This window comes from Trachemys scripta, chromosome 1 (assembly GCF_013100865.1).
Source record: "Trachemys scripta elegans isolate TJP31775 chromosome 1, CAS_Tse_1.0, whole genome shotgun sequence".
NCBI classification, from domain to species: Eukaryota; Metazoa; Chordata; order Testudines; family Emydidae; genus Trachemys; species Trachemys scripta.
In genome coordinates this window covers 57,657,362-57,729,450 of record NC_048298.1, presented here as the reverse complement: position 1 = coordinate 57,729,450, position 72,089 = coordinate 57,657,362, and the positions used below count along the sequence as shown (strand labels likewise).

The 72,089-nt window shown below is 40.9% G+C and overlaps 2 long non-coding RNA genes across 2 annotated transcripts; both read right to left on the bottom strand.

Moving 5' to 3' along the window:
- Positions 1-70: 70 nt before the first annotated feature.
- On the bottom strand, positions 71-4,694 carry LOC117877290. Its single transcript, XR_004645671.1, has 3 exons — positions 4,294-4,694; positions 1,425-1,784; positions 71-743 (listed from the first exon to the last, which is right to left on the bottom strand). It is a non-coding gene; the product is annotated as an uncharacterized LOC117877290 (long non-coding RNA).
- Positions 4,695-50,964: 46,270 nt separating this feature from the next.
- LOC117868582 lies at positions 50,965-63,753 on the bottom strand. Its single transcript, XR_004643664.1, has 3 exons — positions 63,718-63,753; positions 53,264-53,395; positions 50,965-52,298 (listed from the first exon to the last, which is right to left on the bottom strand). It is a non-coding gene; the product is annotated as an uncharacterized LOC117868582 (long non-coding RNA).
- Positions 63,754-72,089: the final 8,336 nt, after the last annotated feature.

Genomic DNA, 72,089 nt, shown 5'->3' with positions numbered 1-72,089 from the left:
TTCCAGGTGTCTTTGGCTTTCAGGAGGTGATGTGCTGAAGGAGAAGGGCCATTTTATCCTATTTCTGCTGTGTGGTTTCTCTTCTTAGAGGTGCTGGCCTGGGCCAATCAGATGGTGACCCATATTTCTTCCAAAAGACGTGAAATGTCCAACCAAAATGAGAGACATCCTCTCTCACCAACCAATCAGGGAATGAGATATCAGCTTTGAGTTCTTTCAAGTGGGAATGGAATTTTCCAGTCTCTATGTGCAATACATTTTATCACACCAGCTTGTGTACAACAAATTAGGCCACAGATGTTGGTACAACAATCTTGGGACACACCTCGAATACTGTCTGATTTGCCCCTGGTGGCAACTTACATCTCTAAGCCACTTTCCCTGGGCCCCTTTGCAGTGCATTCCTTAGCCAACTTTGCAGTTATGCTTACTTAAGTTGCATTTTCTCCATCAACACTCTCCTAGTTGATGAAATACTCAATTCAAAGTTCCCTCCATATTTGTTGATGCTCTTTAACAAAGTTCCCTCCATATTTGTTGATGCTCTTTGTTTTAACAGTCCATTAAACTATGCAAACTGTAGTTCTCCAGCAGGCCAGAGCAGCTGTATAAATCTTTCTTTTCTGTTCTGTTTTAACAACAGTGGTGGGACCTTGGTATGTATGGCTGAGCTGGGGTCTTTGCATTATTGATCAAACAGTTACACTTCTGATTAATCCACTCTGTGTTCAAGTCTAAAAACACTGTTGGTTCATAAACACAATATTTGGTTTCAAACTTTTATTTATTGCCTCTTTCAGCGCATGTATATTTCACTAACTTGATAGCAAAAGCATATGTGATTGCAAACATTAACCTTACTTCTTCACGTTATCACTAAACTGAAAGAAATCAACATGAATGCAACCCTTTTCTTTCCTAACAGGATTCCCCATGAGGTTAAATCCTGTCATTAACATTTACAATATTTTGACCAAAACTGTATCACTTCCCTTTTATACACATTTTAATTAGATTCCATCAAGTTCCCTAATTTACTATTGTATCCAAAACATCATGTAATATCAATGTTTGATATTAATTTAATATGATTTTAGTTCATCTACTTATTCATAGACAGAGGAAAAAGGAGAAGTCTCTTTAGCTGCCCTAGTGGTACACTCTTGTGAAAGGCTGCAGCAACTCTGAGTTTTCTCAGACTATTGAAGAAATCTAGCTGTTAGTCCTTGGATTTTTATTCTCTTAGCTCTCTTTTCTAAAAGAAGATCTTGCTGCGTGGGCAAATCTAACATAGTAATAGCTCCGAATTTTGGGGCCTTAGTTACTACAGCTTACACATGGATAGCTGGGCTATGACAACAGTAATGCTTGCACTCACCTGAGCTCAGACCCTGCCCTGTGTTAACTCCATCACCTCTACTAACCTTTCTCTGGAAAGGGAGTTTTTCCATGGCCTTCTCGCTTCTTCCTTGTGGCCAGCAGTGCTTGAGTTGCATGGTGCAGGCAGGTGAAGGAGCAGCTCACACGGCAACAATTGCAAGGGGGCAGAGCAGCTATGCTGTCCTTGTGGCAGTGTGTTTGCCAGAAACCAGGGACAGATCATAGAGATTCTCTTTTCATTTGGGCCTGATTCACCTCTGTTATGCCAAAGAGTCCAGAATAAGTGTTCAGAAACGTAGTGTACAGCGCTGGTTCAGGTAGCTGGATATTTATCCCATTTTGCTCAGGAGTCTGGGCTCTTTGAAGACATTGCCTTTCTCTCATTTAATCCTCTTGTTGAGCTGCTGGTGGTATGATGAAAAGGTGGAACATATATATACATATTTCTCTAGTTATTATATTTGTATTGGGAAAATAGTATGTCATTATTCCTGTCAAATAAACAGTATTATTTGTTCAAAGGAACAGATGTTTTTCTGCAGATAGCACTATAGAGATTTGTCCCTTACTGATAGAGGCTCAACTTAGAGGGGCATCTGCACCAAAGTTAGAAGCATTTAAATATGCATTTTTCATGTCTGATTTTTTCCCCCCCAGGCATCGATTTTTTTGCTATAACATGTTTGCAGGGACCTCTCTATCTGTTTCATAGATGGTATCTAAGCCATGCTTTTATCAATAGACCCTCTTCTAAAATCCTTTAAAGCTGTGACAAATTAAAGCAATGTAAGATTTCAGTTGATTAAGGTTATAGTTCTCCCACACAGGAAAATTCATACTTTTTAGGGTTTGTGTTCAGTCAGGGTTCATTGGATTTAAGAAGAGCATGTTCAGATACCCAGGTAGACTAATATATGCCTTTTTGTTATATTATTTGTATTACAGTAGCACTTAAAGGCATCATTCTAGAATGGGATTCATGGTGCAAACTGATATATAATTACATACAAAGAAACTGTCTCTGCCCTGAAAAGATAATGGATCCAACATGCAAGGAGAATGATCAAAGGGATGGCTGGAAAATATCATTGCAACCCTCACTACCACAATATGGCTCCTGGCTGTCCCTGTCTGGGGTTGGGGAAGTAAAGTGGCACTGGAGGGTCTATTAATTGGGGAGGATGTTGGCGCAAAAGCAGAGTCTGATAACATCCATTTTGTCCAGGGGGTTTCCAAATGTGCCTTGATCTGTTCTTGATACTGTTATCCTGGATTGTACTGGGGTAATCTCTCTGCTCCCAGAGATGGCTTCATTCCAGAACATTCTTTCCCCACTGCCTATTTGTTTACAGGAATGGGGATGTTGTAGGGACTGGCATCTCAGAAAGGGACTTCCCTCCCATGCTGCAACACAGCACATACTACACAGTCACAAAAAAAGCAAAACCCAAAGATTTATATGAGCTGCAATTCAGGATTTGTAAAAGGGGTGGGGTGTAGCCTATAGGACTAACCTGCTTGCTTGCATATATGCATTATATATAGTTTACATATTTAATTTATTGTAATGCTTTAATATAAATTTATAAACCTAAGTTTGGCTGTAATGCAAGAGACCTACAGGCCAAAACCCTGTATGTAAGCTAAGGCAAAGTTAGCATTGAGACCTTTTACCCAGAAAAATAAAGTTGATCTATATCTTGTTACCTAAATAGACAAGTATCCACGCATATGTCTAAGACCTTTTATCTAGACTAATAGACAATGGAAGAAATGGCCTAAAGGGTTTTTCAATTTGTACCCACAGACTTAACAGGTATACCACAAGGAAGCTTATGTGCCTATGTACATGTCATCAATACACACAAACATACTAGCCTATGGAGTAAGAGTAGCCTAACATTTTGTGAGTGAGGAATGACATTTGGGCATAGGAGGAAGTATTTCTGGCACTTGTGCCCTATAAAAGAGGTAACCCACCTTGCTACAATATTCTATTTCTACTCTCTCTTTATCGATTCTATCTATCTACGATGACTATTAGTAGGCTATACTTGTTCTTCTTAAACTTTAAGTTTCAAGGGAACTAGGCTAAGCTTGGTTTCCCTAAGTTTTTATTCTTAGTTTATTAGGTTTTGATTTTAAGTTTAAGTTACTCAAGTAAACCCTACGTTCGCTCTAATAGCTCTTAGCATTAGTTTCTTCTAAGCACTGAATCCCTCACTCAAGAATTGAGAAACCTGAACTGCAAGGCTGGTCCTGTCTCTCTTACCACCAAGTTATCAAGGATGGGTGTGAGTATATTAACCAAAGCTTTGTTGCATATAATTCTATATTATCATATGTATCTTTTGAATAGTAGTAACACAATTGTAACTCTGATTATTTTACCATTTACTAACTATTAATTTTAATAAAAAGTCTTTAAGACTATATCTGTCCCAGTATGAGCTTCCTGTCATACCCCTGAGGGTCCTTTGTAAATTCTATGGAGCCGGATTCAGTACAAGAACTTTTATCTTCTGATCAAAACAGATTGGTGAACCTAAAACCCATACTATTAATAATTAATTATTATTAATATTATGAATTAATACAATTAAATTAAATACAAATTAAATTGGTGAATTAAAGTAATATTATTAGTACATCCTAAATCAGGCTACAGGGGAGGTAGTATACATTTAAATGACAAGTGTGCTAAATGCCCCTCTTACCCCTGTTATTTCTGATGTTCGACCTATAATGGTATACTATGGGTTATATTTTCAGCTCACCTCTAAATCCCCACAGTAACAAACATTCTTATGTGGGGGTGTGAAATCTCTGCCAGGGAAATACAATAAAATGTACCGATCATGAATAATTAAAAAAAAAATAAAAAAATCCACCAAATCTAAAAGCTTCTCTTACCTTTTATTTTCCCTTTTCCATTTCCTTATTCCCTTGTCTGCTGCTCTTCCTTTTTTTATTCTTCTTCATTTCTCTATAGTGATTTTTGCCTTCTCTCTCCTCACGGTCTCTGCTTTTCTCTCTATGAAAATATTTTCAACTTTTCTTCTACTTTGATGATGCATTTCTATTCTCCTAATTCTGTCTCATGCCACATTCTGCATCCTCCCCAATTTTCTATTCTCTTTCCTCTTCTCTTCTTAGTCCAAAGTCTCTCTTCTTCACTCCCTGCTATATTTTCCTCTCCATTCATGTTCTCTCAGTTTTCCCTTTTCATCCCTCATTCTCAAGTCTCACTATTCTCAGAAGTGACCATTTAATTCTAAAAAGAACAGGAGTACTTGTGGCACCTTAGAGACTAACAAATTTATTAAAGCATAAGCTTTCGTGGACTACAGCCCACTTCTTCGGATGCTTATGCTCTAATAAATTTGTTAGTCTCTAAGGTGCCACAAGTACTCCTGTTCTTTTTACGGATACAGACTAACACGGCTGCTACTCTGAAACCTGTCATTTAATTCTAGTTTTTCCCTTTCTTTTTTAATACATACAGGAATATTTTTCATATCCTATAGATACCTGACATAATAGGTATGGGCCCCAACATCAGTGTGTGTTCTGAAGTTTACTACAGTTGACTTCAAAAAAGAGTCCTGATCTATTAGTAGTTATACCACATAAGCTGGAAGGAAGCTCTGGTAAGCTCACCTCAGTTGGAAGTCAGTATTTAATGAATATATGTTCTGAAAGCAGTCAGCTGCCGCAGTGAGTACAGGAAGAATGGTCTCCTGGTTAAGGTATCAGACTGGGACTCAGGAGGATTCAATTCCTGCTTCTTCTGCATGCTTCTTGTATGAAATTTGAATTGTTTGCCCAAGTTCAATGTGCCTTAGTTCTCTATGTGTAAAATGGGGGTAATAATAGGATACATTCATGAAATATTTTGAGGTGGCCACATGCCTAGTTTGTACCTAGTTAGATGACAGGTGGTGTAGTATAACAATTGGAATATTTTACACTGCACTCATATGCTCACATTTCAGAACACACATTAGGTATAATCTTAAATCTGTAAATCTGACAAGATATCACTTTAAGATATTTTTAAAACAAAAATTTGCAGTAGTTTTCTACAGCTACATGATAATAGTTGTGTTTCTCTAAGACTGCATGTTTACAAGGGATTTATAATTGTATTTTACTTTTTAAATTAAAGAACTTTCATATTATCAGGCACTTTGAAGTTTTTCCTGAGAGTTTTGGTGCCAAATGCCACCAATATGATTACTAAAGACAAAAAGTATTATGAGGTCACCTAAAACTAAAATAAGATAATAGGAAGCACATCAGACACAAATAAATCTGTTTGGGCTGTGAAATCAGGGGGCAAACATTAGACTCATACCTGACGTAACAATGATTTACCCATTGCCTGCAAATTGAATGTTCAAAGTGATTGGCCCTTTATTAGCAGATATATGATCTTTGGTTATTTGAATGAAGGACACAGAAGAAATAAACAAAGTTAATACCATTTTGTTACGTCATTGCATTTATTGGCTCTTTTGCATTAAATGTCTGTGAGCTTTCTGCCTTCACCAGGCTTTTAGCTGAACACAAGAAATCCCTGTGGTTGCAAAAAGAACTTGAGTAGTACTCATGAGGGCAAAGAGATAGATTTTTGCAATCTCTAGCCTTTGGTGGGAAATCTTTTCTCATCTTGACTTCATTGAGAATTTGTACTTCCTTTAGTATTAGATTTGGCATCACAAATCATTACTGTGCAGTTTTGTGCAACATTAGCACACTGACCTCCTAATGGATAGGAGTTTTGCCTTTGATGTTTGAAGTTCATTAGTTTTCTACCAGGTTATTTATTTGTTTGTGCTGCTCCTTGGCATAAATGATTAACCTGGAGTTCAATGTCCTTCATTTTAAAACATGCAGACTAAAGCCTTTTAGCTACCAAGTTTCCTAATGGGATGACAGTTTTTGTCTTCATTCAATCAAAAGTCCAGGACATTCCCTTCAGTTTAACTGGATGACTATAACTTATTGGTAAACATGAGTTTAAGGATAAAGTGTTCAAAAACAACAGGTAAAAAAGGAAAGAAAGGTAAATTGGCTCCCTGTAGGGCAACTTGGCAAACCCAGCAGCAGTGCACTTTTACTCGGATCTCAACTAAAACAACAATAGTCAGCACTTAATAAATTTATATCACATTTTATGTCTTTCTACACATCACTTGATGTTTTGTTGTCTGCTGGTGCTTTTAGAGATTTCCCTTGTTGATAATGTTTTTGTGTTGCTACCAGGCCTAATTTGGCTTTCAGCAAAGCCTTTGAATTTTTTATAATAAAGTAATTTACAGATGCTAGTAGATAAATTAGCACTGTAAATGCAGTTAAATTGCATAATCACACAGATTGATTTTGTGTTAGCCTTCAAGATGTATAGATACCTTGTGGCATCTCTGTCAAGGAAAGGCAATGAAAACTAAAGCCCTTCAGTTTCTCTAAAAAAGAAGGGGGGGAAATGTCAAGGGACCAGGGAGAAATAGAGCTGTCTTACTGAAATCTCTGACAGTTTATAAATGTTAAATATACAGATATCACTCAATACTGGCATTTAACCCCTCCCCCCCACACACACACAAATTTGGATTGCACAGAAGAATATTGTTCTGCATAAGGCAGAATTTGGAGATGCAGCAAAGAGCGAGGGCTTCTTTATTTATTGTCTCTGATTAGTAAGGCAAAAATAATTTAGAGGTTAGTCACCTCAGCAGATCTGTTATTTTTAGAGGCAGTATGGAAGGAGCTATGCTTCTTGAAATAAAAAGGTCATCAGAGGATTAATGTGATCATGAGGAGATATCAAAGAGCAATGTAGAATACAAAATTATACCTATTCTGTAAATGTCTATTTCAGTTCTACTGGGAAGTTACAAAGTTTGGAGTTAGGGTGAGTGCAGCTGTAATAGGTGCATCCTTGTTGGTATTTTGGGACTGGTGCACCACAGCTGGAATGAACTAACTGCAATTAATCCTAATAACTGCAATTTTGTTTCAGTTTCTTCTAAGAGTCAATAACCCTGAACCTGCAGTGATGCCTGTGAAAATGATTGAAGTCAATGAGTAGGATTCTGCCCATGCAGAGTTCTTTGCAAGATTGAAGCCTATATTATTAATAAATAATACCTTACATTGCACAAAGCCTTTTATCCCAAAAGGATCCCAAGTTGTTTTACAAACTATAAATCAGGGGTGACCAAACTGTGGCTCGTAGCCACATGCAGCTCTTTTACAATTAAAGTGCAGCTCGCAGGGTCCCACACATCCCACCCCCTTCTCTGCCTACCAGACTGAGGGGGCTGGGAGCTCAGGGCTTCTGCCCTGCGGTGGGGTAGTGGGGCTAGGAGCTTCTTCCAGAGACGACTGGTGCCTCCTGAGAGTAGGGGGACACAATTTAAAGATTTACCTCCCCCAGCAGTTTGAGTCATACACCCCCAAACACACATACCCCTCTTACTCTCAGTGGCCCCTCCCTGCAGCTCTCAGTTGTTAGCTCTGCATGGAGAGGCGGCGGCAAATAGCTGGGAGCTGTAGGGACTGGCCTCTACTTTCACTCTGCTTAGAGAGAAAGCAGCAAAAGCAGCAGCTCTCCCTGCAGCTCCCAGCTGTCTGCCGCTGCCTCCCCTCATGGCTGCAGCTCCCAGCTTGCCGGCTCCAGCAGCTGCCCTGCAAAGAGGGGGTCCAGCAGCACCATGTGATGGAGTGCAGCCAGCAAACCCTGGCAAAAATCTGGGACAGGCACATGCCCCCTACGTGTCGCCTCTGGCTTCAGCCCTGTGAAGAGGCGGGGTCTCGGGGTTTCAGCCTCCCTGGGCATGTCTACTGGGGCTCGGAGCTTCAGCTAGAGCAGGGCTGAAGCTCTGTGCCCAGGCAGGCACCTCCTACAAGGCTGAAATCCCGAGACAATCCTCCCTGCAGGCTGACGCCCCAAGCCCCAGCAGGTCTGCCCCAGCACTTGAACTTCTCAAGATTGTTTTATGCGGCTTGGTGGGTCAATAAGTTTGGCCACCCTGGCTATAAATGATACTTTGAGTACAAGGATGTTGTCCCGGAGTAAGGATTAGATCTGGTAAGGGATTTTTCCAACAAAACCTTTTTTTTTTTTGGTAAGAAAATGTCAATTTGTTGAAACCAAAAATTTTCACGAAAACAGGTTGCCACTAAACTTTACATTTAGATGCTTTCTCAGTTCCAAGTTAAAACCCCAGAGAGATATTATGTGACCAAGAAGGTAAAAAACTCATGATCCATTGTTTGAGAAAACACATGGCAGATAGGAATTTCTACCTGACAAAATCTAAATTAGCAAAGGGATTTAGGTGTCGCAAAGCTCAGCATTGCAGCACTTAAATTTTATGTGTTTAGGCACTAACCCTGAGTTAGATGCTTAGGCTTCCTATAAAATTCATGGAGAGAGAGTGAAAGAGGAGCCTAAGGCCTTGGCTACACTTGCAGCTGTACAACGCTGTGAGGTAAACCTGTCTTCATACAGCTGAGTAGGGAAAAGCGCTGCAGTTTGTCCACACTGACACCTGACAGCGCAGTGGCGTGGCCACATTTGCAACATTTGCAGCTGTGTTGGGAGCGGTGCATTATGGGCAGCTATCCCAGCATTCATATGGCTGCAACGTGCTTTTCAAAACGGAGGTGGGAGGTGGGGTGGAGTGTGACAGGGAGCATGGGGGGAGAAAGTGTGCTTTTTGGAGCATGTCAGCTCTCTATTTTGCAAGTTCCGAACTCCCGCCCCCCTTCTCATTCATTTACTCACTCAAAACAACAGCAAACTGTTTGCTTTTTCTCTGTGGTAGGAGCTTTGAAACTGGCACTTCCGCATTCCTGCAGCCGGTCACAACAATGGAGAGGATTGGTCACTTGACAAGGTGATTAGTACAGCGCTGCAAGTGTTTACACTCACACCCGTGAGTCGTAGCCACTCTGCAGTATCTCTTATGCTTCTTGGGGAGGTGGAGTACCTGCAGCAGTGTATCCAGGGAGATACAGCGCTGTAAGTGTCCTGCCAATGTGGACGGGGAGTGAGTTACAATGCTGGGGGAGGCTTTACAGCGCTGTAACTCGCAAATGTAGCCAAGGCCCAAGAATGGGATCCACAAAAGCCAGCACAGAAGGTTGGGAGTCACCTAAACTAGCCAAGAGCAGATGCAGAGGAGAGAGGTGTATCTTAAGTTCTGCACCTTTTAGGGAGTTAGGTGCCTAAGTCCAGGCTGGAAGGGAGGTGCCTGATCTCCATGCTAGAAATTTAGGTGCCAAAGTTAGCAGGCACCAACAGTGCTTAGCTGCTTACCAGCCAGTCCTTAGTGAGTCAGTTAATGCTGGAAAGATTTTTGGATGCTGGATAAGGACACAGAACAATGTGAAACCTGTATGTATGTGGAAGGCATACAAGCTGACAGTTCAATTCAAATAATAATGCTGGGGTTTGAAAACATTTGAATAAGGTGGAGTGGGTCGTAATCCCCACCCAGCAGAAGGATACTCTACTTCCACGGTATTAGAAAAGATGTATTGTAAGTGTGGAATTAAAAAAAAACCCAACATCATTTAATAACCTTTCAGGCCCCAATGAGAAAAAGGGAAAACATCCACAGGGCAGATATCAGCGAAGATCAGACTGTGACTGTGTGATAAGAAAACACTGAATCGGAGAAAGCTGAATACATCTACATGATGGGAGAATCTGTCAGAACCTCAGTGCCCTGAAAATAGGATTAGAAGACAAAAATATGAAGCTTATACCTGCATCATTTTCTTAGACTATGCTTATGCAAAAGAAGAATGCACACAAAATAATACAAATAAAAAAGAAATGAAGCTGTGAAGAAGAAATTAGAATGGAGCCACAGTGACAAAGCTAGAAGATGCCTCAATAGAGCAGAATCAACTTCAAACAAATGCAGACTGATAAAAAGGGTTATTGAAATAGAATTTAAGAGGGTGCCAGAAGAAATTGAAGTGTTCAAAAAAAGGAGAAAAAGTAAAGCGTGTCAAGATTTAGGGCCCCATTGTGCACTGTCTGCACCCTTTACACCTTTGCAAAGTGAATGTAAAATACTACCACATTAGAATAATGTTGCTAAATCCTGAGTTTATGTATAGCAGTGTAGCTTCTTCAAAGTTAATGGAGTTGTGACAATTTACCCCAGTTGGAGATTTGGCCCATATCATTCTCCATTCCCTTTGCAAGTGACCACACAATGTGTAAGTCATTGGAAAAAAATCAAGCATTAAGATTACAAGAGACGAGACAATAGGAAACAGAGAAAGGAAAAACAAAACTAAAAAACACACACAGACACAAAATCTTGCTGTTAAATTAACTCTGGATGGGAACAGGCAGTTCAACAGAGAAAAGACAGAACTAGGTAGGGAGACAAATACATCCCATTCCAGATGTTTTAGAGACACCAGAAAAGAAAACAGGTACGTTCTTTGAGAAAAACATTACACAAACTCCACAAAAAATCCAGGAACAGAGTTGGGTGTAAAATGGATCCAAATCATGGAATTCCGTTAGAAATTTTTGAGTTTTGAGTTTAACATTTCTGCAAAACAGAATAAAATCAGTATTTGTATGTGACCATAGAAAGAAGTTCTGCAGATTTGCAATACTACTTTGTGTGAGAATAAAACTGTAAAGGTTGGCTTATAAAAGTTAGCCTTTGATGGGTTTGTAAACCAGTGGAGGAAGAATATAATGCATTCATTTAATGACAACTTAATGCAACCTGGTAACCCAAACACTTCAAGAAGATAGTTTAGTGTACAGGCCCTTAGTTCTAATAGAACATTAACTCTATAGCTTGATACTGAAGTAAACTCATGCACTCTAGCCACTGCACACATACTTTGGCCAAGAAAACATATGAAAAAGTGTTGAGTAAACACTTGTACATCTCATTTGATGCCATGTGTTGCGGGGCAAGTGTGGCCCATCACCTCTTGGGCTGGGGTACAGTAATTACTTCCCCCGGGTCATGTCCTTATGAGCACCCCTTGTCTTGAGGTATTGTGGACTAGTGGTAAAAGTCAATATGGGGGCCACTTCTCTCAAGGTTGTGTGGCCCAATGGCCAGAGTCAGAGTGTCAGCCCATTCACACATGGCTGTGGGTCCCAATGGCCCAAGTCAATATGGCTTCCTGGTTCGCCCGGGGCATATCACCTAGTGGTCAGAGTCAGCATGGCCACCTAGCTCAGCCAGGCAGTATGGCCTAGCAACAAGAGTCAGTAGGGCCACCGTTTTTCAGGGATGCATGGCCCAATGACCAGAATCAATAATGTCGCTCTCTCTCGGGTCCGCATGGCCTAGTGGACAAGTTAGTAAGGTCGCCCTCTCTCAGGACCATGTGACCTAGTGACCAGAGTCAGTATCACTGCCCCTTCCTTGGGGCTGCATGGTCTAGTGGCCTCTCAGGGGAGTGGGCAGCCACCCTGAGGTGGGTGGCAGCCAGGTAGGGAGACCCAGGCCTTCCCTGCTCCACTGGGTCCCAGATCATGGCCCTGTCAGTGGCAAGTATGCCTGCCACTGGGTCCACGCGAAATCTGCCCGAAACATGCTGACCCCACTCGGAGGACCACAACTAGTCTCCCTGAACTACTTCCTACCCAGTTCCTGATGCTGTGGTCCCAGCATCTTCAGGGTCTCTGGGCTCCTCGGTCAGTGAGGCTCCCAACAGTTCCACCACTCCTTGGGCATCTTCCAGAGTCTCAGATTCCCTGGCTTCTGCCACCTGGGGTTTCTGCAGTTCCTGGGCTGGAGCTTGCAGCATGCATCCTCTCTCTTTGGCAGTCAGCACTGAATGAGCTGAGCTGCAGTTTTTTTTACATAGTTTGCAACCAGAGCTTGCCCAGCAGAGCCATGGGGGCATGGCCTCCTCAGCCCAGAAAGTGGAGTTAACCCTCACAGTACCAGTGCGGGGCAACTGCGTCCCATCACACCATGCTAGAGAAAAGGTTTGATAATGGCTCAGAGAAAATAGTGCAACATGCTAAATCACCAACACCAATTTCTACACTATTCTGAATTTTCTTTGGAGGCTTCTTATACAAGAACTGACCAGGCTCTATCTTCCTTAAAATGATGACATCAGACATCACCACAATATGAGGTGAGATGACAAAGAATTTCCACAATTCCATAGGTTTAGCACAATTCAGTAGCATCCCAAACTACACTGTAAAATAAGTTTGTGTCTAAGGGATGTTTACCTGCAGTAAAACTGGTACATTTGCCATTCACGATATTTTTAGTTGCAATGCAGTTTTGCCATTTTCGCCATAAGGGGCAATTTTCACATTTTCCCAAACCCTAAGTTCATCTGTTTCAAATTGAATGTGAGCCTGAAGTCCATAGCTGAACTGTAGACCCCCATGTTTCCCACAAAATTCTAAGAGTAGACTGTCAAAGGGAATACTTGACAGTGGGTGGAGATACCTAGGACACCAAAAATACTAAATAAATGTTTTTAAACCTCAGTAAAATCACCTCTTTTCTCGTGAAAGCTTTCCAGTCTCTATTATATCAATGAACACTGCAAATTAGTTACAAACGTCATTTTTCTTTCTTATGGAAGAAAGGATAGGTGTCAAACTGTAAGAAGACAAAAACAAAACAAAAACCGGAAAATGAAAAAAGAATAAGGAAAAACATATGCTAAACAAGATGAAAGAAAATTAGAAGTACCAAAGTCCTCAAAGTATCCTTTGTAAATGGAATAGAAAATTAGAGCCAGATGCTGAAACAGATCTTCAATTGCAACTGAAGTTCACACTGCAGCAGAGGAGAGTGGTGTAAAGGTGGCATAAAACCCACTTTGGGGTTCCTGAGCAGACATGTGCCAGGTTAGTTACCCCTAGTGTAACTTAAAGCCCTACATAAAAGGATAAATGGACACAAGTCAGATATTAAGAATGGCAATATACAAAAACCTGTAGGAGAACACTTCAATCTTTCTGGCCACGAAATAGCAGATTTTAAGGTAGCCATCTTACAGCAAAAAAACTTCAGGATCAGACTTCAAAGAGAAACTGCTGAGCTTCAGTTCATTTGCAAATTTGACACCATCAGCTCAGGATTAAACAAAAACTGTGAATGGCTAGCCAACTACAAAAGCAGTTCCTCCTCCCTTGGTGTTCACACCTCAACTGCTAGAAGAGGAACTCACCCTCCCTGATTGAACTAACCTCATTATCTCCAGACTGATTCTTTATATTTATATATTTATACCTGCCTCTGGAAATTTCCATTGCATGCGTCTGACGAAGTGGATATTCACCCACGAAAGCTTATGCTCCAATACATCTGTTAGTCTATAAGGTGCCACAGGACTCTTAGTCTGCATCTGAAAAAGCAACAAACACAGCTACCCCTCTTGATACTTAAAGCTGCATGTGGGTTACACATGCCAATGGAGTCGGTAGGTCAAAACAGCAGACTAGGATCGGTAAGGCATATGGGATCCCAGACCATACCCCTTTACTTCACTCAGGTCCCTGTGCCCATAAGTTCTGGAACTAAGGGTGCTGGAGGTGCTGAGAGCCATTGAACCAAACTGTAAATCTTGTATATGATGGAAACCCCTGGCTTGAAGTGGTTTTCGTTATATACAGGGTTTACAGTATACAAATTGTTCCAGCACCCCTTGTGTCAGCAGCTGGGAAGGAGATCTCAAAGTAGCAGTGACGCTGCTATCATTGGATATGATCCACCAAGGGCTGTTTACATGTGTGGAATCCTCGAAGGCTGTTTACCTGGTTTTTAGGTTCTCTTAGCACTGACTGCACATTGCAGTACAGCCACGCTAAATAGAAAAAGGTGGGCCCAGGTCTCTTTCTTCAATGAGGAGTTTGTTTTACTCCTCCCCTAGTTCTCTCTCCTTCCAAAAACTGATTGTACCAACTTCACTAACATGCTTGGAGGTTCTTTTATTATTTGGAACAGTGAATCATCAACTAGACCCTAATTGAAATCTGACCTTTGTCTCCTTGAAGTGGAATCTCAAAGGAAAACAGTTAAACTTAACTTAATCTATAGATATAACATAGAATCCTACCAGGGGACTTCATTCTAACCAAGAAACTTAGAAACTGGAGTCCTTTTACTGTTTAGCCTATACATCAAAGTCATAGAATTCTGTAGACAGGAAGGTTAAAATAGAGGCAAGAATCTAGGTCGGGGCCCAAAAGAATAGGGATTTTGTCTGTGTGGATAACAACATATGCTATAATATTTCTACAATTACTATTGGGAAATCTGTGTAAATGTTACATCTCTTGAGATTTACATAACTATTTTGCCTTATTATTTCTCATAATAGGCAACATGATGGTTTGAAACACTGTTTTTTCTAATGAAGAATGATGAAAGGGAGAACACAGTGAAAAGTCTTTTGAATTAGGCTTCAGAAAGGAGTTTATCTTCCAGTCCATGCAGCCCATGAAAACTGTGATCATTGGAATGAACATTTCTAGAAAGTTCTCTTTCTTCTCTATCTCTTTTAGCATAATGCTAGATAGAAGCAAGTAACAATTTAACTTTTAAATAGAAAACTGCAGGGAACATTAATCTGCTGAACCAAAGAAATTGTGCAAAGTTATAATATGACTGTGGTATATTGACCTTCCTGAAATTACAGGAACTATTGTTTTTAATTTTCTTTTGGAATGTGCCTGAGTCAATGGTTTTTTATTATTGCCAGTTTTTGTTACAGAAAATTTAGAATTACCCTTTGATTATTGACTGTAAGAATATAATAACTTTTGTCTCACATGATGCATGAAGCATACTGTCAAATGTGTATTGTGCACAATACAGTACCAGAAAATATGGTATCTCACTGGCAGCAGGCTACAAAAGGCGAAGTATAAATCAAGCATTTACTGAATAGGAAAAAGCAAATTTAATGTACTTACATAAAAAAAACAAAGACTACTTTGTCTTGTATCTTTTGTACAGAATTTATTATTAGGATGATACAGAGACATGGTGCTATTTTATTACAGGCTGGTTCTTGAAGCTCAATTCATTAACGGATTTCACAAAGAGTATGACATTTGAGAAAAAAACAGATGTGGGTTTTTTCGCTTAGTTTTTGTCTTTTTAGTCTTTGTATAAATTGATATAATTTGCCAGGCCTGTAAGCGGCTTTGATTGTTTAATCCACATAGGGAAATATGCAGCTAGTGTTTTAAAAGCCCACTATTGTGTATGATTTTAGAGACAGAACAAAAGAAAAATGTAATATAACAAGAGCCTGAGCAGAAAGCTGGACACTGAGGATGCTGGAATAGAGAGCTTTGAGTCAGGTTCGCTCGTTCTGGCTTCCAGGACAGGCAGGAATGGACCAGAAAATAGAGTAATCAAGAAGAGAGCTTGGACACTTGGCAGCAGATGATGGGGTGGGTTGACCAAGAGAAAGACAGATAAATATTCTGGAAATTTCATAGATTATTTGCTAAATAACGCACCACTCTCAAGTAAATATTTAAGATCTCATTAGGAGTTATTTTGCGTCTTATTTTTAAGAAAATAGAGAAAAGCCTGTTTACAAAGAAAAGCCTGCTGTGCTGAGACTAGCAATAGAACCTAAGGATTGTGTTCCTGATACCAGGAGAATATCATTGGCTACTTCAACCAAAGTGAGGTACTGATTCATAATGATTAAGAGACAGAAAGCCATTGGGCAACATATTTCAGACACTCACCAACTCCACTTTTAAATCAGGTTATGAGATGAGATGCAAAACTATCAGATTAGAATAAATCCAAAAGCAACTGCTTACAGGTTGTTAAAAGAAATTTTAGGAGTCTGTCTACAAGGGAATTTCCATGATATCCAGGGATGATAGACTGAAAATCTTACATGATGGAGGGATACCACCAAGTGGAATCTAACCTTGATGAAAATTCATAGGGACAATGCTTATTTTGAGGCTGCATAGCAGACAAGAAGTTCCAAATGCGAGCCATTTCTTTGAATTTTCTAGAAAGTGAGATCCACATCTTTAATGGGAATTGGGCACCAGAATGACTTTTGAGGATCTTTGTCTGAGTCTATTTCACAGAAGGGCCAGATAAATTCTGGATTGCTAATGCTGAGATTTTCAAATTTAACCTTCCATGGGGCAATGATTCTTGTATCTCATTCCTTCCAGCCAAACTATTCAAACCTAGTATAGCAGTGATGTGCAGAACTAGAGAGAGACTGACTATTGCATTGTAGGGGATGGACATTCTATATTGTTAATAGTGAATAAGTGCATGAGAAGCAAGTGCTGGGGGAGAGGGGTCTGTTTTTTATCCATGACAGAAGTCAAGAGATCTAGGTTCTAATCCCAGCTCTTTCACTGATTTCTTGTGTAAATTTCAGTACAGCAATTAATCTGTCTCAGATTCTCCATGTGCAGAATTGTCAAGCCAAACCATTCAAAAATCGTATGTTAACTACCCCCCAAAAAACTATTAAATTGGCTTCAGAATCATATTATTTTAAAAGACGATAATTTTTTTATTCTTTGTATTTGCCTTCTGGTTTTCATGTTTTCGAGCTTTTCTCTGCAACTCTGATAACTAGAAACTTTTTTTTTAAATGTCAGGTGAAGTCAGCAGCAACAATGGATAGGTTCAATATCTAAGGGTTCCTAATAACAATACAAAACAGAACTAGTCTGACCCCCCCCCCCCCCCCAATCTGGGAACACCACCCCCAAGCACTTCAAGGGGCAGTACTTCCCCACCCATAAACACTGAGTATCTTTAACAAAAGATAACTTTTATTAAAAAGGAAAGGGAACCCAGCATTAATTTGGTAAACCACCTCAACCATGATTCAAAAGCATGTAACCACCCCCACTCCACAGTATGTTGGGTAGTATCCTTTGCCTTAATTGCTCACCTTGCTGTGTGCAAGTCTCACAAACAAATGTGCCTTTTAACACCCCACTCATAGTTTGTTGTCAGTCAATGAACACCCAGAGTTCAGAGATAAGAACATCTGTCTCCAAGCCCTCTCTATCACTGGGATTTGGCATCCCTCCCCCTGTTTAGCAAGTGAGGTTCAGTTTAGGGTGACCCCCTCAATCAGGGCTAAGTACAATTCTGCTGCCCTTTACTCATACCATATAGATAATTTCATGACCCCTGCATTCATTAAAGTGAACTGTAATCCAAAAGCAGCCAAAATTGATCACTTTGGCAAAGCATCTCTATCTGCTGAACACCTAAACAGAGTAGGTTTGTCTATGCAAATATGCCCTGCTCTTGAAGTCTTTCCCCTCCATTTCATTACTAGATGTCAGAGGAGAGCTCATTCAGCCATCACTAAATGTCAGGGGAGACCTGCTTAAATCAATGAACGCTGAGATTTTCACAGTCACACAACTGCCAGTGCATGATGGGACTTTAAGAAACACCCCAAATATCACAAAACCTGTGACAAAATTGTGGGAGTTGGCAACACTACTTATTGAAAATGAGAGTACTATTTCATCACAGTGGTGTTCTGGCAATTAATTAGCTAGTGTTTACAAACTGGTTTAGGTCCTAGGATGAGGAGGTGTCAGAGTATTAGTCCTGTATGGAAAAATATTTCCATTTGACGGAGCTATAAATACAAAGAGAAGATTCTTTAATTTGCTGTGAAAACAGCAGCAGATATCTAGAGCTGCATGAGCAAAAACTTGCTATTCCCTGCCCAACTTGCCCACTCTGAACAGTTGTTCTAAATGAATATTTAATGCTGCAGGTGGCATTATTTCCTGTGGAAATATCCTACTGCAGGCTCTAGAGACTGTATTTAGTGAATGAGCTGGGAACTGGATGCTTCATCCAAATTTTTAGATTTTTAATGGACTGGATAATTATGAGAAAGATAAAGAAACAGATCACTAGCCTTAATTTTCTAAGTAGTGGGCAGAATCCAGTACTGCTATGAGTTTTCAGATCAGTGCCTCAATTCCAAACATGGCCTGCTCTAGAATATGCTGGTAGATGTTACCCTCCCCACTGTCTTTCGCCTCAGAAATGAAATCTAGAAAAATAACTGATGACTGTGGTTGTGAACCTTTAAAAACAACTGCCAAGGCAAACATCTAAATACAAGCTGGATATAGGACAGCCACTACATTAGAGTTTGGGTAGTAGTCCAAGAGTGTGCTTTGTTCTGCAGAGGAAGGCTGTGCTTCCTCTCATTCAGTTAGAACAAAGTGGCTACCATCTGTCACGCATAAGATTATGGTTTATCAGTTGAACCCACTCAATCAAATCAAACAAGAGAATGCTCTTGCATTCAATGGAATTTTGCATTTCTCTCACAGGTTCTCCCAAAAGGTATATTGTTCTAACATAAACAAATCCTTTTTCTGTTTCTATACAAAATTTATTTAGAACTATAGTTAAAATAAACCTCATTATCTACCAGCATACAGTTTTTGTTAGCCACCAAGACACTCCCATAAACACCTGGTAGAAAAGGGCACCTCAGGACCAGATTCTGTACACCACTGTAAATCCAGAATAACTTCAAAGATTCTTTATGGAGTTACTCCAGATATTCATTAATCAGAATCAGGCCATAAGACTTCAATAATATTATTTTAGGAATATATTACCTACCACTAAATGTGTCATATAAAATTCAGATCCTTAGCTGTCTACAGAGAAAAAAAATAACACTTGTTCTTTGCAGTGTTAGCACAATCCTCAGAAACATTTAGAATTACGCTGCATAGACTGTCTTTTTTCTCACTTATTTTTGGTATTGCAGGGCTATGTTTCAGGGCTTTATTGATTTCCATTCTGTCTGTGGTTGATTAAAGTTCCAGGAAGGTGTCAGGTGCATTAGTATAGAGCTGAACAGAAATATCAGTCTCAGGACAAAAAAAACCCCCAACTAAACCAAAACAAAACCCTGTGATTTTATCTAGTAATATATGTACACGATAAACTGCAGCACTAAAAGATAACAGCCACATAGACTGGTTAACTGAATCTTTCACACACATCTTCTACACTTCTGATTACAGGACTGTCAGAAACTACTAGCAACCAATAAAACTGTGGCCCTTTGGTGAGAAAATTAATAGCCTCTTATTTTTTTAAGAGATTTCATCTCCAGGTTAAATGTTTTCACCTTATAAACTTGCAGCACAGAAAGTGAATTCCTTAGTAATTAGTTTTTAGTTGATAGGAATTCCTTACTCATTATGTGTAACATGAGAATGTAGCAGTTAGTTAAGCGAAAACTCCACAAGAGTAACATTTTTCATCATGATCTTATTCCCAGGGTTGAGAGATTGCTAGGAAGCCTAATGTCTGCCATTTATTCCTTTACCAGCTGTGTTTTTCTATTTTAATGGCTCATTTTCCACATTTTCACCAATTCCCTCCCCTGTATCAGCTTGTCTTGTCTTATAGAACACCAGGAACATAGTACTCACTGATAATGCTGAAACTACCAACATGCCCAGCATATTAGTATCCTGAAAAATCACATCTAATCAAGGTGACTGCAACTCTCGGTCTATTTGCAAGAATGCAGGATGATCTCTACAAACAAGCAGCCACTGCCTAACCCACTAGATCTATTTCTGAATAGATTCCACATCATTATATAAACAGGTTGTGTGTCAATGAGAAATCTATGTGAACATTTAAATTATCCCCTTCAGTATTAATTCCTAAAATGCATGCTCATATAACTGCAGACCATCTTACCTGAAATGTATGGGTTTACTACACTAATTGCAATTTTGTATTAAAGCACAGACTCTTCAGCTATGAGTTAACTGTTATTATTGGCTAAGGAATTCACAAAAATTCATATATAACACACTTCAAGAGTTCAGAAACCTGATGGTAAAGAATGATAGATGCAGTAAAGTGTAATAAAGCATAATAGCCTTTAATAAATAGATACAAAGTTTCAAATGTGCAATTAAAAAAAGTTTCTACCTGATAACATGAAGGCATTAGCAACAGTATGGTGAAGGAACAAAAAATATTTGCAATATATCAAAAGAACAATCTGTTACTGCGCAAACTGAGACCTTAGGGGGGCAGAACAAAGGGAGAACCTTTGAACAGGATACCCCAATTGTATTAAACTGTTTTACCGAGATACAGAGACCTGAGTGAGAGATAAAAGAGGAAGAAGTCTCTGCAGGCTGCAAACTCCAGAATTGACCTCCTTTCTTTAGGAATAATATCTTGGGCATTCTCTTATCTTAGGGAAGTATTGTAGTCTCTGAAAACGGGAATCACCTCCAGCACTCTTAATCAGTATGAACATATACAAAACCAGCAGAGCCTACTTACTGCAGAGCCACCATTTTGAATAAAGAGGGTAAACTGAGATTTGCTCCTCATTTAGGCCTTGATCCTGCACCGTTAAAGTCAGTGCAAGCTTTCATGGTGCAGGACCAGGGCCTTATAGCTTCACACATCAGCAATTCCTGACAGAAATGCAGCATACACTTTCAGTGGCTTTAGTTTTCTTGTGGTTTTGCTTTTTCCTCTGTTCATAGTGGGATGATATTGATATAACCTTGCTTCCTGCTAACAAGAGGAAGCAAAGAGGCTTTTAATGAGGTTTTAAAGAAATAACAGAACAAACCATAAAGAAGTTAGGGGTGGGTGAGGGAGAGGATCATCTCAGGGCCAGCCTGAGGCATTCTGCTGCCATAGGCAGACTTCTGCATGTACACTCTACACTCAAACTTCTCTATTCTCACCCACAAAACAAAGTATGTCTACTGTTGTCAGGGCTGGATCCCCACTTTGAACTTTAGGGTACAAATGTAGGGGCCTGCATGAAAACTTCTAAGCTTAACTACCAGCTTAGCTCTGGTTCGACTGCCACCATTTCAATGGATTCCCTCCCTGGGAAGCCTTGAAAAACCTTCACCCATTCCCCGGTGAAAACAAATCCAAACCCCTTGGATTTAAAACAAGGGGAAATTAACCATTCCCCTCCTTCCTCCCACCAACTCCTGGTGAATCAGGATCCACCCCTTGGATCTTGAACAAGGAAAAATCAATCAGGTTCTTAAAAAGAAGGCTTTTAATTAAAGAAAAAGGTAAAAATCATCTCTGTAAAATCAGCATGGAAATTAACCTTACAGGGTATTCAAACTTAAAGAGCTCAGAGGACTCCCCTCTAGTCTTAGGTTCAAAGTACAGCAAACAAAGATAAACACTCTGGTAAAAGGTACATTTACAAGTTGAGAAAAACAAAGGAAAACTAACACGCCTTGCCTGGCTATTTACTTACAAGTTTGAAATAGGAGAGACTTGTTTAGAAAGATGTGGAGAACCTGGATTGATGTCTGGTCCCTCTCAGTCCCGAGAAGGAACACAGTCCCAAACAAAGAACACAAACAAAAGCCTTCCCCCCCCAAGATTTGAAAGTATCTTGTCCCCTTATTGGTCCTTTGGGTCAGATGCCAGCCAGGTTACCTGAGCTTCTTAACCCTTTACAGGGAAAAGGATTTTGGAGTCTCTGGCCAGGAGGGATTTTTATAGTACTGTACACAGGACAGCTATTACCCTTCCCTTTATAGTTATGACAACTGTATTCATTAACAATGTCAGTGTATGGTGCATATTTTTATATTTATATAAGCAAGCAACAACACAACAGGATTTGAGTTTGTCATTCAATACATACCCACTCCTATGTAATTCATCATGCTCAAGTCATGCATATAACCTTAAGTACCGTAATGGTATACAAAAGCATCTTGTACTGGTAGCGAGGTAACAGCTGTAACACCAATAGGATTCTGAAAGTGATAAGGGGTGAAAGATCTAAAAAGGGACGTAGGAACCTAAACCTCAGATTTAGGCACCACTGAAATCCACAAAACCCCGCTCAGCTGCTGCCTAAATATGTATGTGCCTAAATTTTCACTGTAAAAGTGATCAACAAACAGGGGAAAGATAGCTGTTCCCCTGACTTTCTTGCAAGCATTAGCTCAGAGCATGCCTCACAGATCAGGCCCAAAGAAGTTCCTTCCCTTATAACTTTTAGTTCAGTGATTAGGGCACTCTCCCCTAATCCCTGAAGTGGAGAAAAGATTCAGTCTCCCTGCTCTTAGGAGAGTGCCCTAACAATTGCAAGAGAGGATACTCTGATTTGGAGGGGGAATCCTCAAATGTCTCCTATTTAAGATGTTTCACTTTGGATAAATATTAAAAGACTCACTGGGCCAAACCAAGAGAGTGACTCTATAGCCTGGTGGTTAAGGCCCTCATTTGGGTGACCCAGGGTCCAGTCTCTCTGATGCAATAAGTATTTAATTATTTAGTCAAAGTGAAACAGCTTCAACAGGAGAGACTGAGAATAACACACAGCAGAACAGTTGAGATCCCAATGGTTAGGGCATGCTTCTGAGAAGTGGGAGACCCCTCTTCAAATCCTTTATCTCCATAAGGCAGAGGGTGGGGAGATTGAACCCTGGCTCCCACATCCTGAGTGGTCTAACCACTGGCATGAAAGTTGTAATGATGGCACCAGCACCTCCTCTTTCAGTACTTCTTGCAAGAATGGCTTAGGGGCCTAAGCTACCTTACACTCAGCTTAGGTGGCTCCCGAACTAACTTTTGTGCATCCCATTCTTAGCTGCCTCCCTCTCTCAATGGTGGATTAATGCACCTAGCCAATTTGGTGACCCCTGCAGGAGCTCTGCAACCTGGGTAGAAATTGGGGGGGGGGCACAGTGCCAGAACTGCCCCTGCTCCTTGTCTTCCTCTGGGGCCCCTTCCCCTGGCCAGGCCAGAAGCCAGAGCTGGCCATAGTAAGAGCTGCCAAGGTCACTGTGAGGAGACCTGGACCCTCCACCTGCCCTGGGTGGGGGTGGGGGACCCGAGAGCAGCCCCTGGCCCATGTTCCCACCCTCCTGTTTATTAAACTGTGAAAAATTGGGACAAATATTTGTAATCCCCAAAATTACAATTTAAAACAATATGTTTACTGCTATTAGATTGCAAACTAAAATTAATTAAAATATGTTAAATAATAATACCATTTCAGTTTATAATTATTTTTATAAACTATCATTATACAAAGACCTTAAGCTCTGGATATGCATAGTTTTGTATTAATTTAAATAAATGATGATAAATATATTGCTATGCATTTATATTTCTGGAATGTCCCAGAAGAGGAAAGGCTCATGTCATGTGTCATTCACAATGTAATTGGAATTTTAAAAAGTATTTGTCCCAGTTGTATGCGGTTTAATAATCAGAGTGTCTGTCTCTGTCATCTGTTTGGCTTTTGGTAAGAATTTTGCAGCAGACTTTTTTTCCCCTACTCTCATCTCTCTCAAAGATAGTTGAACAGTTTTTTCCTCAAACTTTCTAATAACTATTCACTCCTGGGCTAAGTTTCATTTTGAAGGGTAAATACTAAGAAAGTTATAAGCAGCTAAAGATGATGTCACAGCCTCAGAATGAGCACTTTACGTTTTTTCTCCTTTCTATATTGTCTGTTGCTAGCCTTTTCTGTATCAAACAACCTATGGGGAAAGAGTTTTTAGTAATCACAATACTGGTACTTGAGGAAAAATAATAATTATGGATCTATTTAAAGGAGGGGAAGTACAAATATCCTCATTTTACAGATGCACAGTGTGGTTAAGTGACTTGCACAAGTTGCAAGAATGCAGAACACTCTGAATTCTGAGCCCTAGTCATTGGACCACAGTATCTCTGCACCTGATTTTTGCAGCACAAGAATATGTAGATACTAGAGTTAGTCGATTTTTTTTCCCAAAAATTTGAAATTGACAAACATTTTCATTGAATTTTTGACCTCCTCAAAATGGGGAAAAGTGTGAGAGACAATTTCAACAATGTTTTTTTTTTATTAAATTAACCCCCACATTTTCAAAGAACACTAGCAGCCACTGTTTTGGGGAGGCAATGATGCTGAGTCTCATGCAGATAGCACACCTAAGTATTCTGTCGAAATAAAGATCCATAAATAAATAATGGTGACACCGAATCATTATACATTTATCACAAGTGTGATCCCTTGATCTCAATAGCTTTGTTACAAAATCTTCATATACCTAATGCTAACTCCATGTTGCCGAATAGAATAATATGATGCTTTCATTAAATTTCACAATAAATTTTATGAGACTTCACAGGCTGGTTGTGGGTCATCACTGGAAGTGAATTATTAGTGAACAGGTCCTTCAAATTTTTTGGATGTTCTGTATATTACAAGGGAAAATTATTATTCTAATGTGGTTGAAAATTAGAATGGAAATATCATACATAACTAGAACACTGTTGATGTATTATTTAGGAAAATAATCATTGCAAAGATACAACTTAATTTAGAAATTCATACCGCAGTGTACCAGGCATTCTTAAAAATTAAAACTGTCTAACCAGACTATGTTTCCCTATGAAAAATAGCTGACTTTTAAATAAAGTCATAAAAATTGCATTCTTTTCATTTCTGGAGGTAATCAGCTATGACATTCAATGACATAAATCTTTGCTCTTTTCATTTTCTGCTTCTTCTAGGAAAATAAAAATGAAATGTTTATAAAGGTGATGATTGAAACAGTTGAAAGTAACCTCCACCCACTTCTGTAAGCCACTGTAAATTTAAAATTGAATTCATATTCAGAGAGTTTGTAAGCTGTTTGTGAGGCATTTGTGACAATGGAAGAAAACTTGCTTACTACTGACTGACTTAAGTTTTTCTACTGCATCAAAATAAACTGAAAAGTATTTGATCCTACAAGTCTTACTCATGTGTAGGATCTGGACTGTATAGCAAAACCTGTGGCAAATGTCTGTTGGACTAAGATTTGGCTGATAAACTTTGATCTAAGAAAATTATCTGTGTGACTTTAAGCTGATAATTTAAGTTTTCTGATTTTGCTGGATCAGGGTCTTACTGAGGAATATTCTTCCCATATTTCTTATCTATCAATATAGACAATTTAGTCCTTTGAACCATGAAGGATAATAAGATGTGTAATCTCTTCTGATAGAACACTGGTTAGTATACTTTACATTGTGAAAATGATACTGTTTTTCAACTAGCATATTTCTGGAAAGAACAAAAGGAATTGATCGTCATCTTTCTTGTGCAATGTAGATGGGGGGAGCAAATCCATACAAAGAGCTTTATTAAGTTTAATTAAAAATACTTCAATGGGTTGTGTTTTTGGAGGAGGGGCAGGTTAGTGGTAACTGTGTTGGCAAATAAAGCTGTACCTTTCTCATCCTGTCTGTTCCTTTCAGTAGTCTCACTTTCCTGTTACTTTAATTCTAACCACAATAATCTGTCCTTCACAAAAATACCACAACATGAAAAATTAGTTATTATAAGTAGATATCATTACTTTCTTTGGTGTTGATCATGCTTCCATACATTTCAATGGCAACTCTCCCATATATTTCATGGTGCAGGATCAAATCCTTTGTGAAGATACATGATGGCAGTCTGAAATGAAATACAGGTTAAATAGACTCATAGACTTTAAGGCCAGAAAGGACCATCGTGATCTAGTCTGACCTCCTGCACATCTCAGGCCACAGAACCTCACCAACCAATTCCTGTAATAGACTCATAATCTCAGGCTGAGTTACTGAAGCCCTCAAATTATGGTTAAAGATGTCAAGTTACAGAGAATCAACCATTTACACTAGTTTAAATGTCTTATTTCAGAAAGAACATACTTGACCTTGATTGCAAGTGCAGAAACATACTTAAAGCTACCGATCCCACTGAGTAATAATGAGGGAAAATGGAACATTACCATTTAAAGATACAATAAGTCTACTGGTTTCCCATCTGAGACCGACAGATAATGTAAAACGTCCTTAGCACACTTTAACAGACTCTACAGAAGGTTCATAGTGTTTTTACTAAATGAGGCAGAGTCTGCTGGAAGACGAAGAATGCGCTGTTGGAAGAGTCTGGATTGGGACACGGGAGATATGGGGCTATGTTTTTCAAACATGGTTTTTGGATGCCCAGTTTGGAACATCTTAAAGGGACCTGATTTTCAGATGGCAGGTGTTCATTATTTTCTGAAAACTGGGCTCTTTTAAGGTGTCTCATGCCAGGCATTCAAAAACCGAGGCAGCCCAAATCATTAGTCGGTTTTGAAAACCTTGACCTAAGTCTTTTTCTTTCTCTGTCATAAACTTCCTAAGTTATCTTGAAACAGAGCATTTAGTCTCTTTGTGCCTCAGATCTCCATCTGCAACACGGGGATCATAATAATTTCCAAATGTGTACAGATGTTGTGAGGATGCACTCTTGGGAAGCACCCGGATGAGCACCATAGAAAAGTTTATAAGGAAAGAAAAACTCTTTATTCCATTCAGAGTTTGGATGCTGTGCAGTAAACAAGATAGAGGAATGATGAAATAAAAAGTTAATGTTAAATATCTGCCTTGTTAAACTGAGCACTGTCCGTCCTGTCCACTGAACAGGTCCTGAAAGCAAAGTAGCATGTGATCATACAAAAAAATATCCAGCGCTCGGAAGCTGAAGTGTCAATAAGCATGATTAAAGCTGCAGTTCTGTCATGGAGGTCACAGAAGTCATGGATTCAGTGACTTTACGCAACCTCTGAATTCCACAGCTGCAGCAGCCGGTGTGGCTAACTCCTGGGCCAGCCAAGCAGCTGGCCCCGAGAGTGGCCCTGGGGAGCACCTAAGCAGCGATCCTGGGGGCTGTCCCAGGGCCAGCCACAGCAGCTGCCACTGGAGCAGCCCTGGGGCCAGCCGATCGGGTGGTCCCCAGGGCCAGCTGCACCAGCTGCTGCTCAGACAGCCCCAGGCAGCTGGTCCTGGGCACTGCCCTAGCAGCAGCCGGTGCAGCTGGCACCAGGGACCACCCAAGCAGCAGCAGCCACCCGGGGGCAGGGAGGACAGAGGGGCCGGAGGCTAGTGAGAGAGCAGGCCCCGGGTCCTTGGAGCAGCGGGCCACCGGGGGCAGTCAGCCCCCACCGCTGGAGCAGGGGTCCCCCAGGGCAGCGGGGCCCTGGAGCAGAGATTTAGTGATGGGTATTAATAGTAAAAGTCATGGACAGGTCACAGGCCGTGAATTTTTCTTTATTGTCAGTGACCTGTCCATGATTTTTACTAAAAATACCCATGACTAAATCTTAGCCGTAAGCATGATTTGTTTAAAACTTTAGGGGAGTGGGGAAAGGGAGTTCTGAATTTTAAAATTTGTAATCCTTTGTGACTATACTTACAATGATACTGTTTTATTGGTAGCTGCTCCCATTGTGGCCTTGAGGGGTTCCCCTCTCCACACAGCGGGAATGCCTGAGCCAGATAAGGAGACAAAGAGGATTGCAAAATGCCATGTTCAGTAAGATCCTGCAAGCCAGTGCTGCCCTGGACTGTGAACAGAGGGTCAGGAGGGTAAATATAGCAAACAGTAAGGAGAAGGAAAGAGTGGACAGGAGAAAGGCTCAGGAGTTTCAGCAGGAAAAGGAGTGTGAGATGCACCAGCACATAATGGGGCTTCTCCTACAGGATCAGCAAGCATGGCTTCACTTTCCTTTGCAGTCCATGAAGAACTGCATGTTAGCACCTCCTTACATCCCGCAACATTCCACATGCTGCCAGAGAAAGCATCCCTATGCCTACCACTCTATCCCGGAAGACAGTAAGGACAACCAGAGCTTCACATACAGTTACCTGTGAGCGCCATGTTGCTATATGTGTAGCCAAAATGGAGTGAAATGGACAGCAATATCCTTTCCCCTTATTTAGTTCTGTTCCGTTAATTTATTTCAGAAATTTTTAGTCTATTTTTATTGCACATGGTTTCTATGCACTTTTGTTTTGGCACACAATAAAAATCTATTTTTGGGAACATAATGTATCTTTATTATTTTACAACATATAATACAGAATGCCTAGTCCTACTGAAATCCCCCACCAACTGAACTATGGAATCAGTGACAAACATAGCGTACTAATTATAAAGTCATAGAAAGCATCACAAAATTAATAGGTTCATTAGCAAACGGTGTTATCATAAATGTACACCATGAACAATACAATTCCTAATAGCTCCCCAAACTCATGGCCAGGCGGAGTGCAATCCTCCACACCGCAATACTGTGGCTGACCGTTAAAGTGCTCTTTCAAGGCTTCCCTCAGCCATGAGCTCTTGTAATAATCCTTGTGTCTGGCTGTTCAAACGCAGCAGACAGCTTCTCCACCTTCACCCTGGTGGCATCTTTACCTCAAAGATACAAAACCCAACAGGCAGCTATCGCCATTAGGATATTTTTTCGTACAGAGATTCAATCATGTGAGTAAACAATGCTGGTGTCCCTTCAGTCTACCAAAAGCACATTCAGCTGTCACTCTGCACTTACTGAGCCAGTAGCTGGATCTTTCCTTGGTGCTGTCAGGTGGCCAGTGTAAGAGCGAGGAAAAGACTATGTGTTCCAGGGTCAACACTACTGACATTTCAACATTGCCAATGGTGATCTGCCAGTTGGAAAAGAATGCCCCTACTTGCAACTTTCTGAAGAGTCATGTGTTCTTCAGGATAAAAAGCATCATGCACCTTTCCTGACCAGCCACCATTGACATTGGTGAAGTGTCCTCAGTGATCCACCGCTGTGTGCATAACCATAGCAAAGTATCCCTTTCTGTTGAGCTATGCTGTGCCAGGGTGGGCAGGTGCCAAAATAGGGATATGTGTGCCCCACTACTGTTCAGGAATCCTATTGCTGCAAATCTATCTGAGTAATGTCCTGCACATTACTCAGAGTCAAAGCCCATCGCATGAGATAATTCATGGCCCTGTACACTTGCATGACAATGGCCCCCACTATGGATTTTCCAACTCCAAACTGGATTTCCAATTGACCAGAAGCAATCCAGTGTTGAAAGCTGCCACCGTGTGTTCGCCACTTGCTTCTCAACTGTCAGTGCAATGTTCACTCTGTTGTCAATGCACTGGATGGCTGGGATGAGCTCAGCACACAAATCCAGGAATGTGGCCTTTTGCACTTGAAAATTCTGCAGCCACTGCTTGTTGTCCCTAGCCTGCGTTACGATGTGATCCTACCAGTCGGTGCTCCTTTTTCATGCCTAAATGTGGTACTCCACCATCTGCAGCTGCTCTGTGAACACCAACAACCACTTTGAATTGATTTTCGATATGTCCCACAGAAATCTGTCCCCGATGAAATTGTCATGTTCCCCACTGCAGCAGTTCTTCTTGTGGCTCTTCAAATACCAGTGGATCGTGCAGAGATGGCAGATGGTGACAAGTTTGTGGGATTTTAAAAAATGGTGTGAAAATTATGGCACAGGGATGGAAAAGTTGCATGATGGCACTTGACCCCTCACTCCTAGTCATCTCTGCATGACTCATTTCTGCCCCACCATGTGTTGCTCAAATTTTGCACAAGACAATGTGCTGGTTGATGACCAATTGCACAGCAGGATACCTCCCCAAGGTGCACTGCACTGTGCACTGACACAAGCACTCCTAATGAGTATGCACGGTGTTGGCATAAGGAGTCATGTACACATACACATGAGTGATATAGTGCCAAAGTAAGTTCTGTTAACCACAGTTTGTAGTGTAGACATGGCCTGAGTTTCCCCTTAAAAATCCACATAGTCCAGATATGCTAAACATTCCCTTTTCTGGGGTCCAGTTTATGAAGTCCTGCACAAAGTCTTTCAACATAGAACTCAAAGCTAGAAAGTCCTCATCAATTTCAACTGGACCCAGCCCCTCCTTCCTAAAGGTCGCTCCTCACATTAAAGCTAATTTCACCTCAGTCCCAAACTGGGCACAATCCTTTGTCTGTGAGTGTCTATTTTCCTGCTCTCCAGGTGCCTCTTGCTTGGAGTTTGGCCTTCCCCTCTGGTGTCTTCTGACTCAGAGTCTTGCAGAGTCTTGCAGGAGCCTTCTTATTCTCTGCAGGCATCTGCCAAACTCCACCTGCAGCTGTCTCCCCCTTTATAAGGCCCTTCTTTTAAGCCCAATTGGACATAAAGTAAGCAGTTCAGGTGAATTGGATCCTGTTCCCTCTTAAAAGGGTCCAGTTGCCCTGTTGCAGACTACCTGCTCACCCATAGGTCCAAGTGTTCACTACAGTTTTGCAGGAGGCAATGGGAACATCTACACTGAAACACCTCTCCTCCTTCCCACCTCCCTGTGGCAACAAGTCTCAGAGCCCCGTCCACTGACTTGGACTCATGGGACTCACATTACAGGGCTAAAAATAGCTGTTTAAACATTTCCTCAGGCTCTGAGACCCTCCCCTGTGGGGTTTCACAGCCCAGACTGCAGCCCCAGCAGGAACGTCTACACTGCTCTTTTTAGCTCCAGAGCAGAAGCTCCAGTCAGTTGACCCAGGCTTTGAGACTGGCTGACACTGGGGTTTTTTACACAATATAGAAGTAACTGGAGAAGAGCTTCTTAACCTTTCCAAACCATCCACAAAGTCTCACTGACTAAGGGCCAGATTTGTAAAGGTATTTAGGTACCTAACTTCCTTTAAAAATCTGGTCTAAGTTGCTTAGGCACTTTGGAAATTTTTGCTCCTAAAAAACTCATTTCATCTGGTTTCAAAGAGTAAAAAAAAAAATTAAATTAAATTAAAACAAGTAGTTGTAGTTAGTTATTTATTCCATCAATGAGCTCAGCCAGCTTTTAGAGCATGGGAAATAGGCTATAAATCAGCATTTTCTGGCATTTCTGCAATTTAATTTCACTCTGTATGAGGTGGCATATGCAGTGTAGAAATTTATCATCGTGCATAATGATTGGAAATCTGAAAGTCACAATGTTATACTTCAACCCCATGAGTTCAGCTGAAGTTTCTCACACTTTGCTGAAGCATTGGCAGACTTGGTGGCTCTGGTTCAGCCACTAGAAAATATTTCTGAAATATATATTTTAAGTGTTTTAAATGACTTTCTGGTTCATGGACAAAAAGAGACTGATGATATTAGAGGCTGAAGTTCTCTGGTCATTTTCTGAAGAGAACAAGCTTTGGCAGTCGCAGTGCAAGTTTCCTACACCCATCACTATTGTACCTGAGTCACTAGCTTCTCAGATGAAACCAGTATCCAAAGTGGTAATTGTGAGAGTGGATTTTGTGGCATGGAGGATGTCTACACTGCAAGAAAACCCCATAGCAGCGAGTCTCAGAGCCTGGGTCAACTGACTCAGGGCCATAGGGCTCAAAATAGCAGGGTAGACATTCCTGCCTCGGCTCTGAGCCAACCCCCCCTTGTCAGCTTTCAGAGCCTGGGCTCCAGTCCCAGCTGGATCATCTACACTGTTATTTTTAGCCCTGTAACATGAGTCCTGTGAGCCCAAGTCCCTTGTCCCTTGTTTTGTTTTTTTGTTTTTGCAATATAGACATACTTGTGCTTTGGGCACTGACCCGATAGCACTGATCTATATTTTAGGCCTTATCTTCACAAGAAAGGTTTTGCTGGTATACGTATACCAGAATATCAATACTGCAAAAGCTTCTAGTCTGGATGCAGTTATATCAGTGTAAAAGTGCTTATACTGGTATAGCAATTTGTCATTCTCTGAATTGGCATAAGCTATATTGGTGTAGACACAGTTATTTCAGTATAACTGCATCTATATTTGGATTTTTACTGGCAAACTATGTCACTAAAAACAAACAAAACAAAAAACAAACAAACACACTCCTAACTGACATAGCTGTGCCAGTAAAACTTTTAGGTGCAGACCAAGAGTCAGGGAGTTATAGGAAAAGGAAGAAGCTAATGATTTCACTGAGCTACTAACTCTGACTCTATACATTTGTGGCTACTACAGCACCACCCCAATGCTTGGATGTCAGCTCAGACGAAGAACTCCTGCATGGACTTCCCAAATCTTGCAGCAGAACCATGAAAATGCAACTTCATGTACATTAAAAGCAGACAAAGCCTAACATAAAGGTAGAAATAGAAAACTCTGAAGTGTGTTTATAACAGTTTTTTTAAAATGTATTAGAAAAATGTGTCTTATAGGAGTACAAGATGTTTTTGACGTTTTCTACTATAAGGTCAGTAATTTGCAGGCTGAATATTGCCAAACTTAAAAATTTGCATCCATTTGCCCTGCATTACTTCACAATAATGTTTACCAGTGCTAGGAATATTGACTCTACTTTCCCTACTAAAATTACAGATCAGTGACCTTGGTAAAATACAAATATTGTGTCATTTAGTCATAATCCAAAATTCATTCTCCAACACAGAGTGAAACATCATATACACAGTATCTATTACTATCAGCTGTACCCATATTCTCAAGTACCATGTGAATAAATTTACCCTAAGAAGCTACTACAAATTGTCTGAACCAGTTGGATTCACTACCTCATTTGCAGCAGAATAATAGGACACAACTAAATGACACTATTGGCCGTATGGACAACACTTACAATTGCAAAGAGAGCTATTCACAATTGTTTTCTCCATTATTTTTAAACATTTTAAAATCAGAAGTTTTTTCCAAGTCTATTAAATCCTTTGTAGTGCTGAACAGATGAACATGAACAGGTGAAGGTGATTGTTCTGATCAGTAACTAGTGTCAATTTGTCATTAAAATAGAAAAGATCATAATGTTTGGAAATACAGTTAAAATGGGCATGTCCATCCCTGTATAAATCTAATTGGAGTGATTATCGTCTGTCAATATGAGAGTGGTGGCTTGCTTTATTAGACATAATTGCTCAATCTGCTCAAAGTAATAGTCTACAGAGTTGTGACACAACATAATATGATCTATTGCCCAATAAAAACTAAAAGGAGACTAGCCTTCCCTGGAGTATCCTGTTAACTAAAGCGACAATGAATCTCTGCTCCAAATTTACCATGAACAGTGGCAGGTTAAATACCTGCTGTATTAGAAAATTAGGAGGAAGTAAAGGAAAATAAAAGGCAGCTTTTCAAGTTATTTTTAAAGGTTTCTAAAACAGTGAGCTATTAAAATTTAAGATAGCCATCTCACTTTAGCTTTGTCTTGATCAATAGATACCTGAGGTTTCCATAAAAAAATTAAGTCACACCCAAAATCTAAATGTTGAACTCCTCTTCATATTAACATGAAACATCACAGACTCAAATGTATAAATATGTAAGTATATGCACCCCTCCAGACACACACATAAATAATCAGTGCTTGTCACTAGCAATTGCTTTAGGCCTGCTAGCAGATGCTGCTGTAATCAAAAACTCTTTAAATTTTCGATTCTTAGTAAGGATTCTTGAATACAACTCTTCCCACATAAATGAGCAAGGAAATTAGGATTCCCAGTCTACACAGTGGCTCTATAAGTTATCCCTACTTTCAGTCAGTCTGTCTGGCCTATGGTTTATCTATTAGTATTTATAATTTGTATGCACTATTTCCCTTATGTACCCTGCTACTGCATGGCATAGAGAGGAGCAAAATCACAGGAGAAAAAGCAGGCATTAACTAATCCTTCTGCTCTAGGTCAGCACAGTGGGAGTGCTCACAGTGCACTGAGGTGGCCCTGTAACTAATCCCCCATTAGGTGTGCTGCTGTTGCAGAAGGCAAATGAATGGAGTGTGCAGAGGAATCAAAGGCCCCCATTACTGACCCTATCTCCTGCCCATGGGATGCTGTGGCAGTCATTGAAGAATGAGGCCCAGAAACCGTATGTTTAAGGATCCTTCAAGGATGTGTCACTGCTTTGTGAGCCTCTATGTCAGAGGTGGCCAAACTGAGGCTTGTGAGTCACATGTGGCTCTTTTACAGTTAAAGTGCAGCTCGCCCCCCACCCCCCCATTCTCCACCTACCAGATGCGGGGGTGGGGGGGAATCAGGGCTTCTGTCCTGCAGCAGAATGGTGGGGCTAGGGACTTATACCCAGCAGGGATGGGGTCCAAGGGCTTCATCCCCGCTTGCTGAAGCCCAAGTTCTGGCAGGCACTTCCCACAGGGCTGAAGCCTCTAGCCTCACCACCCTGCCATAGGGCAGAAGCTCCAAGCCCTGACAGGTGCACCTGGCTCTCGAACCTCTGAAGATTATCATATGCAGCTCAGAGGGTCAGTAAGTTTGGCCATTCCTGCTCTATGTGTCTGCACATTGGAAAGGACCATGGAGGCCTAAGAATGTAAAAGGGTAGTAGTGGTGGTGGTGGTGGGGGGGGGGGGGGGGGGGTGTAGGCTGTTCCTGAGATAGATAAATTTGTTTTACTTGATTTGGTGTTTTGTGTGCGCGCCCTTTTTAACAGTATAGCTCAAGATAAAGCTACCACTCCATTTAGGGATATGTTGGCAACCTATCTAATAACCGGGTGGGAGCACTCTACCTCACAGCACAAGCGCCAACTCCGTGGGTGCTCCAGGGCAAGGGCGGGGGTGGGTGAGGAAGGGGCAGGGGCAGAGCAGGGGGTTTGAGCACCCCTGTGTCCCAGAGGAAGCAAGCACCTGTGCCTCATAGACAGACCCAATGTGTGTAAGAGGAGCAACTGGGAAGGAGGTACTGTGATGGGATGGCGAGGAGATTTGGAAACTCCCTTGCCATAGTCTCCAGTGTTCAGGGTCAGTCCCTCGGTTTCACAACCAGCTGTGACATCCCTCAAGAGCGACAATGGTTGCGTTACAGCCTTACACCCAAACCCAGAGTGTTCTGGGGATCCAATAGGCAAGGCCCTATGGGTGTAGCCTCATAAGGTAGATCAGGAGAAAGGAAGTCCCCTGGAGTTACTAGTGTCTCACTCCTTCCCACAGGAGGGGAACCATATCAAGCTTGTTCCTCTGTGTAATGCCAGAATGGTGAGAGATGGGTTGTTTCTCATCCCACTGAGTTAACTTAGGGGGAAGTAGGATTCCATTTTACAATACTCCTACCTCTAACCCCATTACAAAAAGCTTCCTAGGCACATATGTTTCTGCCTCTGAGCATGCCTACTTCTGCCTCTAGTGCATCACCATCTACAGTGCTATTTATACCCATGCTAGGGAAGTGCACAGTGTATGTACACTACATGCGGCTGAAAGGAGTGTGCGGTGTATATGTACCTTTAAAGTGCCTCTCTCTCACTAGTCATTATATAGGGTGCCTAGGTGCCTAACTCAGGGTTTGTGAGTTGCAGTGTGTTCCTGTGATTTTCTAGGTGCCTGAAAGTGAGGCATCACACTGCTTGAGCACATTTGTGAAGCTAAGCTTTAGTGCTTTGCACATGCAGAGAGCTGAGCATTCCCTACAGATGTGAAACTAGTCCTCCCTTCAGTCCGAGTGTTCCAAAAGTGCTAAAGAAATAATGAACTGTGCAGCCTATGAGAGAAATGTACATTCAAATGCTCAACACTAAACGGCATCTCTCTTTAATGACACTTCTCTCCCTGTCAAATTGCAGCAATGTCTCTCCAGCCATTTCAGTGCTAGAGCTTTAAATAAATAAATAAAATGCAAAAACTCTTTTGATAAAGGAGGAACTGTAGTCCCCCCCCCCCATCTTCCTGCAGTCATTAATGGCTGACTTGTTTGCTTTTTTCCAAGCCTTATAAAAATATACCTAGCAGTGACTAGACCTTGAAAACTTCAATTTAGAAGATGGAATTTTCAGCATGTTAGGAGTGACTGAAAACGGGCTCAGATTGGAAATGCTCAGGAATCCTTCCTTAACTATAGCCATGTTAGCTCTCCTGCTCCAGTATGTCCAGTATGTCCATATCATATCAGTATGCATTTGAGTGGCAGCAGGAGGCTATTTAAAATGGAGAACAGTGTTTCTGCACTAGATTTGTAGTGATTTAGGCAGAATTTATTTGCATGGCTCAGGTTCACTGTATGTTCCAGAGGCATTTTTACCTAATCTAAACAGTGACATAGACTAGTGAAATTACATGAATCTGGACCAGTTTATTTTGACAAGAATTTAAAGTGTAACACTTCCCTCATATCCCTCAGATTAAATCCAGTACCTATTATCTTGTCATAATAACAAGCTCTTCATTAAGAGCTATCGCCTCAAGTAGCAGAATGTAAGCAGGTTTTTTACAAACATCTTGAGAGGCGAGATCACTAGGAGATCAGGTCCTATAGGCTCTGAAGCTGTAGGCTCAGCTGAATTGATAAGATGTATTTCCTGCTATTTTTATTTTATTTTATTCTCCTGCCTGACCCACACATGCTTTAACATTCAAATTATGTTTGAGTTAATAGTGGGCATTCCTATTTAGTGTTTGCCTTTGCTAATTCTCAACAGGCAGCCTTAAATTTTGGCTAAGATTTATAGCTCCTTTGAGCATATTAAATAAGTCTATAACACAGAAAGCAGAAAATAATTAGCATGAAAGCAAAGTTTTGAATGCACACTGACAGACTTGTTTGAGATACTGAGAAGTATTAGGCTGGCGAGAGCATTCCAGGGCTACCTGGGATTCCGCTGACCCAATTTCACAGAATGGGGCTGAAGCTCTAGTTCTATTAACAAGATCTCTTCAGTAGATTTATAAATTATTAGCACAGATCATGTTCTTAAGTGACTTTTAATGTGCTGTCTGGTTCTTTGACCTCTGCTTGAGTCTCCCTCTTTGTCCTGAGCTCCTCCCGCTCATGTACCAAAAGCAGACACACACTAAGGACCCACAAATGTATTTTCAATTATTCATTAAAAAGCCATTTTTTTCAAGAGACTTGCACACCTATCTATCACCTCTTGTATTTGATAACTGTAAGGCACATTTACAATGCATGAAATATAAAATGGAAAGGGGTTTGAACTCTAGCATCCACATCCAACCCTTAAACTCGAATGTGATGTTTGAACGACACAAGAAACCTTTAGTGAAACTCCCTGTACTGGGAAGGTCCAATGAGCAGCTAGATAGTGGTCAGGTTGTGGTGTTATGGTCTCTGACATCATATATGTCCAGAAGGGGGCCCCAGCTGCGGCCTCAATCACCCCCATGTACTCTGATTGCGCCTCCAGAGGTCCTAGCACTCTAGAGGTTGGGGGGGCAATGTAGGGGGAGCCATGTCCACTCTAATGGGTCCCAACCCAGGGCCCTAGAAATTTAGCAAGGCGTCCTGCCCAGTTATTGAGATACCCCAAATTATGTTTTCCCAGCAATCTGGTGCTCCTCAACTTGGGGCATGGTTACCGGTTTAGAAAACTTCCCTTGGTCTCTTAGTGAACACAGTATGGTTCACTGAATTTCTTTTTAGGGCTTTCAGCTCCCAAAGGAGAAAGGGGAACAGTGGTGCTAGAACTAGGGATGCTGGGGGGGCTGCCGTACCCTCTGGCGTGAAGTGGTTTCCATCAGATACAGGATTTACCATTTGGTTTAATGGCTTTCAGCCCTCCCCACCACACACACAAACTATACAAATTGTTCCAGCACTGCTAGAGGGGGAGAGTTCAAGTCACTGCTGCTAGAGCAGCCTTCACAAAGTTGTTGCCACTCCTGAGGCAGCTCTCAGCATCAACCTTGCTTCCTGGTGCCACATGCAGCTCATTCCCCACTTTTCCTGGACTACCAGTATCCTTTTAAACTGTTCATTCACTGGAAACATGCCCTGCATCTATTGAAGTGCAAAGCCTCCCTAGCCCAGTATTACTCTTAGGCTGACCAGATGTTCCCATAGTAGGGGCTTTGTCCTATAAAGGCAACTACCCTGTTTCCCCGAAAATAAGACAGTGTCTTATATTAATTTTTGCTCCCAAAGATGCGCTAGGTCTTATTTTCAGGGGATGTCTTATTTTTCAATGAAGAAGAATACGGTACACATTTTTTTGCCTTATTATCGGGGAGGTCTTATTATCGGGGGGATGCCTTATATTACAACGAGAGGCAAAACTGTAAGTAGGCCTTATTTTCGGAGGATGTCTTATTTTCGGGGAAACAGGGTATACTTCCCTGAAAAAAAAAAGCGTCCCGGTTTTTCACACTTGCTATGTGGTCACCTTGTTCTCCTCCCAGCCCTCATTCAGTGTGGGCTTGTAGACCTCATCATAGTCATCCAGACTTTGAGATCCAAATCAGAACTTTGTGATTCAGGTCTGCTTATTTAATGAGCCAAACTAAGTCACTGTCTCCAACCGCCTGTAAAATTTGGAGTTATAAGGGACTCAGAGTCAAATTTTCAAAAGTGTCTGACTGACTGACTTGGAAGCCTAGATCTCATTTTCAAAAGTCACGTAGCCATTTAGGAGTCTAAATCCCATTGACTTTCTAAGAGATGTATAACCAGATTTTTAAAGATATTTAGGCACCCAAGAATACAGATTTTCAGTAGGATTTTCAGAAGTCCTGAGGCACCCAATTTCAGTGGGCACTTTTGAAAACTTCAGCTCATTATTTAGGCACCAAACCACCTTTGAAAATCTGACCCTTAACTACTTTTTAAATATATTTGGTAAATGTTATAAATTGCTTGTTTTAATCACTCTATTCTATGTTCTTCAGGTTTTTATACAACACCCATCGCTATGGTACAGTATCTAAACACGTTGCAGCAAAGGATAAAGCAATGTAATCCACCAGCCATACCCCATCCTTCACCTGGCCAGCACTGTTATATGTATATATACCTATCTCATAGAACTGGAAGGGACCCTGAAAGGTCATTGAGTCCAGCCCCCTGCCTTCACTAGCAGGGCCAAGTACTGATTTTGCTCCAGATCCCTAGGTGGTCCCCTCAAGGATTGAATTCCCAACCCTACGTTTAGCAGGCCAATGCTCAAACCACTGAGCTACCCCTCCCCTGGTCTATTTACCAATGTCTTGTCTGCTATGGTGCAGGTCTTATAAAAGGTGCATAGCTCATGAGGTCCTTAAACAGAAGGTCCCCAAATTCTACTCCCTATTGGAACAATACAATTTCCATTAGGTCATGAAGAGACAGGATTTGGCCCTATTTTTTTTTTAAAGAAGAGAGGAGATAAAGAGGGTGAAGATATCTGTCTGTGAGGACAAAAATGAAAGATAATTTTAGATTTTTGGCAAAACTATTAGATTCAGGAACAACTTTCCACTTCATTGATACAGTGTTAGATTCTGAAAGGTGATAGCAACACGTTTGACTCCACTAAACTGTGCTGCTAATTAATAGCTTCAGCAGATTGCAGCAGAAGTTATATAAAATAACATTACTTGGAAATATATATATAGAAATGAAAAGATATTCCAGCCTGGAAAGCAGGCTTAATATATTTCTGCTTGACCCACAATGATCCAGAAAAAGATATTTACCTCTATTAGTTAAATCCATGTCTAAAGAGATGATCTGCAATGTGAATATTTCTTTAGTGTGGCCATGATCTTTGTGGACAGCATCAGTGATTATCACTGGTAAAAACATGTCTGAATGGCTGCTTTCCTAGCCTCAGAGTAAAAAGTGCACTGCACAAAAATCATCAAGAGATGAGAGGCTTAGGATCATGCAAGTTGAAAAACTGAAGCATAGATTTAAAGTCTAACTAAAGGCTCAGTGAATCCACTTGAACCATGAGAAAGGTCAGCTTTTTCTATATGCCTTCACTGCAAAAGTGGGCATGAGATCACTTGTATCTCCCATTGCCAGATGTGTACAGTCCAAGCAACAAACAACAACAAATTAAAAGGAACAAACTTATATACTCGTCTTTGACAACCAATTCAACCTTATGTACACCTCTACCCTGATATAACGCAACCCGATATAACACAAATTCAGATATAATACGGTAAAGCAATGCTCCAGGGGGGGACAGGGCTGCGCACTCCGGTGGATCAATGCAAGTTCGATATAATGCGATTTCACCTATAACGCAGTAAGATTTTTTGTCTCCCGAGGACAGCGTTATATTGGGGTAGAGGTGTATATAGAAAATTGAATGCCCTGCAGATGGTAATATTAATGTTGTATGATGGAAGGTTGTACCTGGATATGTTTGGCATCTCATAGTACAGATTGTACTTTTGTTTTCTTTATGTACTGTTAAAGATATATATATATATCCAGACAAATCTTTCATGCTGGTAAACTTCTATAGTCTGATTCATGTAAAATAAAGGCTTTTATTTTATCCATTTTGTTTCTGCTTACTATTCGAAAACCTCATCTCTTTTTCCAGCAAAATTGTACTATCATTTGATGTCTACAAAGGCAAGCTTATTTCAGGGAAAGTTGAATGGATGGAGGCACTCAGACACTATGGTGATGAATACTGTGGTAATATGTAGATAGATACATAAGGTAGATTAGATAATAAAGTGGAGAAATTAAGAAACTCCCTTTTTAAAGAATATTACATACATTTAGAAAGAATATCACCTCTTGTTAATGTAGATATCTCATTTTGCAGAAGTCATGTCATTGCTAAGAGCTGGTAGTTAGGGAAGAAATCCTTTATACATAATTACCTGGAGTATTTTACTTCTGAGGGGAGAAAAAAGTAATACTGCTTTCAGTACATAAAATAAAATTTTGCACAAAAGGGGCTTGATTCTCTACTTTATAACTACAGTTTATGGACCAATGAGTCAGGCCCAAGGAATTTATGTTCAGTTTAGTTTGCATTACATTAGGGTCTCAACCAACATCAACATGGACTCATGATGGTTTCTTTACAGAAGTTTAATGATAAGGCTCTCTAAGAGTAAAAGGAATAAGGGTGGCCAAAATAAAGGAAGTTTCTGCACTGGCATTTTAGGTATTACAAGACAATTTTTTGCCAAGAGATGGTTATGGTTATGATTAGTATTTTTTACCACCACGGGAGAGCATTGCTCCTGCATGAAGGAGTAGAAGCACAAGATGCTAGTTCCCCACATGGCCTCACTTTCTGTCCATGAGATGGTGGGGTGAGGGCGAGCAACACAGGCATCTGGATGGAGCATGGAGGTTCCAATTTTCTTTATTAGAAACAAAAGTCAAAATATATTGTTTTTGTTACCTGACTGGATGAGCTCTACAGACTGTCTTAATCAGTTGGTCTGTTCCAATATTTTTATACCACCACCCCTTGATTGGTCATTGTCTGGAACCCCTGGATTAAGACCATTATCTCTGGGGCAGTAGCAGCCTCATGAACTTCTACACAAAGTTTAGGGACTAGAGGGAGACAGTGAGTCACACTGAGTTATCATGGGTTACACTTGCACTTATCACTAATATTCTCTGATATTTATTTAAAATCATCTGTGTTTGCAAAAATCCTGTCCATAATTTTTTTATTTTTATTGATAGAAAAGTTTGATCATTTACTGTTTTGATATCTGACCTAATGGCAGTTCAAAAGAGTATTATAGTAAAACCACTTAGATTATTTCAATCTGGATTTTTATAGTGGTGAACTTTGATATCTGGTTTATTACTGAATGAATCTATTGAAGTGGTATCTTCAAAATCATCTGTGTTTAAATCTCATATTCATCTAAACTTGTACTGTAACCTTAAATATTTAACTCATTTACACTAGAGAGGCTTCACTCATCTACATTAACAGACTTTGAGTTCTAGCTTGCATTTGCTAAGGAAACCTTAAAACACTCCTTACCTATTATGATATGTAGTGTTGAAGCTTAGTGCATCCAATGGAGGAATGGCTTCACCTTCTTGCTTCTTTTAAAACAGATTGGTGGTGGTATTTCTGTGCTTGAAATCTGTGGATGAAAAACATGGCATGGGCCTGAATCAACTCCTATTGACTTCAGTTGGTGTTGGATCTGAGCCCTGTAAGTTCAATGTATTATATTATTATTGCCCTCCATAATACCTTCCCAGTGGCCCAATCTTGTGGCTCCAGGGATGTAGAATATGAGGGAAACTGCCCCTCTCTGGTCCCCAAAGATCTGAAGACAGAATCAGCTCACAGAGGCACCAGGGAACTGTTGAGAATGGTAAAGATTGTCTGTTTGTAGCAAGGATGCAAACTTGTGTATGTGGGTGTAAAATAGTGTTCACAGACTTCTCTGTTGTGAAAACATCCTTTTTAGCATATACGGACATTTGGCACCAGGACCAGTTTGCGTGAATTTAAAACGTGATATTAACGTTTTGCCCTGCTCTAATGAGAAGTAAAGGATCACTTTAGTGAAGAGAGCAATTAATAGTACTCATTAGTATTTGTTGCAAGCTCTTGACAAAGTTTGTACAGAACCATAATCATAAACTTGTGTGGTGAATGTGTTGGGTCATTGCTGCCTCTCCAGTGTCAAAGCATGGCTGTGATGGGGGTCTATTAGTCTTTCACTGCCTACTGCTAGACATGTCAGCACCCTGATACCTCCCTGCCTAGGGAAAACACAGTCAGGTTGGAGTAACAAATCTTAGTCCTTCAGGGATTTAGAAGGGCCCACAGGCTTGCCTGCTTCACCTCAGAGGAATGCTGGGATAGGTAGAGCCTTGCATGTATACAAAATTTATATCTGCATCCGCTCCATGATCTGCAAAAATGACCTGCAGATATAAAGCAGATATCTGCAGATTTACAGGGCTTTCCATCTAAAATTTGGATCCATATCTGTCCGTGATCTGCAAAAATGGTCCATGGATATAAAGCAGATATCTGTGGATTTGCAAGGAGGACTTCCTCTGTCCTAAACCAAAATCATGGGGGCCATGCTTAAGTGCTGTGAACAACCCAAGTGATTACTTTTCTGTGTTTATTTGCAAATGTAAAGGTGAAAATAGCCACATTTTGAGTTCAACTTTAATCGACCATTGAAAGACTGACACTGAGCTCGCTGCACAAGTCATCTTGCTGCAAGCAGGTTGTTATAATGCCAAAAAATGTACTTGAAGTATAGCAACATTTCAACCTAATACATACTTTGCATGTTTTATTGCTCCCACAGTCTTTTTAACCCCACAAACCTGAAGTGAAATAGAAAACAATATCAATATTACACTATTATATTATCTGATGAAATCCAGCATATTGAAAATTTAGGCTGACATCCCATCTTTAATTTAGGCAATGAACTGTGCCTGGCACAGTAGAGCACAATGTCAATGTTCACTCTAGCTGCCCTGATTGTTGATGGATTTTGTCAAAAATGAATGTTATTACAATGTTGGTGCTTTATATAAAATTTCATTTCCTTGTTTATTTGGAGTTTCAAAGAGAAATTATGTTTCACTGAAGGATTATGAAACTCATACTATTAATCTGAGTCCTGAACCTCTCTACCACCACAAGCATACTAAACATTAAAGGTTGGTCTGAACTAACAACATAAATCCAAGTTAGAGATGGATGGAACATTTTCGACTAAATGGTTTTTCATCAGAGAATGCTGTTTTGTCAAACCTGAATTGTTTTCTGGAGACATATCAACTTTATTTTTGAAGGGACGTTTTCTGTGGTATGGGGTAGATTCTGAGGTCAATTCCAGATAAAAATAAAGAGACACACACCAGAATTGAAAATTTGATTTTTTTAGTCTAAAAATGGACATTTCTATACAATTCCTCTTTGCAAAAAGCTTTTGTAATTTTTTGTTTTCATTTCAATGCAGAATGAAAACAAATTTTGAAACCTCAAAAGTTGTCATGCAATGGAATTGTTGGTCCATGACCAGCTCTAATCTGAATGCATCCAGACTGATACTGGAGGAGATGCACAACCTGGGTTATCAGATCTGAATTTGCCCTGTTGGTTTTGGTTCTGAATAAAAACAAAATATGTGCGTGGATGTTTTAAAGAGCTTTTGGCAGTACCGTTTAGAAAACCAGAAAAACAGCCATGCTTAATAAATTTTGGGCTTTGCGTTGTGGCCATGGCCATTTTATTAGCACTAGAAAGAGTAGTATTGGGACAGTGGCTCAGAGAAGCAACCTTCTAGGAACAAACTAGTAAAACAAGAAAATACAGGGGAAGGAGAGAGACGATGGAAGGGAGGGTTCCCTGCCAACACAGAGGAACTCCAGAAAACTGCTGTGCGATATATTTATGTACATGGAAGTTTATAGTTTTATAGGGGCCTTGAGTATCTGCTCAGTTATCCAATTATATATAAAGCCTTATTACAGGAGCTTGCAGGAACATCCGCAATGAAGAAGCAGGGATTACTGACATCAGGAATATTTTCTCGTTATATTTTTTTTAAATAATTAAAAATAATCAAAAATTGTAAAATTCTGCACATTCCTACTATTTTTACCTTCATTCTCCCTCTCCCACTCCCTTTGTTTGGGTATTCACCCACTTATTTCATGTTGTTTTCACTTAGATTGTTAGCTTTTCTGGCCAAAGACTGACTCTTGCTATGTGTTAGAATATCGATCAGAACAGTGGGGCCCCAATATATATAGAGCAACTGAATGCTGCTGTCATATAAATATTAAACATAAATAAATATATAAATAAAAATAAATATTAATAATATTTTAAAATTCCTGGCATTATAAGGGAGTTCTAATTCAGATCAGTTGTAATCCCCACCCACAACTGGTTGTCTTTTGTTGATAATCATGCACGTGTTTTGCAGATCCCACCTCTGCTAGCAAGAGCTGTGCTCATATTGCCACTGCCTCTGAATATTTACATTGAGGATGCCTCCGGGTCAGAAAATGGCCACTGAGGATAAAACTGTGTGTCAGAATAAACCTGGGGGAAATACAAATACATTTGAGGCCCAAGCTATTAAGACTGACTCCCCAGTTGCTGTTGATCAGCAACATATTCCATAATCCATGTTGATCAAAATTATAGTTGAGCACAAATATCAACACATTCCCACATAAATATTTTCTCAAATAAAACTGAATCCACTTCAGCTTTGTTCTCATCCCTTTTACTTTCCACAATGAATGTGCATTCCAGTAGGAAAGTTCAAACAGCAGCACACTTTAAGAGTATATTGGAAAATATTCATGAAAGTATATCCTGAACTCATGAATGCAAGTAGCTGATTATGCTTACCCATTTGGGGAGCAGAAACCATGCAATGGGATCAAAACAAAGCAATGCTTTTGGAATTCTGAATATTTATAACCAAGAATTATTCATCTCAAGATGGGTTGCATCAGCTATATGTACAGTAAATTAAATGGCTCCTAAAGCACAAAACAAATTTACAGATAATAGATTGGTCTTGCCAATGAACCCCCTCCCCCCCCGACACTAAAAAATATGAAACAAACGTTGAAGACCTTACCTGTAAAAAGAACCAAAGATGACAGAGAAATAGGGGGTAGTGTGGTGTTTCACCCCCAGGGCATGGACATCACTTCCACTTCCAATGGCAATGGAGGGTGATAGGGGATGGAAAACAGGATGGACTTGGTGTTCCTGCCAGCAGCACCAGAAAAGAGTACGATTTTTTTCACCCTGGATTTCTAAATGTCATTTCAGCCTGAGGAGTAGAGGGGTGGGAATTAAATGTCCCCAGCAGCAGCAGCAGGAGGAGACAGGAGTGGGCATCAACCAAAACACCTAGCTCCTGCTTCCTGCTCTCCAAAATGGTTCCTTTTTATCCTATCTCTAGTCTTCAGCAGCACTGCAAAATGCACCACTTCTAAATATTAGTTAGATTATTCTATCTGTCCTCTCCCTTTGGTACAGAGAAAACACCTGGGGGGCATCTGAATAGGGAATATTGAATTAATCTCATTTATCAAAAGCACTATTCTAGTCTTGGCTTCCCTGCCTAAGAATTAAAGGTCTTCATCTGATTTCTGCAATATTCTGTGTCCTATGTGCTCCTTCAAAGAAAGAGAGAAAGAAATTAGTTTTCTTTTGTTGCCTAGTCATTTTATGACAGGATACGTTCGGGCAAATAGTGAGCCATACACTGATCTGAAGGAGGAAGAAATTGCCTAAAAGGAACTCACAATGAAACTTTACCTTGGATGAAATAAAAGTCCTAATTTACTTCAATGTAATTCAAAAAGAGTTGTATTTCATTGATAGCAAAGAACACCTCAAGCTACAGTACAAAGATGTTTTACATGCAGAAACTGCTCATCAAAGACAATTATTGCCACCCTACCACCCCCACCACTCTTTGTCTACAATGCACCTCCAGATGTCACCTGGTGGGGCTGAGGAACTGTCTTCTGCCATGTAGTAAAGAAATGCAAATGCCCACTCTGTGTAGAGTTGACCCATGCTCCTGCAGTGAAGAGAGGAGGTGGCCCAGATATAGAACATGATCTTCCACTTCTAACTAAAATTTACAGATGGTTAATCTGCATGAATTGAGGGTGGCCAAAAACTTTTCAGGTTATTTGACTGAACACCATTGTAAATAAACCAGAGACCCCACAGAGGTCTTAATTTGGGCCTCCAATGAATGCCAGTCACTGTGATCATGCTCCGTCTACAGTATGCAGACTGATATTTCACATCAAAAAATATAATAGCTTATTCTCAAACGTAGAGAACCCATCTAACAGATAAAAAAAAGTTGTATTCATCCAAACAAGGGCCACTGAAGTCTCTTAGATCAAAGGGAACTGCTGTAATAGCACTGAGAAAATTACAATGGAAACAAAAGCACCACGAGTGCTATTGAGAATAATTTTTTTAGTTATTTCAGTGCAGTATCTATCAATAGCAAGAAAATTTGTTCCACTTTCAGTTATGATAGAATAATTAAACTAAAAAATACAGTGTCTTCTTGTTTTTTTTTAAATATATATAGCCATATATATCTTTTGTTTTATTAAAGGAATTCTTTCCATTCCAGACTTTGAACCTAGATGTTTTACAAGTAAAATGTGCAGACAGTTTGATTTTCCAATAACATCACAGGTTAGAAGCCAGTAGTCAGATCGTTAGATAGTATTTAGAACCAGTATTGCAGCTGAGGGACATTAAGTAACTGTAAATTAGATGCTATCTTTTTCCTAAAGACCAGTCTGTTACAGGGTGTCAGGGGCCTAAGGGACTTCAGCTGTGCTCTGGCCTTAATTATTGGTACATGCTGTTCAGGGGCTCTGGTCAGTCTAACAGTCATAAACATACTGGGGCAGAAAGTCTGATTGCTTCCTTGGTACTGCTCAGGTTGTGCAAAGGGCGCAGAAACTTATTGCAACTCACCTTGGCTTTGGTTAGGCTATAGCTATACTGGCACACGTATTCAGTTACTAGACTGTGTATACACTTGCACGTGTTTCCTATACCCATGTTGAATGTCCACATATGCTGTGCTAGACTTGGGTAAACACTGTGTATGCCCACATCCACCCTGCTGCTGCTGTTGTGTGATGTTAGTGTTACCATTTTAGGGGTAGAATCCCAGGGTTCTGTGCATCACATTAAGACACTTTAGAAATCACTTTTCTATGTGCGTTGTGGATACCATACATTTGCTGATTGCAGTTCCTGATCACATATCCCTCCTGCCAAAGAAGACATGGAGCAATGGGATGATGATGTGGTTCTGCTCCTACTCCTTATTGCGGGAGGTGGGTGGAATTTGGGAAGAACTTTTTGACATGCCAAAGACAGCGGACCTTGAGGAGGAAACGACACTCCATTCAGGTCCTATCAAAGAGATATTGTGAATCCTGGTATTGCTTCAGTGCGCCCATGGGGTGGACCATCATTTCTGGTGCAGGATAATGAGCATGGTGTGGTGGGATGACCGACAACAACTTCTGAACTTCCAAATGAAGAAACAGACTTTCATGGAGCTATGTGAGGATTTTGCATCAAACCTCCAGCACCAGAACTCTTGAGTCAGGGACGCCATACTGGTGCAGAAGCAGGTGGCTATTGCCCTGTGGAAGCTGGCAACACTAGCGATATCAGTTTCATAACATTCTGGGGTTGAAGAGTCCGATGTTGGGGTCAGAACTGTGCAGGTTTATAAGGCAATTAACATTGTGATTTACCCACAGAAGGTTGGCATAAGCAATTCCAGAAATAATAGTTGGATTTCAGAGGATGGAATATCTGAACTGTGCAGGGGCCATCAATGTCACTCACATCCCATGTCCCAATACTTGTTCACAAAAAGGGGTAAGTGAATATGTGAACTGAAAAGGTTACTTGATTTTGCAAGGCTTAGCAGGTTATTCAGGCAGATTCATGAATACCAGTGTAGGAAACACTAGAAAGTTTCATGACAGCAGGGTGTTGAGATCAAGATTGTACTTGAAGGGGGAAGAAGGAACTCTGTTCCCCAGAAATGACATGGTTCTGTATGGTGTATTTGTGCTGTTATTTTGAGGATCCCACATACCTGCTCCCAACTTGGCTCATGAAATCATAAAACAACATTAAGGATCCTGGAATTCAGTTACAAACTCGGTAGCTGGAGAATGGTGGTGGAGTATGTGTTTGGAAGGCTGAAATCTTGTTGGCATTGCCTACACATCCATCTGGATGCCTAAGTGGACAACACCAATTGCATAATCGTCACTACCTGCTCACTCCATAAAGTTTGTGAGGGTAAAAAGGGCTCAGTATTAGTCTGGTTTACAAACTCTGTATAGACAGCTGGATCCCATCCACATGCACACTGGTCCTGGTTCCCAGCAAACAAGAGATGCCATATCTGCACACATCTTGGCACAGCAGGGAGACAGAGGGTGACATTTGCCTATGCTGAGGGACACTTTCACACCTTCTGCAGCTGTTGGAAAAGCACGAGGGAACATTGGCACATAGTTGTAAGGCTATATAGCTTTGTCAGGGTTTTATTCTTCTGTACCCAACAGTCATTAACCATTCATTACTGTGACAATTACATTACAGACAATTATAACAAGGAACCTCCACTGGGTTATCACCATAAGGTTGAATATGTGCTGTGGAGAGAGGTGGCTAAGTTGTAATGCTTTATGCAATGTTTCATTTTAAATGTTAACGCTTGTTTATAAACCTCTATTATCAGCAGCACTCAAGTGCTCTTAACCTTATAAACACTGGGTTTGGGGTGGATGTGCACATTTTTTTTTAACAGTTCATTGTCAGTGATGCTAACTGCACTTAGCAGCTGTTATGAAGCACTAATCCCAAGGTTAAAACTGGTCAAGATAGGGGAAAGGGGGAAGAAGAAGGCTGTTTAATCACTGGGTAGTGGCTGGTCTGAATTGTTGCTTTCATTATATTTATTTTTTTTTACATGTGAAGCAAGACACAAAGATATTTACCTACCCATTTTTCTGTGTTGAGAGTTATCTGCATGTAGCAATATTTTCTGTAAGCCCATAACACTAACTGCACCTTCCCCATCCTTCCCATGAATCCTTGGGACTTCAGATATTTTAACCTGGGCAGTGGGGTTGTGATACCACCAGACAGTTACACCATTGCAATTCATGTGCTGTGAGTTGTGGAGGCCCAATCCCAAATCAGAAAACATCTTATGTTCATCATACTTGGGAAGTTGGGTCCACACAACACTCAAAGAAATAACATTTATTGAAAATACTACGGAATGTGAAACTGAAATATTTTAAAAAGGCAATGTAGATAAACAAAACATAACAAGACTGAATCTGTGAACAACGGCCAAATGTTAATGTCTCTGCACCCATGTCCTTGCCCTCTGTAATGTTTGGCTTTGATATTTCCATTATAATGTTTAGATGCAAAATTTAAAAAAATATATAAGCCCAAGGTTCAGTACTTGATTAAGTTGAATCAGTTGGCAGATGAAATTCAATGTTGATAATTGCAAAGTAATGCACATTGGAAAACATAATCCCAACTATACATATAAAATATGAGATCTAAATTAGCTGTTACCACTCAAGAAAGAGATCTTGGAGTCATAATGGACAGTTCTCTGAAAACATCCACTCAACGTGCAGCAGCAGTCAAAAAAACGAACAGAATGTTGGGAATCATTAAGAAAGGGATAGATAATAAAACAGAAAATATCAAATTGCCTCTATATAAATCTATAGTACGCTCACATCTTGAATACTGCATGCAGATGTGGTCGCCCCAAATAAAAAAGATATATTGGAATTGGAAAAGGTTCAGAAAAGGGCAACAAAAATGATTAGGGGTATGCAATGGCTGCCATATGATGAGAAATTAATACGACTGGTACTTTTCCGCTTGGAAAAGAGATGACTAAAGGGGGATATGATAGAAATCTATAAAATCATGACTGATGTGGAAAAAGTAAATAAGGAAGTGTTATTTACTCCTTCTCGTAATACAAGAACTAGGGATCACCAAATTAAATTAATAGGCAGCAGGTTTCAAACAAACAAAAGGAAGTATTTTTTCACACAACGCACAGTCAACCTGTGGAACCCCTTGCCAAAGGATGTTGTGAAGGCCAAGACTATAACAAGGTTCAAAAAAGAACTAAATAAATTCATGGAGGATAGATCCATCAATGGCTATTAGCCAGGATGGATAGGGACGGTGTCCCTAGAAGCCTCTGTTTGCCAGAAGTTGGGAATGGGTGTCAGGGGTTGGATCACTTGATGATTACCTGTTCTGTTAATGCCCTCTGGGGCACCTGGCATTGGCCACTGTTGGAAGCAGGATACAGGGCTAGATGGACCTTTGGTCTGACCCAGTATGGCCATTCTTATGTTCAGTTACAGGTAGTGATGAAATTCAAAATTTATTATATGGAGATAAACCTAGCTCATAGAGCTGGAAGGGACCCTGAAAGGTCATCGAGTCCAGCCCCCTGCCTTCACTAGCAGGACCAAGTACTGATTTTTTCCCCAGATCCCTAAGTGATCCCTAATCTTCTGTACCCCAAAACTCAAATAACATCTACTTTTTATTGGGTATTAATATCAAACATAATTCTTATAATCATTTGCATCAATGCAAATTCTGCAGTTACCAATGTTCCAAAACATCCAAAAATTCTCCTCCAGCACTTGCTAAAACCAGTTAAAACAAAAACATATTTACTACATGACCCAAATTTATGCCTCAAGTCACTTCTATTAATACAACTTATTCACATATAATAACAAACTTAATTTTATCTAATACAAAGCCTACACTTTAGACCTAAAAGCCTGCTCCCTACTTTCATTTCAACACATTTTCAATTAGCATAAGCAAACATTATCCTTATGGTCTACACCTCCCCCTGACAAGGGGAGTGCAACTGGGGGGGGGGAGGGGAATTGTCCCTGGGGACATCTCTTATGCAGGGTTTGGTGGGTGGCCGTTTGGGGATTCCCATAGGCTCATCGTTCCCCTCATGGGTAGTCATTTTGAATACTAGTGGAGGGTGTGATCCCAGGAATCCTCTAGGCTTGTCCCAGTCACTCAAGAGGGTTGGGTCCTCTGCCTCAGCAGCACCTTGGGCAGCAGCCGACGGAGGAGGAGTGGGAAGTGGTGGTGGTGCCAGTTCACAGAGTGGTGCTGGGCTCAGATGAGCAGGTGGACCCCAAATACATTCAATCACCAGTTCCATGAGCCTCTCCATCAGGGAATGCTCCCTGTTCCTGTGGACATGCTCCCATTCCATAAAGCATTTCTCCTACTCCAAGAACAGATTCATCAGCATCTCTTCCTGCTGAAGAGCCTGAACTGAGCATGCCCCGAGGAACTCAAACTGCTCCTGATTCCTCCTTGTGGAAGGGGCACATACAATGATCTCTTCCAGAGCAACAGAGGGTCCTGTAGCACCTTTAAGACTAACAGATGTATTGGAGCATAAGCTTTTGTGGGTGAATGCTTTTTACAGATCTAGACTAACACGGCTACCCCTCTGATGCTCTTCCAGAGCGACTGTTTGAGTCTTTTGCCCTCCAGTTCAGGAGCCTCAGGTGCTTGATACATTCATTGCACTAGACTTGAGTCCACTGATTGCCATCTGCTCCAGCCTCTGAAATTTCCTGGGTGAGGTGAATGTTCCTGCCACTCCATGAGAAGTTGTGGAGGATGGTGTGCTCTGACCACAGATTGATCAGGTCCTGAGTGTGGTCAACAGGCCAGGTGACTGTTCTCAGAGTAGGAATAATGTTCACCTGTATTGATCAAAAGAGTACAGTGGAAAGCTGTTCTGATGTGGTCCCTGCAGTTTACTACTATCAGTGAAAATGGGGGGACAGGCAGAAAAGCATTCAGTGCATTGTGGGACTGAGGTGGATGACTATTGAAACTTGGTAGCCACCTTTTGCCCCCTATCCACACTGCACATTGGCACAGATGGGGCCATGCCACAGCCTTAGGCATGTACTTACTCACCCCCTTCGGGTGTACTAGCTTATTTACTCTCTACTCGTGTTGCGACTAGGGTTGCCAATCCTCACGGATTGGCTTGGAGTCTCCTGGAATCAGAATCAGTCTCCTGATGGCTACTGAAACCAATCCAGGAGATTTTAATAGGCCACTCAAATCCGGTTGGCGGTGCAGTGGAGCTAAAGCAGGCTCTCTATCTGCCATGGCTCTGCACGGCTCCTGGAAGCGACCAGCATGTCCGACTCTTAGGCACAGGAATGGCCAGGGGGTCTCTGCGCACTATCCCCACCCTGAGCACCAGCTCCACAGCTCCCATTGGCTGGGAACTGTGGCCAATGGGAGCTGTGGGGTGGTGCCTGCAGATAGGTAAGTGCTGCCTGACCAGAGCCTGCACTCCAAACCCCCTCCTGTACCCCAACCCCATGCTCTAGGCTCAGCCCAGAGCCCCCTCCAACACTTCAAACCCCTCAGGCCCTCCCCAGCCCAGAGCCTGCACCCCAACGCCCTGCCTCAGCCCTGTGAAAGTGAGTGAAGGCGGGGGAGAGTGAGCCATGGAGGAAGGAGGGATGGAGTGAATGGGGGCGGGGCCTCAGGGAAGGACCAGGGCAAGGGGATTTGGGTTTGTGCAATTAGATAGTTGGCAACCCTAGCTGAGACGCATGCTTCTGGAGTTTAGATGTGGGCAATATGAGGTTTATGGTACAACCCACACACATGGAAACATCACATACAGTTGCCAGTGTAGACTTACCCATAGAAGTGGATGATCACTTTTCATGTCTGAGCCAGCTCCTCTCTTCACTTCATTAGCACGGTCCAGCTTCAGACAGGGCAGCAGGCTTAAAACAGGTGGAGTTGGCTGCTACAACTATCTTCATAGCCCCTGGTGCAGGAGGTAGAGAGGGATATGTTGGGGACAGAGCGATTTGAACCCATTGTCACCTGCTAATGTATGATCCTTCGAGATACCCACATTATGCCTGAAGTTAGAGCAGTCTTCAGGCTGCTTCAACTGGAATCAGGGCTGGGGCAGAGAATCATAAGTGGTTCCTCGATGGTACCTCTCCAGCAATAGCTGGATGCAGCACAGAACCTGCTCTATACCTGAAGTCTGAAATCTAAGTCAGGGACAACACCTTCATTCAAATAACTGGATTTCAGATAAACCTATGTTGCATATGATCAGTCCTAAGCAAACTCTTCCAATGGTCACCAGGATGCAAGCAGCCATAGCTTTTCTGTAGGTTTTCTAAATCATCTGTCTGACCAATGCATCTGGCACTTAGGTTGTCCTCACAGACACTGTAATGGTTCTGTCTTTCTCTTGTAAATCCTTTATAAGCCTTTTACCACTTAGATACGGTTTCCTGAAGATATAGAAAACACGTCTTGGCTTCTCATTATTTATATCAGCTGCCTCCAGCCAGGACTGACCAGGGGTGGGGGCAAAAGGGGCAGTGTGCCCTCAGCCCCCTGTTTGAGAGGCTCCCAAACCTGAGTGGCACTGCCACCCAGCACACCAAGTGGCAATGCCCAGAGTGGGGAGCCAGGCCCAGATCCATGGGACAGGAGCTGCCACGGTGGTATGAATGTTGCATGGGCTCATACTGCAATGTCTTCCTGCCCCACCTTACACCCACTCAAAGCCTCCCCATTTTAGAAAACTGGGGGACTCCATTCAGATATAGTATTCCCTTTGCAGTGAGGCTTGCACACGTCATGGTTAACACTGAAATACAGCAGTTGTTTTTTAATGCCACCAAGATCTTGACAAAAATGAGATCATTCTAAAATATATATGATCCCTTCCCAGTACCATGGTAAAGAACTATTGTTCTTGGGAAAAGAAAAGTGCTTTTTTAATACGTTAGTTCTCTTATACAAGATCAGCATTGGTGGGTGGTTTGAGTGCTAAGATTGCGTTAGCCTATTTCTAAAGTATTCTATCATTATGTAACTTCTCTGCTTAGAGACTTTGAGTGAAAAGAAAATGGGCATATCATGGAAACTTAAATAATTGGACACATATCCACAGTTTGATATACTCTAGAATTGTACAGATTTCACAATCAAATGCAATATAAGGAAGATGGAATGAATATCAGGAACTGGCTAAAATTATGGATTAATCAGAGACATCAGATTTATGAAACTTTGGTAGAATTTAAAATATGGGTACACAGATGTAAGTAGAAATTTATAATCTGAGGGAGAGTTCTTAATTCTCCATAATTTGGGAGACTGTGGCAGTGGATTATTCTTAAAAGTCCCTTGGCATCCTTTCTCACAGAGAAATGAGATGTCTGGAAGAAATCTGAATGATGGCAAACAAGGAGCTCTGTGCTTGCTTGGAAAAAAAACTTGCCAACTCGTTGTCTATCACCAATTAGTGTCAGAATGAACAGCAAGCTTGAAAGCTGTCAATAGTTATACTTGGAGATATTGAAGTGCAGTAGTCATGTCTGAGAGAATGTCTGGGAGGGAGCAAGATTTCAATGAAATTCGATAAAATACAATGAAATTCCTATATTAACTGTAATGAAGCTCTCCCTAGACTCAGAGGCTTGTTGAGCTCTTAAAAGCAGATAATGTGTTTGCCAGCTGGGTGTTTTTTCTTTTTCCTCCAGAGCTCTCACAGGTTTATTAGTGAACACGTGTTATCAGGAGAGGGGAACTGGGGGAAAGATTTCAAATCCATGAAAAACCAATCCCTTTTAAAACCAGTGGAATGAAAATCACTTCAACATTTAAAAAAAAAATTACATTTCCCCCCCATTTTCCAACAGATCTATTTAGACTGATAGCTGTTACTAGATCCTTTTCCCTCCTGCCATGCACACCTTTGAATTGGTCTAATATCCACCTTACTAATCAGGGAACCATCCATTAAAGTGGCAGATATAACCCTTGCTATATTTCCCTGTTGTGTCAGCACTCACATTAAAAATTTACCAAGCAGGAAAATACAAAAGGAGACCAAATGGAGCAGTCTGGCTGTCTTTTCAAAATGCAACATACAGGAATCTAAGCTTGGAACTTGAATGCTAGTACACTGAAGGGAGATAGATAGATCCAACTCTGGAGAGTACATGGGTCATTCTACTATGATCCCTTTGGCCAGTACAGGATTGGTGTCTGAAAGAATGGTGTCTGTGTCCAGTGCTCATCTGAGAGAGCAGGCATATATCATCATGAGGCTGCATGGGTGAAAAAATAAAGAGTGAGACCTGGATATGAAAGTCAGAGCTCAATATAAATAGGAAACTAAGTATCCAAACAAGTCACCTTTAGTATACTTTACCTACAAAGTGGAATTTATTTGTTCTGTAAAATAGTTTACTAAACTTTTTCAAGATATTCAGTAGCACAGAAATGTTACTAAGTTGTTTCAAGCAACAGAGGGTCCTGTAGCACCTTTAAGACTAACAGAAGTATTGGGAGCATAAGCTTTCGTGGGTAAGAACCTCACCTGCCTCTGGAAATTTCCATTACTTGCATCTGAAGAAGTGAGGTTCTTACCCACGAAAGCTTATGCTCCCAATACTTCTGTTAGTCTTAAAGGTACCACAGGACCCTCTGTTGCTTTTTACAGATTCAGACTAACATGGCTACCCCTCTGATACTTAAGTTGTTTCAGTTTCCAGTACTGTACTTTACATTGTACTACTGTTTTTGAGCATTTCAAAAGCAGAATATGTTAATATCCAGTGATATATTCAGCTTAGAAAGAGGGGAAACAATTCCCCAAATCATTTTTTCTTTTACAATAGAGCATCCTATTGTATTGTTCAAATCCGAATCTTTGGGTAGGTAGGGTAATAGAATGTGTGTGGGTGGTTTGCATGTCTTCTGAGTGGCACGAATGAATATGTTGACAGAAGTACTAATTAATACTCAGGCACATTTCAAAGTAAATAACGTGATGTACAGACATTCGGTAATGGCTTTTGCTCACGAAACAAGGTGTGTTACAGGAAGAACAGATAATGCAGGTGTTACTTCAATCGTCATGAAATTGTGTGGGTTGTGCTGTGAACTGAAACATGTGCAATCACTTTCCAAGCTCATCTTCGTTTTAAAATAATTAATACAATAACAGTTGGGCTATTTTCTTGGTGAAGTTTCATATTTTATTTTCTGAAAAAGCAAATTTGGCAAATTCTCCATTATACCTATTACCTGGCCAACCTCACCTCAAAAAACAAACAACCAAAACAAACAAAACCCTCCACAAACCTGAAGAGATATCAGCCGTGTATAGATGGATTGGCTTTAAAAAAAAAGTGTTGCTACAGCACATTCTTAAAAATATCAGCAGTCTACATACCATTTGTGACAGGAAGTAGAAACTCACATTCAATAATGAATGTCTCCTTGTCTTCATTGCAACTACTACTGTTAGTTAATTTGTTCATGTATTATTTCTAACACTCCCTTCATTTACTTTGTGACCGGCGTTTCAGTGGGAGCCCCTTATTGGGAACTCCCCTGAAAAAAACCTTTCTAACTTTTTATAAGGTCACCAATTGTGACAATCAGTACCCTTATGTTCATCTTTTTTACAAGACTATGATAAATTTTGTACAAAATATGCCTTGTGAGGTATCATTTGAAAGCTCATGATTTTCTGAACATCATTGTCCAGGTAAAATATGCAACCTTGGATGTGAAGTTACAAAATTCTACTGTATAAGACATGTTCCAAATTTAGAAAAGTAGGCACAAAACATTTCCTCAGAGACAAAAGGCAAACTGACACCTCAGGCAAGTGTCAACATAATCAAATAGACAATCGCCTGGTTAAGTGGCCATTCTTTGGCAGGAAGAAGGGTATGAGCAAGAAATTTACATCTCGGCAATGGAACAGCTGGAGATTCCTGTGCAAACAGGCTGGCTGCTGCCTGAACCCCAGCTTGAGATGATTCTCAAAGAGGAGGGAGAGAGATAAAAATGGGGAACAGAGTCCCCAGATTATCTCTCTCCCCTCATCTCTACTCATGGCATCAGAAACACTTGAAAGACAAAAGAAGCATCATTGAACTGGGGGAAGGGGTCCTGGCTGAAAGAAATCCAGCCAGGCTGCTGTAAGCATGTGGTGAGAGAAACAGTTTGCTTTAAATTCACTTAGATTGTTAAGTTACATACTAGTTTGTGTTCTACCTTTTGTTTCTTTGTAACCAATTCTAACATTTATGCCTCATTATTTGTAATCACTTAAAATCTATCTTTCTGTAATTAATAAACTTGTTTTATTGTTTTATCTAAGCTAATGTGTTTGGATTGAACTGTTTGGGGAACTCCATTTGAGATAATCAATCATTTTTTATTAGTGAAATTATGGACTTTATATGAGCTTGTATTGTGCAGGAGAGTACTGGACAGTACAAGATACACATTTTTGGAAACAAGTCTGGGACTAGGAATTTGCTGATGTTTGTCTGTAACATAATTAATGGGTGTCTGGTTGGCTAGCTAGAGCACTCATACAGTATAAATTGTGGTGAAATATGTGCTGGAAGCTGTGTATGGGCAGATCAGGAGTGGTTGCTCTCACAGTGAAGCAGCATAAAAGGCACCCTAGGTTGAAGAATTTAGGGGACACAGCCATTCAAAAGTCCAGATTGTTTCCAGATTGTAATGTTAGACTCCTCATTGTGATATCTGAGCACCTTCTATGGAAAGTGAACATAAACAGAACAAAGACAGACAAAAGAGTAGAGCAAAAATATGTTCCTTGGTACTTTGAAAAGTGATGCTAGCACAGAGGGGGGTTGAGATAAAATATTTTAATTAGATTTTTGATAGTCACAGTATACACATCAGTAAATCTATGAACAATGCCAGGATATGAAAAACAAGGTAACGTACATTAAATCAAACACTGGTCTGCTATAGACATCAATGCAAAATATTCATGAGACAGGATATGTGGCTATGAGATGCTGGCATATTTGATGTAGACAGGTACATAATTATTAAAATAAACTTTGCAGTTATCTGAAGAACTCAGGGGGCTTTACAAGTATTTAAGTCTAAGCAACCCCATCATGTATGTAATATACTCACTTTATGCATGTGGCAAATTGAGGCAGAGAGGTTATGGGCCTTATCCAAATCCCTTTGTGGTCTGTCTAAAGTCATAAAGTGGATCAGTGACATGATTAAGAACAGAATACTGGAATCCTGGCTGCTAGCTTTATGCTCTAACCACTTGGTAATACTGCTTCCCAAGTTTAGCTAAAAACAGATTATTAGAAGACGTTATTCTAAGCTTTGTAATTTTAAATTATATATATATAGTAGGCTGCTAACTCATTACAGACCTGATTAAGTTTTCTCACAAAGCAAGAGGTCTATGTTTTAGTAAGTAGGTGCAAGAAGGAAAAGCACCTAGGAGTATGTATATCAGTGTTTATTACTTAAAAGCCAACACTGTGCTCAGTGCTTTATAAGAAAACTTAGTTTCTGCCCAGAGACCATTCCATTTTAAAAAGGAAACATGAGACCCATAGCATGGTGCTAGCATATTACACGCTAACCAGTGGCTCAGAGGGTTTAGAGTTTGCTTGTCTAAAAAGTTAGCATTTCTGCTCTGAATAACACAAACAAAACATAATCTTGTTTTGCTTTTTTCCTCCCCAGCACACAAAAGGAAAGGCTTTCTTGCTGTGTCTGTAAAGGACCAAGAAAGAAAAGGTGGTCAAATGCATTGGAACATGGGTCAATAACTGCTGACCACTGACCAACAACTGGAAACTGTGACAGCTGAAAAATCTCTTCCTACAACAGTGTGGCATCATAGCCCAGGATTGCATAGACAGATGGTATAATTGGCATAAGATTAAACATTCTAGAAGAAGGATTTTTGTTTTAAAGATATTCTTTGCCAGGAAACTGTCCTTCTATCCCTCATTTCTCTAGAAATAGTAGGTTTTGCAAGTGTAGCAGTTCAACAAAGCAGCTCTGCTGTGGAACTCATGGTAACGTCACAGAGCATGTAGCATTTCCCCAAGGAGGAAGCTTATTAACTGCAGGTGCTCCCTCTGGTAGCAGCTCACTAGATTTCTGAAATAACCCAAGGGAAACCAAGTGCTTGAGTTGTCTTCCTTTTTCTGGGAAGATTTGTCTAGAGCTAAACATTACATATAATTAGTTCACGAATTTGGAGCTAAATTGGGAAAGAATCAACTTAGGAAATTAAAGGAATATTTCAGCCTGACTAATACAGTGAACGTAAGATTCTAAAAATACATCTCTTTATTAAATACAGGAACACATACACAACCTGTCCTGGAAAGTCCATTTTCCATCTCTCATTTACTGTACCAGCAAGTCCCATTTTGTACATTAGAATTGGTTTGTTGCAGATGAGACCTTCCCCTCCCCCAGAAAATTGAACATAGCAGAACTGGCTTATCTTCAGTTTGATTTATGATTAAAACTCTTCAGCGTTTTCCATTTACCAGCTCTGAAAAGTCTGCTCTTAGCATCGAAGTGAAATAAGAGAGCGAGAGGAAGACTGTAGCATGAAGAGGTCTTTTGCAAGCGTTTGGGTTAAGAGAGCTGTGAACCAAACTGAAAAGAAAAAAACATTGATAATGGTACTGCTAGGGTTGAGGTTTTCTGAATGTGACATTATTATGGCTTGCCAGAAGGAGAATAGAACTCGTGTGTCTTAGGGGACTGTCCCAGAAGATTTATCAACTCTGACAAGTCACCCTAAAGAGAAAAGCCTGCCTTCTCATTATGAGGGAAAGTCAGCTAAAATGAAAGCATTTGGGACCATTTAACTCAAACAGTTAACTATCTCTTTTCATTTGCCTATTTTAAAATGTAGAAAGAAGATAAAAAGAAGACATTCACTTACGAGCTGACATAAAGCCTGTGTTTCTTCATCTCAATCCGCAGGAAACTCTAATTATAAATTCTGTGGTACACACCCATAGTACAATTCTGTAATTATCTGATGATTTGAAGAAGTGACATTTAAATAGCATGTTGCATGATGTAAGTATCTGCTTCTAACACATGTAGGACATATGTGTACCACATCTGGGGTCTTTATTGATGGCACATAAATTACCTTAATTTTCAAATGGGCGCAGATACATATGCAGAGGAGTTATCAATGTGAAACTGCAAAAGTATGTGAAATATAAAATGTATCACATGGTCTCACAATTTATGATGCAAACCAGACCACTTCACTGGCCTTCTGCATGCTTATCCAACTCCCACAGGTTACTTCTAATATGTTAAGACTGATCAGATTTAAACAACTGCCTGAGAAATGTTTCTTTTCCCCACTGGCCTGAGACTCAGGATCAATATACAGTGCTATACCAGTGACAGGTTTGACATCTTCTATCTTGCAGCTTTGTAAGCCTAGAAATAGAAGTGTTTTACTATTGACAATACAGATTCTTAAAGTTTCAGTGGACCTTCTTAGTATAGACTTTAGGCCACACTTCGAAGTCTAATATTTCTCAGCCTTCCAAAATACAAGCAAGTGCTGTGTCTCCTTTGGAAACTGGGAATATTCCCTTCCCAATGGTATAAAGCTTCTATTTCTATCCCTTCAATGTTCAGAGATATAAAAAGATCATTCCCTTAAGATAGGCCAGTGACAGCTTTTCTAATACCCACAACTGAATCCCTACTATACTGGATCTTGAATAAGTGTTATTTGGAGAGAAGGAGGAAGGGAATGTTATTGTGGAAGGTTGATTTTTTTTTTTTAAAAAAGATAAGTCCCCCAAAAATGTTTTAGCAACCAGAAGATGGTGAGATAGTAAAAGGTAGATGATAAGTTGAAAGAGTCATGTGATAAATTGTGGAACCATGCGATAAAATCCAGAGCCATACAACAGATATATTTATAACACATTTCTGTGATGTATTACATTGCTCTGTAACTGTCACACTGATAGCAGTTCTCACACGTGGTATAATTGGTATTGCTAACCCTAAGCATTCCAACATCATGAGACAGGCTGAAACATCATGAGATTTTAGAAAACATACATTCTGGATTCTTTTTACTTGATTTTTTTTATTCTCTATGGAACACTTAAAATGGCTTTAAGCTTTACTCTGAAACAACGAGGGCTAATAACTTTTTTAATGTGAGAATCTGAGCTTTCATTTTTTAATCACTTGACTTCGGGAGATGGGGCCATAAGAAAGACACAAACCATCACAAGAGTTGGCAACTATTAAATTAATAGTACTATATATGATCCTGCAGATCCTACTTGTAGACACAAAATTACATGGGAAATTCTGATACAATTGGAAGATAGCTCGATTAAAGTTAAATGATTCAAAGACTATCTTTCTATACTGATGCAACTGAAAGGATATGTACTACATAGAATGACACAGAAATGGCATTCATTTCCTCTCTAAACTAATATCTACTGATTAAATGCCCAATCCTGTTCCAGTGTTGGTCTGGTAAAGTTCCCATTGACAATAGGACCATCATTAGTGGATTGACACTAGCAGACAGTTAAAATCAATTGCACTCAATTTTAAGCAATTGTAATTTCAATTGGTTTAAAAATGAGTGTCTGCTAATGTTTCCTTCAATTAATATAAACTTTCAAAATTAATTATAGAAATGATCTCAGATATCCTTCATATTCAACTTCATAAGCAATCCTTTGAAAAGAGGGTGGGGCAAAGAATAGTCTTAACTGGATGCTGGTAGGTAGTGTATAGATTCCATGGTGACATGGTGCATTGGTCTCTGGAGGGATACCATTATAACATTAATAGTGAAATAGGGAATGGAGAATAAATTGCATAGTATTCAGATCATATTTGCCTATAAATTATGATGACCTGATTTTCAGAGGTGCTGAGGGCCCACCATTTCCATTAGTCATTTGTCACCCACAGTAGCTGATCAATTTGATTCAGCTCTTGTTACGAGTGTATCAATACTGTGTACTTTTTGTTTGCTTTGGGGGGAGGGGGCCAGCGGGTCTCCGTGCACTGCCCGCACCCGCAAGTGCTGCCCCTGCAGCTCCCATTGGCCGGTTCCCGGCTAACGGGAGCTGCAGGGATGGTGCTGGGGATGGGGGCAGCACGCGGAGTCGCCTCACCACCCCCTTCCTATCCCCCCAGGGGCTGCAGAGACGTGCCAACAGCCAGCCGCTTCCGGGAGTAGCGTGAGGCCAGCGCAGGCAGGCAGCCTGCCTGAGCCCTGCTGCATCACCGGACTTTTAGCAGCCCAGAGATCACAATCGACTGGCAGAGGCTCCAGGATCAATCAGTCGATTGCAATTGACAGGTTGGTAACTACTGGAGTATATTAACACTATGTCTGTTATGTGCAGATATCAGACTGTTCTCAATTCAAAGGAAAAAAAGTCTCTCCATACATTGTATAAGTTTTACATGACAGAACATTTAGAGATACATCACTAGCATTTCATGAAAATGTATCATCTTACTGTCATTTTCTGTGTTACTTTTAAGTCTTCTGGTTCATTACAACTGATTACCACAGGGAGTTTCCAAACTGATGTTTTATTAAATATTACTTAAGGACAAATTCTGCCCCCATCCTTAACTTCAACAAGCCCCCTAACCACAGAGGAAGTGAATTTGTGCTGCTGTGAGTGGGAAGGAGGAGTATCCCTGACACACCACATCTCTGTGGCATTTCACTGCACCTTAATGCCTGGATAGAATTTTGGAAGCAAACTATAGTAAGCAGAGGCTTATAGACAAGTGACTGCACAGCTCCAATGGCATTTTCTCCTCTGGAGCAGCAAAGCAGTTTCAGGGGTTTTGCAACTGTAAACCTACAGTAACTGCTCTCCACAGTTTACACTCACTGTTGCTCTGCAGAGCAGGAATTCCTTACCCAGCCAACTGTCAGACAAATATTTGCCATGCAGCACTTGTACTTTGGTTGTGCACTATGCATTATTTGGCTACAAAGCATATGGTGGGGTGGCCAAACTTTAGCTTGTGAGCTGCATGTGGCTCTTTTACAGTTAAAGTGTGGCTCTTGGAGGCCCCCAGAACGCCCCCCCCCCCTCCCAGTTTGGCCTGCAGTGGGGTGGTGGAGCTAGAGGCTTCTGACAGAGAGGACTGGTGCCTGCTGCGAGCAGGGGGACACAATTTAAAGGTTCACACACACACACACACCAGCTTGAGTCATGCTTCCCCAAGCACATACACCCCTCTTACCCTCAGCAGCCTCTTCCTGCAGCTCCCAGGTGTTATCTCTGTGTGGAGATGCAGGGGCAAACAGCTGGGAGCTGCAGGGAGGGGCCACTGCTTTAGCTCTGCATGGAAAGAAAGCAGCAGCCCTCCCAGCTGTTTGCCACTGACTTTCCCCATGGATACAGCTCCCAGATTGCCAGCTCAAGCAGCTGCCCTGCAGGGAGGAGGCCCAGCAGCACCATGTGACTGAGCAGGGCCAGCAAACCCTAGTAAAAATCTGGGCCCCCTCCATGTGTTGTCTCTGGCTTCGGCCTTGTGGGGAGGAGGATCTCAAGGCTTCAGTCCTGCCGGGCATGTCTGCTGGGGCTCAGAGCTTCAGCAAGAGCAGGACTGAAGCCCTTTGCCGAGGCAGACGTGTCCTATGGGGTTGAAACCACAGGGTTGAAACCCCAAGCCCTAGCAGATGTGCCCCAGCTCTTGAACTTCTGAAGATTGTCATATGCAACTTGGAGGGTCAATAAGTTTGGCCACACCTGGCGTACGTTCACACTGCAGCTGGGAGCCAGCCAGAATACTGGGTAGCCAGACTTGAACTAGCAGGGCATGAGCTAGTGATAGCAGGTCTCAAGCTAAAAATCGTAATGTGGATGTTCCAGCTCGGTCTGGAGCTTGATCTCTGAATCTAGGGGTCAGGTGGGCTTGAGAGCCTGAGTGGTTCTCAAATGTTTGTATTGGTGACCCCTTCATACAGCAAGCCTTGAGTGTGACCCCCTCCCCATATATTAAACCATTTTTTTTATATTTAATACTATTATAAATGCTGGAGCTGAAGAGGGATTTGGGGGTGGAGGCTGACAGCTTACAACCCCCACATAATAATTTTACGACCCCCAGTTTGAAAACCCAGGTAGTTGATTCTACCTGAACCAGAACATCCACATTACTACTTTTTGCATGCTTGCTCGAGCACTGCTGGTGCACGTGTGTCTATTGGGGCTGAGAGAGTTGCTCCCAGCAGCAGTGTAGATGTACCCAAAAGCTTTAAGCATCACTATGAGCAGACTTGGTAGGAAAACTTCAACAGAACCATTTTCTGTTAGAACGCAGAGATCCATTGAAATAAAAATGCTTCACAAAAATCACATTGATTTTGCCAACATTTTGTTTTGGAGAAAATGGCGGGAGGCGGGGGGAGGAGGAAGTTCTGACATAGTCAGAATGAAACATTTCAATTTTTCCTTTTAAAATTACTTTTCATTTTTTAAGTGTATTATAAACTATAACATTTAAAAAAAACACCATTAATTTAGGCTTGAATAAAGACTGGGAGTCATTACACAAAGTAGAACTATTCCCCCTCTCACTTTCTTGTCAATTGTTGGAAATGGGCCATCCCGATTATCACTACAAATGTTTTTATTCCCTCCTGCTGACAATAGCCCACCTTAATTACTCTCTTGATTACTCTCATTATAGTTGGCATGGCAACACCCATTTTCTCATGTTGTGTGTGTGTGTGTGTGTGTGTGTGTGTATGTATATATATATCTTCCTACTGTATTTTCCACTGCATGCATCCGATGAAGTGGGTTTTAGCCCACGAAAGCTTATGCTTAAATAAATTTGTTAGTCTCTAAAGTGCCACAAGTACTCCTTGTTCTTGTTGCTAAAATCAAAATAAAATATTTTGATCAAATGGTTTTTGTTAATTATTTTTTTCCATGGAGAAATTTGAAACTTTGAGGGTTTGTTCTGACTCAGAACTAAAACAAAATTTGAAATCTCAAAATCCTCCTGGAAACAGTTCTGTTCTCCTCCCGGTTCTAGTTATCAGCTACTGTTACTTAGAACTTGGTTCTGAAACTCAGTCCTCTGCTTGGTCTGAAGTAGTCCGCATTTGCAGATGTTCGGGATAGGTCTTTTGAGGAGGACTAAGGGGGATGTGTGGGAGTGGAGTGGAGTCGGGCTTTGTTTTGCTGCAGTATTTATTGACCACTCTGGGATAATCATGGTATTCTGTGCAGCAATATCCTTATGTGACTGTTAATTTAATCATTATGTGAGTGCCTAGAACTTGTGAATAGGCTTTTTTAGTATATGGTTATATTGAAAGAAATAATAAATAAAGGCATCCCTGAATATGCAGATTTTTTTTATTTTTATCCCATTCAGAATGAATGAATTCCATATGTAATTCAATTTACATTTTGTGAAAAGTGCCTTTTGACAGATATGACAAACTCTACCATTATCCTCATCATCATCCCATATTGGTGCTTTACTCCCTAGCTTTAAAAACAGTTCTAAGTGCTTCAGTTTGGAAAATGCTATATTCATTAATGTAACAGTGCCCTCTATGTTCCAGAGAGTGCACTGAGGAAATATTCATCTTTGACAATTAATGAAACTTACTGTTTTAAAAATTTAAATTCATATTATCTATCAGGTGAAATTACCTTCTTACCTTGTTTACCAGACAATTTTATTGTCAAGTTCCATAAAACCAAAGATGACTTGAGATTTTATAAGCAGGACATGAAATGGAATTTTAAATTTGAGGCTGTTAATCTCATTGCAAATATTCAGTCAAGCATCATGTTTTGACATAAAAAACGGAAATGTTATTTGTGTGAAAATGGATGTGCAAACACATTTTTAAATCCCACAATTAACATTTAAAAGATTTCAGAAGTAATAGCATATTTGATTGCAACAGAAGACCATATCCAGTGAATTATGAGTGTCGGAGATAGCACAGTGAAAGTGAAGCATGTATAAGTTATGAGGCTTTATGTAAACCTATAAAATCTTGGTCATACAACTGTGGTCAAACCTTGCTGAGAAATGTGCTCCTTTTACATTGGGTAAAATAAGAAAGAAGGAGCTTTCCCTGAAATTTGGGGGGGAAAGCAACTGGGGAAATCCAGAGGCCCCCTGTTCAGACCTTTGCCAATGATAAGGTAATGCAAAAAAAGAGAACAAGAACATGAATCCTTACAGGTCTGAGTGGTGCACTGATGAATTTCTAGAGGGGAAAAAAGGAGAAAGTCTTCCACTATACTACTTTTGCATGCTATTCAGTAGGAGATCTTTAGATAATTGTGAAAAAATATGAACCCCATTTAAACCTTCACTTAATTCTTAAAACCCAAGCCTCCTCTACTCACCCATCCTCAGCATAACTATAACTATAACTCCTTCCCTCTTAGCAGCCTCTCAATAGGCCTTCAACTGTCACCTTATTGGCTTTCCTCCTCCCTTTGATGTTGGAAGATGTGGGACCAGAGATAGCAAAATGGGAAGAGGAAACCACTGTGACGGGTTGGATCACAGAAACCCCCTTGGGAGCTGCCACCAGATGTGCAAAGACTACTCCTACTTCTGTTTTCCCTGCCAGCTCAGGACTCCAGCACCCTGTCTTGCTGAGCCAGACACTCCCGTCTGGCTCGACACAGACCCAGGGTCTGAATCACTTGTCCCAAAGCTGCAAGTTTACCCGAAAACAGCTCACAGTAGTGCGCTTGTCTTTAGCACTCAGATGCCCAACTCCCAATGGGGTCTAAACCCAGATAAATCCGTTTTACCCTGCATAAAGCTTATGCAGGGCAAACTCATAAATTGTTCGCCCTCTATAACACTGATAGAGAGATATGCACAGTTGTTTGCTCCCCCAGATATTAATACATACTCTGAGTAAATTACTAAATAAAAAGTGATTTTATTAAATACAGACAGTAGGATTTAAGTGGTTCAAAGTAGTAACAGACAGAACAAAGTAAGTCACCAAGCAAAATAAAATAAAATGCGCAACTCTATGCCTAATCAAACTGAATACAGATAATTTCCTCACCAGTTCCAGAGGGCTCCCTTTTACAGGCTAATCTCCTTTTAGCCTGGGTCCAGCAATCACTCACACCCCCTGCAGTTAAGGTCCTTTGTTTCAGTCTCCTTCAAGTATCCTGGGGTGGGGTGGAGAGGCTCCTTCTTTAGCCAGCTGAAGACAAAATGGAGGGGTCTCCCACGGATTTAAATAGACTCTCTCTTGTGGGTGGAGACCCCCCCCCTCCTCCCTCCTATGCAAAGTCCAACTCCAAGATGGAGTTCTGGGGTCACATGGGCAAGTCACATGTCCCTGCATGACTCAGTCTTTACAGGCTGAAGCCATTGTCCACATGGTATCTTGCATGTCTCCAGGAAGACTTCTCATGTGGATTGGAGCATTCCAAGATGCATTGTTCCCCAAGTGTTTCCTGATCAGGTACTTAACCTGGTGAATTCCTTCCTAAAGAAGCTGACCAAATGCCTCACAGAGCTTACTTAGAAATCAAGCAAGCATACAGCCCAAATTCTTAACCTCAAGTGGAAAATGATATATATATACAAATAGGATGAATAGATATAGTAGACATAACCTTTATGGAGATATGTTACGTGGCACAGGCGGCACAAAACATATTTCAGTTATATCATACATACATTTATAAACGCCCCCCCATAAAGCCTTATGGGGTATGCTGTCACAACCACAACTATAATTACATACAAAATACTTAGTCAAAAGGACATTATTTATGTTACCAAGTCAAGCACTTGAAAGTTCTATTCTACATATGTTTTTATGCCACATAAATTAGGAAGTGCCAGATTTATGGTTGCCTATGAAATCTTTCTTCAGCCCCTTGTGCGGCCAACCTGCACAGTGAATGAGGTGAGGGTACTGTGGAAAAAACAGCATGTGATTATGCAATTAAAAAGAACATAATGCAGCCACACAAAGGGACACAGTCAAACCATAAATCTGGTATTTCTTATCTACGAAGTGCTTTATCTTGCAATCTAAAAACATCCTTTTATGTAGCTTTTGTGTAATTTCCTAGGGATTATTTAAATGGATATAAGTAAAAAATAATAACATCCCATGACTTGAACTCTGAGCATTCAGAAATGAAGTGCTGACATCTCCTGCTCAAGCTAGAGCAGTGACTACATTAACCGACAGCAGAAGAAGGCTGTTATCCCAGAGTTGGGAGATGGGCTGCTGGCACCATGTGCTGGATACAGGAGATGACTGGGGAGAGTCCTGCCCAGCTCTCTCTCCTCCCCACCACAAGAAATGGGAGGTTCCTGTCCCTATGTGGTACCCCCAGAAGTGGATTGGGCTGTGGTAACCATGTGCTGAGTCTGAGTGCTTTACAGATGGAGTATGTTTTTTTTCTCTCTCTCCTGCCCCCGCCCCAGACCCAGAAGTTCAGTTAGCTCCTATCCCAAGATAATGCCCCCAGAAGTGTGTGTGGGTGGGGGGCTATGTGCTGGGTCAGGGAGGTTTATGGGGGAGCCCAGCTTGTCTAACCACCTGGATTCAATGCATCATAGAGGGCAGTTCCCACTGTATTGGAGTGGGTGGAGCTCACCTCAGGGTTATCATGTCTTCCTGCTGACCCTATGGTTGGGTACAGACAGGAGTGACCCCCCTCCGCCCCCCAACCCAACCCCAACTGCTATGAAAGCCATTAATGTATTTGCCTTGGTTGAACCTGCTTCATGACATGCAAAATTAATCTAATAAATAGGGGTCTTTTATGTACCGGAACTTGGAAAATATTAACCCTAAATAAAGAAGGCTCAGAAAACTGCTCATCAGAAAAACGTCCAAGTTAAAGACATCAATCATAGGACTCATTGAAACCCATAGCTTAAAAGATAAAGCAACTACCATCTTATGGTCAGGTGCTCTGGAGAAAGGAAGGAATGGGACTTCTTTTTAACCATTATATCCAAAAATCAATCTCATGATTAGAACAAATTTCCAGTCACCTACTTAAAGCCCAGCTCCAGCATAAGCATGGAAGATAGACAATTACGCTTTGCTGTGCACCAGCTAATGAAGACACATTGTTCTACAATCAACTCAGCTCTCTTCTTTCAACTATCCTGAATCATGACATCACTTTCCTCAGCGACTTTAATGCTACTGCTGATATTTCAAATGGACCATGGAAAAATGTTAATGGACCCGTTATCCCAGATACCTTAAATAACAATGACGAATGCCTTTTACAGCGGTATATTTCTCTTGAGCTTGTCATTACAAATATCTGGTTTCATAGGAAGCAAATTCACCAATTTACTTTGCCAAATAGTGACAAACAAAGAAGATGAATGATTACAGCATAATCTCTTGTCATTGAAAATTTTTCATCATTGGAAATTGTTCATCAGCAACTGCAGAACTGATCAGCCTGCTGAGCTTAGTAAAATAAATTAGTCTCTACATATTTCCATCACAGACTAAAAAGCACAGGCAAAGTGACAACTGAGTTTCCAAAATTGGAATGATCTAACTTAAAAATTGGTAGCATTCAAAACCAGTATGCAGGTGAAATCTTGAACAGGTTTGAGACAATGCCAATTCTTAATCTACCTCAATGGACTTCAATTCCCGGATGGTCGATGCCACCAAAACCATCACAGGTCCCTCCCCCCAAAAAGAGCCAAGAAGCCCTGGGTTGCTGTTAATACCTTAACTATCACTGAACATTGTTGCACATATTGTTTGAGAGGTGGTATGGTCACATATCTTAAGCTAAATGATGCTCATAATAAAGCAATACATGCTGACTGAAGAGTTTTTATGGAAGCCAAAGTCATCACACTCAGGGAAGCTTCTACCAGAAATGATATTGCCTCCTTGTATAAACACTTGTATGACCTCATTCATTCAGTGCAGTCTACTGTTCTGATCGGCTAATCAATACAGAAGTAGACTGGATGGCAAACTGGAATGAATTTTTCAGCCAGTTGCTAAACACATGTTCAATTTCTTTGGCCCCTAACATTAAGGTCACTGCCAAGTTGTCTCACTCCACCCAAATTGATCCTGGCAAATTCACTATTGACAGAATTCATAGAGATGTAAAGAAGCTTAATGGAAATGAGGTGGGAGGAATCTGTGGAATTCCTGTGGAACTATTAAAAAGTGCTGAACCAGCTATTCTTTTGTGACTGCCGATGTTGTTCAATATCATCTGGAGAACAAAGTTGGTCCTTTCTGACTGGCAAAAAGGCATTACTATACTGCTTTGGAAATGTACAGGCAGTGAACGAGTAACTGTTGTGGCGTTATTTTTCTATCCGTCCCGGGGAAAGATTTTGCTTCTGTCTTGCTGGCCCGAGCTGCTAATATCTTAAGGAGCAACCGAAGATCACAACAAGATGGCTTCACTCCTGGCCATTTCATAGCTGTTGCTCTTCGAGATGTGTTGCTCATGTCCATTCCATTGAAGGTATACATGTGCCCACAACCGTGGCTGTCAGAGACTTTTGCCTTAGCAGTACTCATAGAGCCAGCTGTGGCACCCTCTGGAGTGTCTCGCTCATGATGCAGTATATCAGGTGCCACCAGCCCCGCGCCCTCTCAGTTCCTTCTTGCCGACAACTCTGACAGAGGGGTATGAGGGTGGGTCATGGAATGGACATGAGCAACACATCTCGAAGAACAACAGTTATGAGAAGTAGGTAACCATTGTTGTTGTTTTTTTTCCCTTTGAGTGCTTGTTTATGTCAATTCCATTCTAGGTGACTCACAAGCAGAATCCCTGGAGGTGGACTCAGAGTTCACAGTCTTGCAGATTGGAGTACCTGCTCTGCTGAAACCAGCATCAGCCCAAGGTTGCTGGGTCAGCACATAGTGCGAAGCAAACGTGTGGATGGATGATCAGGTCGCGGTGTGGCGAGTTTCCTGGATTGGCATCTGAGCGAGAAAGGCCGCCGATGACTCCTGCGTCTTAGTTGAATGAGCTGTCGCGATCGCCAGCGGGGGCACCTTCACCAGCTCATAGCAGTAGGGGATGCAGGTCATGATCCAGGACAAGATTCTCTGGGTAGACACTGGGCAACCCTTCATCCCGGCTGCAGTTGTTTAGACTTATGGAATGGCTTCATCCTCTCTATGTAGAAGGCCAGTGCCCACCGGACATCCAGAATATGCAGCTTGTGTTCCTCATCCGTCGCCTGAGGCTTTGGGCAGAAGACCAGTAGATATATGTCCTGAGCAGTATGGAACTGGGAGACGACCTTGGGTAGAAAAGCCAGGTGTGGACACAGCCAGACCTTGTCCTTATAGAAGATTGTATAAGGCAGCTCCAACGTGAGTGCCCTGATCTTGGACACCCTATGGGCCAAGGACAGTGACAGGCCCTGGAACTTAATGTGCAGCAAATACTCCAGAATTTCTTGCAGGGGGGGCCTCTTCCACCTGTATGTGGCAATCCGAGGCCCAACATGTGAACTGCTTCCACTTAGCTAAGTAGGTAGCCCTGGTGGAGGATTTCCTGCTGCCAAGCAGGATCTGCTGGACACCTGCGGAACACTGTCATTTTTCCTTGCTTAGCCACACA